Source organism: Pristiophorus japonicus, chromosome 15 (genome assembly GCF_044704955.1).
Source record: "Pristiophorus japonicus isolate sPriJap1 chromosome 15, sPriJap1.hap1, whole genome shotgun sequence".
Lineage (NCBI taxonomy): Eukaryota > Metazoa > Chordata > Chondrichthyes > Pristiophoridae > Pristiophorus > Pristiophorus japonicus.
The window spans coordinates 18,081,844-18,142,791 of NC_091991.1; the positions used below are offsets into that span (position 1 = coordinate 18,081,844).

General features: G+C 43.9%; 1 protein-coding gene across 1 annotated transcript; it reads right to left on the reverse strand.

Moving 5' to 3' along the window:
• Positions 1–12,132: 12,132 nt before the first annotated feature.
• Positions 12,133–54,251, reverse strand: LOC139281363 (CD82 antigen-like). Its single transcript, XM_070901515.1, has 9 exons — positions 54,199–54,251; positions 50,490–50,595; positions 39,730–39,802; positions 34,056–34,189; positions 31,208–31,282; positions 26,472–26,570; positions 24,690–24,842; positions 21,958–22,041; positions 12,133–12,269 (listed from the first exon to the last, which is right to left on the reverse strand). Exons 1-9 carry the CDS (start codon positions 54,249–54,251, stop codon positions 12,207–12,209), a joined length of 840 nt encoding a protein of 279 aa, XP_070757616.1. The 3' UTR covers positions 12,133–12,206.
• Between the last annotated feature and the right edge of the window lie 6,697 nt (positions 54,252–60,948).

The window sequence follows — 60,948 nt, forward strand, 5'->3', positions numbered from 1 at the left end:
GTGCAGGGAGACTTTTGATCGGGGGGGGGGGAAGAGTTTTGATCGGAGGGGGTAGGAGAGAGGAGAGTTTTGATGGGGGAGGGGGGGAAAAGAGGAGAGTTTTGATGGGGAGGTGGTGGTGGGGGGAGTGGGGTGAGGGTGTGATAACTGTGTAGTCAGTAATTTTAATGAACTTACTTAAGACTTTCCTTAGCCATGTTAATGAAAATACTTTCCTACGAGCAGAAGGTACTTGTATTTTTTTTATTTGGATATTTTGAAAAAATTATGTAAATATATTTTGTCTCTTTACTTCTTTTATTTTTTTAGTTTAAGCTTCCATGAATGCTTCTGTTGTATAGTAAATTAACTTTGCGAAGTTTGTCAGTCCTGTATAGCTGTTTGATCTTATTCACATTCTTTAGTCAAATCATTAAGTACCTACTTGCGCTGATTTCTTAACTCTCCACAAGGGTTTTCTGTGCAGCCACAAGTGGCCACATACGCTGGCCTAAGTTAGTTTGGAGCAACTATTAGCTATCCAAATTGGCTTAAATGGCCAAAATGGGGGTAGGTGGCTGGTAACACCCCCTTTTAACAAAATTAAACTAAACTAAAAAAATCCTAACTAACTCACTTACACTGGCGCAAATTGAATGTGCAAAATGGGGATTTTTAAGATACCCCAGAAAAATCAAGTTGCTCCAAAAAAAAACAAAGCAACTCCTGGGCAATTTTGGGCCCTAAGGGTGCGCACAAATAAACTTGGGGTAGTTTTTTGCCTTCACTGCAAAATCAATGGAATGAAAATCTGTGAAGGATGGATGATCCTATCTGCCAGATTAATGCCCAGGGAGTAAAAACAGAAATCTACTCCCTCGTGGCTAATAGGCAATTGCACTTTGATTACTGAAAGTTTACTGTAGTACAACATGCTGAAAAATCTTCAGATCTGAAAACACGTCAATAGAATATTACAAAACTTCATAATATGAAAATTTTGGTTCTACATGGATTTTAAATTGTGTGGTGCACCTGCTTTGCAAAAAATTGGAAATTTATTGCGCATGCAAGGTAAGGTGCTGGAAGATAAAGTAAACCTCAACTTTTACAATGTGAAAGTCGGTGTTCTCAATTATAGTTGTGATTCAGGGTTGTCCAATAAAAGTTAGTTTGCAACACAATGGCGTTGTTATGTTCCAAGCACAATAACACAAACAACACACCATAATACATTTATTTCAATAAGAACTTCTCTGGTCTGTATATCTATCTGTTTAGACCTGATTTAGATAATAACCACATTTAGTCAATAATAACCAAATTTAGTCAATCATCTAAAGTTATTGATATCATCCAGATTTTTAAAAGTTCATCTCAGACACCAAAATGAATGTCCTGAAGCAACGCCCAAAGGAAGGGTGGTTTATTATACCAGCCCTCCCAGAATTTGACCATCTGCTCAGGAAGATCTCAGGAACATGAGTTCTGACAGTGCTGGGCTCAACACCCCTTCCTTTCCCCACGGCTCATGTTTTGGGTATCCAGCTGGTTCGAGGATATGAATCTGGGAAGTTACTAAGGAAGGAAATTACATTTGCAAGGAAGAAAATCAGTCATAATGCAATGAGATATTTATGTTGTTTGTGGTCAACAACATTAGGTTGATACTCTTGTCATTCAATTATCTTTAACATCTGCCAACTGGTTTGTGGATGCACACCTCTATCTAAATACTCATGTCACTATGGTCTAACTTTGACATCGAGGTGTCGGGAAGCCTTTTATTCCTGGCCAAAATGTCACCAAATTGCACATCTGTGGTCAGAGTTGAATTGGAGATGCTCAGGTAACAAATTCCTCCTGCTGCTATCTTTGGCACACTGATGGATCAGTCACTTATTGATCCAGTTTCTTTTGAAAGCCTTAACTGATTCCTTTATAGCCCATCAGAATGTTGTTCCACAGTTCTCCAATTCAACTCTGATTGGTTACAGGCCCTGGAATGCACAATGGCAATTGTAGTCTGCCAGAAATGTGCAGTCCAAACATGCGCAAAGCACAATCCTACATCACTCTTTCTTAGTTTTCTAATCAATTTGAAGCTATTATCAACTAGGCTAACCGAGTAGCAGGAATATGTGGTGGGCAATTGACTATAAACTGAAACAAGAATGGCGATTCTAACGCCCTCTGCTTGGCAGAAATGGGGCAAAGTTAAAATTGAAGTGGTTGATTTACCGGCAGCCTTCATCAATAATGGAGGTAGAAAAATAAGAGTGAGTGGCTCTTCTCTGAAATAGGGGATTTGGATCTGATCAAAGCACTTGGCAATCATTTTCTGCTTTAATCATCGTTGTCCTTTATTCCTTTATTGACCTTACTGAATTGTGCATTCCAGCCTTATTATGTTTTTGCAGGATATCATTATACTGAAAATAAAGACATCCTCCAACCCCAAAGAAGGAACTGGGAATGAAATGCTGTGGAAAACTAAGCTTCATTTAGTGTCTTTCTTTGTTAATACAGGATTATGAGTATTTATACTAAATCGGTATAATTCATCTTGGTCAAGGGCAACAGACTGTATCTTTCAATGAGCAATAATTGGTTGTAATGACTTTAATGAGTATCACATGTATTTCTTAACTTTTAACAGTTTTCTGCTCCTCGCCTTTTGAAGGATTAGCAATCTGTTTAATCAGTAAAGAAATACAAATGGTGAAGAAATTAACTAAAAACAGCCCAGTTAATTGGTAAAGCAAATCCCAACCATCATAGTTCATTCACATGTAAATGTATTTAATTCTTGACCTTTGAGATTTTTTGTTGTTGTTTAATCTATTATGCAACATGAAGTCAATCCGATTGTTAATTTTTGGCCAACTAACAAACTTACAATAACTATTATTTGATAGTTGTTTTATCTTTTTGATATTAAATCATGGGTTTATAACTGGGCAGAGCTGAATTGTATCTCTTCATAAATGGAGTAAACCAAGTTATGATTTCCATTAAATTAATAAATTAAGCTAATTTATTACACCTATCCTTGGCAAGAAGAGAAACACCTCTACAGTTTTCTGGTACTGTAATAAAGATTTAAGTTTCAGACACCACTAAATATTTAAATAGTTTAAAATATAACATATGAAGTAATATAATTATAATAGAAATCAGAGTTCAAGAGGTTACATGATATTATAACAGCTCCCTCAGCAATATTCACAATAATGCTATCATGCTCATTTCAGAATCTGCAACAGGATAGGAAATCCAGCTTCCTCTAGAATACTATCTTTTACATTATTAAGATTATACCAAGAAATATAATAACAATGTATACTTTGGCCTTCAGGATGTTTTACAATAATAAGTGGCTCCTATGGTAATATAATCTCAGCCTTTGACTGCAGGGTTTATTCAGCACATAAATCTTAAATAACTGCCGGACACCACCATAGATTGCTTATTATACTCTACAATGTAGTCATAGGCCAATTATATTTGGGCTTGTACAATGAATGGATTTCTTTCTCTGTAATAGCTGGTCTGGTAACCATTCATTGCACAAATCTTAATTTTCAGCAATAAATATTCATTTAAACCTTGTTCAATTATTTACGTGGTTTTCTCCTGTATTCTGCTGAAAGCACTGATTCATGGTTCCACGGGCTCTGGTAACTTGCCCATTTGTGAGCCTGAATGATGAGTGTTGGCAAGCTGTTTGACAATGGGGCCCACCACAGCTGATCCCCATCCTCCCGATATCCATACACATGCTTTCCAGCAAAGGTGACTAGAGGGGGTACTCCACTCTATTTCTCCCCCACCCTAGCCTGGGGGCACTGAGGTTAAGTGTAATGCCCCACTATTGCTGTGGCTGCTGTCAACTAACTCAGCGCAGGTTGAATCCAGGATCGTCCTTGTCTGTATAACTCAGCACTATGGTCAATGTGCATTCACCCCCTGAACCACTAGAGTGACAGGTTGCTCAGTTATTACTTTTCCTCCGATCTATGTAATGGATGTCAGTGAAAACATGGAACGAGGACTTTAGGAATTCCAAATTCTTTGTTTTGAACAGTATTTTCCAACATATTCACCTGCACATGTAAAAAAAATAGAACCAGAGGAAATTGTAAAACAGCAGTAACCACTGGATTCAAAACACCACCAGCAATTCTTCAACTTGTGCTCTTTGCATTGGATTAGGTAGGGATCGCACTTCAAACCAAAATAAAATTGAGGTACCATCATTCCATGACTCCTTATTGATGGGTAGTGGCATTCGGTGACTCCCAATTAGTGGGCATGAGAAGTGTGTAAAATTGAAGCAAATAGCATGGCCACTGATCTGTAGGCCCGGGCTACAGAGGAAGTATGATAAATACAGAGGTGAAGAAAAACAGAGAAAGGGGCAGTGAGAAAGAGAGAAGGAAGGGAAACAGGAACAGGAACAACTTAAAAATAGGAAGAGGAAAGATAATTAAAACAAAGCAAACAACAGAAAATTAACCATAATTAATATAAAACATCTTAACCAGCGATCAGTATCGAAAGGCAGCTTGCAGGGAACAACAAGACGGACTGCAAAAGCTTCTATAGATATGTAAAGAGAAAAAGGTTAGTAAAGACAAACGTAGGTCCCCTGCAGTCAGAATCAGGGGAAGTCATAACGGGGAACAAAGAAATGGCAGACCAATTGAACAAGTACTTTGGTTCAGTATTTGCTAAGGAGGACACAAACAACCTTCCGGATATAAAAGGGGTCAGAGGATCTAGTAAGAAGGAGGAACTGAGGGAAATCCTTATTAGTCGGGAAATTGTGTTGGGGAAATTGATGGGATTGAAGGCCGATAAATCCCCAGGGCCTGATGGACTGCATCCCAGAGTGCTTAAGGAGGTGGCCTTGGAAATAGCGGATGCATTGACAGTCATTTTCCAACGTTCCATAGACTCCGGATCAGTTCCTATGGAGTGGAGGGTAGCCAATGTAACCCCACTTTTTAAAAAAGGAGGGAGAGAGAAAACAGGGAATTATAGACCGGTCAGCCTGATATCGGTAGTGGGTAAAATGATGGAATCAATTATTAAGGATGTCATAGCAGCGCATTTGGAAAGAGGTGACATGATAGGTCCAAGTCAGCATGGATTTGTGAAAGGGAAATCATGCTTGACAAATCTTCTGGAATTTTTTGAGGATGTTTCCAGTAGAGTGGACAAGGGAGAACCAGTTGATGTGGTGTATTTGGACTTTCAGAAGGCTTTCGACAAGGTCCCACACAAAAGATTAATGTGCAAAGTTAAAGCACATGGGATTGGGTTACTGTGCTGACATGGATTGAGGACAGGAAGCAAAGAGTAGGAGTAAATGGGGACTTTTCAGAATGGCAGGCAGTGACTAGTGGGGTTCTGTGCTGGGGCCCCAGCTGTTTACATTGTACATTAATGATTTAGCCGAGGGGATTAAATGTAGTATCTCCAAATTTGCGGATGACACTAAGTTGGGTGGCAGTGTGAGCTGCGAGGAGGATGCTATGAGGCTGCAGAGTGACTTGGATAGGTTAGGTGAGTGGGCAAATGCATGGCAGATGAAGTATAATGTGGATAAATGTGAGGTTATCCACTTTGGTGGTAAAAACAGAGAGACAGACTATTATCTGAATGGTGACAGATTGGGAAAAGGGGAGATGCAACGAGACCTGGGTGTCATGGTACATCAGTCATTGAAGGTTGGCATGCAGATACAGCAGGCGGTTAAGAAAGCAAATGGCATGTTGGCCTTCATAGCGAGGGGATTTGAGTACAGGGGCAGGGAGGTGTTGCTACAGTTGTACAGGGCCTTGGTGAGGCCACACCTGGAGTATTGTGTACAGTTTTGGTCTCCTAACTTGAGGAAGGACATTCTTGCTATTGACGGAGTGCAGCGAAGATTCACCAGACTGATTCCCGGGATGGCGGGACTGACATATCAAGAAAGACTGGATCAACTGGGCTTGTATTCACTGGAGTTCTGAAAAATGAGAGGGCATCTCATAGAAACGTTTAAAATTCTGACGGGTTTAGACAGGTTAGATGCAGGAAGAATGTTCCCAATGTTGGGGAAGTCCAGAACCAGGGGTCACAGTCTAAGGATAAGGGGTAAGCCATTTAGGACCGAGGTGAGGAGAAACTTCTTCACCCAGAGAGTGGTGAACCTGTGGAATTCTCTACCACAGAAAGTTGTTGAGGCCAATTCACTAAATATATTCAAAAAGGAGTTAAATGTCGTCCTTACTACTAGGGGGATCAAGGGGTATGGCGAGAAAGCAGGAATGGGGTACTTAAGTTGCATGTTCAGCCATGAACTCATTGAATGGCGGTGCAGGCTCGAAGGGCCAAATGGCCTACTCCTGCACCTATTTTTTATGTTTCTATGTCTCTATGTATCGTTCTTGTTTATAGACAAGAGCATTATATTATATTGTTTTCACATTATTTATTGTGATATGACTATACTCGTAACTATTTTATTCATTCTTGAGATGTGGGTGTTGCTGGCTAGGCCAGCACTTATTGCCTATCTCTGGTTGCCCTTGGAAAGGTGGTGGTGTTGGTGTTGGGCCATCTTATTGAACTACTGCACTCCGTGTGGTAGGGAGTTCCAGGATTTTGATTCAATGACAATGAAGGAACGGCGGTATATCAGAATCATGTGTGACTTGGAGCGGAACTTGGAAATAATGCTATTCCCATTCACCCGCTGCCCTTGACATTCTCGGTGGTGGAGATTGCAGGTTTATGCAGTGAGGCCAAAGAAGCCTTGGTGAGCTGCTTCAGGGTATCCAGTAGAGGGTACACAATGCAGACACAGTTCACCGATGGTGGAGAGAGTGGATGTTTAAGGGAGTGCCAACGCAGTGGGTGCTTTGTTCTGGATAGTGTTGAGCTTCTTGAGTGTTGTTGGATCTGCACGCATCCAGGCAAGTGGAGAGTATTTCATCACGCTCCTAACTTGTGCCTTGTAGGTGGTAGAGAGGCTTAGATGGATCCGTCCGATTTTTATCTTTTGTTCCTTTCTAGCAATTTGATGTAGCTGAATGGCTTGCTCGGGCACTTCAGAGGGCAGTTAAGAGTCAACCACGTTGCTGTGGGACTGGAGTCAGAGTGGGTAAGGATGGCTGGTATAAGTGAACCAGTTGGGCTTTTAAGAACATAAGAAATAGGAGCAGGAGTAGGCCACTTGACCCTTTCGAGCCTGCTCCGCCATTTAATATGATCATGGCTGATCTGATCATGGACTCAGCTTCACTTCCCTGCCCGCTCCCCATAACTCTTTATTCCCTTATCGCTCAAAAATCTGTCGATCTCCGCCTTAAGTATATTCAGTGACCCAGCCTGCACAGCTCTCTGGGGCAGAGAATTCCACAGATTTACAACAATGTCAATCCAACAGCTTCATGGTCACTTTTACTGTTACCAGCTTTTTAAATATATATTTCTAGACTAAAAAGGAACATAACAGGAAAAATCTGGGGTGTGGAGGGCAGGTGTGCGATATGAGAAGAATCTGATCATAATATTGAAACAGGTTTTATTTCCCAATAGCCATTCGTCATTATTGTTGATAAATCAATGTAATTTGTATTTTGATTAAATATCTCTGCTTAGGTCCGGACACGTGGAACTATTATTTAATCAATTGAATACAGAAAGATCATTTTCAGATATTAAAGAATGTTTTCAGTGTTCATCAAAGTGAAAGATGCAACATCAACAACTTGTATTTATATAGCGTCTTTATCGTAGTAAAACGTCCCAAGGCACTTCATAGGAGTGTCATAAAACAGAATTAGACATCGAGCCACATAAGGAGAAATTAGGGCAGATGACCAAAAGCTTGGTCAAAGAGGTAGGTTTTAAAGAGAGTTTTAAAGAAGGAAAGAGAGGTGGAGAGGTTTAGGGAGGGAATTCCAGAGCTTAGGGCCTAGGCAACAGAAGGCACGGCCACCAGTGGTTGAGCGATTATAATCAGAATTAGAGGAATGCAGATATCTCGCGGGGTTGTGAGGCTGGAGGAGATTACAGAGATAGGGAGGGGCAAGGCCATGAAGAGACTGAGGTGTTGCTTAACCAGGAGCCAATATAGGTCAGTGAGCACAGGGGTGATGAGTGAACTGGACTCGGTGCAAGTTAGGACATGGGCAGCTGAGCTTTGGATGAGCTATGGATGTTTACATAGGGTAGAACGTGGGAGGCCAGCCAGGAGTGCGTTGGAATAGTCAAGTCTAGAGGTAACAAAGGCAAGAATGAGGGTTTCAGCAACAGATGAGCTGAAGCAGGGGCGGAGACGGGTGATGTTACCGAGGTGGAAATAGGTAGTCTTAGTTATGGTGCGGATATATGGTTAGAAGCTCATTTCAGGGTCAAATATGACACCAAGGTTGCAAACAGTCTGGTTCAGCCTCAGACAGATGCTGGGAATGCAACACTTTCCCAGTATCCATGTCAAACATTCCCAAGTCAGGTATAGCACAGCCAAATGCAGAATAAAGCTATTTCTACTCTGCCCAGCAATGTACCTCAGTCCCAACTGAACCAGTGAGATATCTTGTCCATTTCCTACACTAGCCATCCGATGGCCTCACTGGGCGAGATTGCCAATGAATGCCACACAAGGAACAGTTTTTAGGCTGTAGGCATTAGGAAATAAGTTGGTACTGCCCAAACTCATTCATAGAGGATAGTTTTGAGTTGGGCCAATAGAGTGGCACTGGGGTTTGCCCAATGTTGCCAGGATAAATATGATGAGGGCATTCTTAATACAAATGGCCCAGTCAAACTACAATGTTTGCAATTAAATCATGATCTGGTTTCCTTTATGTATGCTACAGGTGGTATCCAGCTGTTCCCACTGGTCGCAGAAGGCTTCGAACGTTATGGTGGGTACTATATGATCTCTTTCTAAGGTCACCTGGACATGCACAAGGTCTGAAAAGAGCAACAAGCAATCAGAGCAAACCACGGATCCTACTCATCCTGAACGCAGCAAATTTGGATGCAGTACACTTGCTCCCTTCATCTAAGTTATTGATATAGATTATGAATAGCTGAGGCCCCAGCTCTGATCCTTGCAGCACCCCACTAGTTGCAGTGAACCGAAAAATGACCCGATTATCATTAATCTCTGTTTTCTGTCCATTAAGCAATCTTCTATCCACGCTGATATATTACCCCCAACCCCGTGAGGTCCGACAGGTGAATGCAGCAGGTGAGCGACGATGAAGAGGATAAAATGTTACCAAATACTGAAGATCAGCCCCTTCAAGTCGTGAAAAAGCGTCTGCGATCTCTTGCTGTGTGTATGTGATGGAATGTTTCACCCAGAGCATAAAATGGGCTTGTGGCTTGAGGCCACTTCCCATCACAGGACCACAGTGGTGCCAAATATAGGGCTTTGCACTGGGGAAACTTGCCTCCATCAGTCATCAAGGTGCTATGCCAGGGCGTGTCTGGATGGAAGCCAAGGGCAAAGAAGTGGAGAGAATGTAATGGAGCGGAACTGCACATGAGGAGTGGGGTGGGGGGGGGAGGGGGCTGAATCTCTGAGAGAAGGCTCAAGTTGTGAGGCAGAGAACACTGACTCGCAACTCTGTCAAAACGGGGTGAGATCAGATGGAATTGTTCCACGTGCCTGAGTCTCCTCGATCATCTTCATAGGTGATCCCTCGAACGAGGATGACTTGCTTCCACATGAGTTCACAGATGTTTCAATGAAGGACCCGATGTTCCAGTCCTGAACTCCAATTGAGGGGATGGAATGTTGTGTACCTGTAAAGCATGCACTCCTATGTTCCGCCACCAGGGAGCGCATCCTTTGAAATCCCAAGGGATCCCAGCATCCCTTGGGAGCACTGTATATAAGCCGGCCTCACTCTGGAGCGTCTTAATAAAGACTGAGGTCACTGTTACTTTAGCCTCCCTGTGTGCAGTCTCATCTGTGTTAGGAACGCAATATGGAAGATGCCCGTGCGTGGATTTTTTTAACGTGTGGTGACCATTGCACACCAGCCACCACACGGGCTAGACTGAGCTAGGCCTTTGTCCAGTGGCAAGGGTTAACCAGGACGATATACCTCGATATACCCAAGTCAGGTCTAAGTACGGATTTCAGTTCTTGGATGACTTTGGCCACAGGTCAGATGTATTGGCATGATATTTGGTCAGCAAACACGTCTGGTGACCTTCACCCTGCTCCACTGCCATCCAGTTCAATCACACAGGACCAGCAGACTGATGAGACCTTTATCCTATTAGTCTGCCCTGGATTTGAACCTAGGTCCCAGAGGTATTGTCCAAATTCCTGTGTCATCCAGTTTGGATGATATTTTTTAAATTGCTTTTGTTTCTCAAAATACATACACTGCAATTATTTAATTTAGCACAAATCGTTGTCAAACAATTAGCTGATATTTTGGGGAATCATTCAGCTTCTAAGTATAGCTGCTAGCACCCTCTTGTGTTGAGCACATGTATGTGCATTACCAACTCTTGCAAACAATTGGCTCAAGACTGCCACACACAGGTACATTTTTCATATTAGGACAACAGCTGATAATAGTCATTTTTAATCCTATACCAATCACGACAATCTACAAATTGAAAAGGTGTCAAACAGCATAAGCCCTCATACAATGAAGGCAGGAGAAGAAGCAAAGCAACTTTCTGTTCAAAATGTTTCTTTTTCTTTTCTGATTTCTTACATACTTGCCTCATTCTTCCTCTTAATATTGCTGTCGGGAGAGCCTCAAGCTTTGGTAGGCCTCACTAGCCCTGCACAAGGTCCTGTGCAGGGAATACTACATTCTTGATCTAAAACCAACTCAATCCCATTACCATATTTTGAGACTAATCAGTTAAATCAAAGAATAGACGCGGGATTTTGTTTTCCACGGAAAGAGAAGAAAATGAAAGAGTTGAGAGGAAGCTGGAGATGAGAAATCTAGAAATAGACACATTTATTGGTTATAGTACTCCTTAAAATCAATTTATTGTATACTTTTCACGCCAGAGTACCTGAAATATTTCTCAGATGCTGATGTATATTTGCATGAAGGCTACAAAATTTGTCCACTATCTTTATTGCTAGATCAATGACAATTTTCTTAGTGATATTTACAGAACACAAACTTGTTATGTTACATAGAAGGAGGAAACATTTCCAGGATTTAAAAAATCATTTTACATTTCCATCAGCAGATAGTGTATACAGTGTGTTAATTATTAATTGGTGTGCATGTGTTATTCACTAGAATATAGGGATAGTCAACTTTTTACGAGAAAGGTGGTATATAAAGTAATAGATGGACAGAGATACATAGCCATGGTGTATGTTATACCTTGTGATACTAATTTTTCACAATTTCAATATTGCAGTCTGTCATAGTTTTCATAAATGCAGAGACCAGTTTACATTTTCTGTAGCACAGGTCTGCAGTGAGATTTCCACATTTAACATCATGCTCACTAATTTGTTACTGTTTAGCTTAATGTTTCCATTTTCTGATGTTTGAGCTGCTTCAGCTGTTCTGAAGGATTGGTTCTCTGGAGATATCCATCTAATTGGAGCAAATTCTTTTAAGTAGCATAGCAATACCAATATAATTTAATCATTTATCAAAGATTAAACAAGTAGTTTAATTTGCAACAAGAAGGATTTCAGGATCTGGCTATTTATTTCGGAAAATGACGCACATCATCTCACACCTTTGTCAATAGAGTGCAACAATCATTGGAGTGTTTATAGAACTGAAATGTGGTGAATTAACCAACATTGGAACAGTGCAAGATTTCTTTTGAATTTATATGATTTGGTAAAATACATTTGCAAACTCCATGTGCAACCTTTTCATTGTGTTTTACTACAAGAATTCTGCAAGAATACTGTAATTTATTGCCAGTGCTGTTAGGTATTTAGCTTGTTACTCAATTATATTATGAATGTTGTTGTTTACAGGATTAATTGGAAATTACAGTCCTTATACACAATTAAAATGCAGTGCACTGAGTTCAATTCAGAGCACACAATAAGCCATGGTACAGTACAATTAAAAAAAAATACGTTTCATGATGTTGCAAGCTCAACAAGGCAACATTACAATTGGTTCTGGCCAAAAAGAAGTGTATTGTTCATAGTAAAAGGTGAAAGAAATGATTTCTGGTTCTTATAATAAGCTGTTTCTCTTTTAAATCTCGTTCCTTTTCTTGATGCTCTTCAACAGACTCACACCCATGATGAACTGTAATATCTAGGGGGAGATAAACAATTTAGACAATAGCTAACCAAACACCAGATTTAACTTAAGTAGAAGTTTTGAACTGCTTTCTTTTGGATTTTTGTAAAATTTCTGAGCTTCTTTTATTCCCTTTGCCGAGTTTTCAATGACATTTGGAGCCTACAAATGATTATTGGTAATGTTAGCGGATGAATGGTTAACATGCATATGGTGTTTCTTTGTAATAAACAATGTAACACACGGGTTTGTAGGATGCTCAAAATTCTGGGACCCCCTACTCAAAGGACATGTGTCTGGAATTTAAAAGGGAACTGTGTTAGACTTTTGGAGGAGAAATGTGGACAGAAATATCTCACTATTAGGTGTCTTTGGACTAAACTAGGGCCTTTTAGATTGAGTTTGGACATTTTAAATTGTATGCTGGGTCTGCATAGGGCTGCTAACCCACCTGGGAGGCAGGCCCCAGGGAGACATTAACAGTCTAACAAAAGCCCACTTACCAGATACATACATATTTTAATAGTTCTTAAAACGGCTATACAGAAAAACCCTGGCATCATCAAAACACACAATGGACAGTATCAAGGGAGCGTCGGGAGAGGCGGGAGTCAGCGAGAGACAGCGGCCTATAAAGGCTCAGCAGTCGGGCAGTCCGGGGAGCGTCGAGAGAGGCGGGAGGGTAACTGAAGTAGAAAGAAATCAAAAGGTGACGTCACAGCCAAGGGGGTAAGTGATTGGCTGGTGATTGGTGAGTAGTTTTTCTTTTTCTTTTTCTTTTTTATATCAGTCAGTAACTTTTAACATTGTTGTTGTCAATTTAGGGGTATCTAAGGGTTAAGTCATGGCAGGAGAGCTCGGTCACGTGATATGCTCCTCCTGTGCCACGTGGGAACTCAGGGACGACACCAGTGTCCCTGACGACTACATCTGCGGGAAGTGTATCCGCCTCCAGCTCCTGACGGACCGTGTTGCGGAGTTGAAGCTGAGGGTGGATTCACTCTGGAGCATCCACGATGCTGAGAATGACGTGAGTAGCAAGTGTAGCGAGTTGGTCTTATCGCAGGTGAAGGGTCCACAGCCAGATAGGGAATGGAAGAGCAGTGCAAGGAAGGTAGTGCAGGGGTCCCCTGCGGTCATCCCCCTGCAAAACAGATACACCGTTTTGAGTACTGTTGAGGGGGATGACTCATCAGGGGAGGGCAGCAGCGGCCAAGTTCATGGCACCGTGGCTGGCTCTGTTGCACAGGAGGGCAGGAAAAAGAGTGGGAGAGCGATAGTGATAGGGGATTCAATTGTGAAGGGAATAGATAGGTGTTTCTGCGGCCGCAACCGAGACTCCAGGATGGTATGTTGCCTCCCTGGTGCAAGGGTCAAGGATGTCTCGGAGCGGGTGCAGGACATTCTAAAAAGGGAGGGAGAACAGCCAGTTGTCGTGGTGCACATTGGTATCAACGACATAGGTAAAGAAAAGGGATGAGGTCCTACAAAACGAATTTAAGGAGCTAGGAGCTAAATTAAAAAGTAGGACCTCAAAAGTAGTAATCTCGGGATTGCTACCAGTGCCACGTGATAGTCAGAGTAGGAATCGCAGGATAGCGCAGATGAATACGTGGCTTGAGCAGTGGTGCAGCAGGGAGGGATTCAAATTCCTGGGGCATTGGAACCGGTTCTGGGGGAGGTGGGCGCAGTACAAACCAGACGGTCTACACCTGGGCAGGACCGGAACCAATGTCCTAGGGGGAGTGTTTGCTAGTGCTGTTGGGGAGGAGTTAAACTAATATGGCAGGGGGATGGGAACCAATGCAGGGAGACAGAGGGAAACAAAAAGGAGACAAAAGCAAAAGACAGAAAGGAGATGAGGAAAAGTGGAGGGCAGAGAAATCCAAGGCAAAGAACAAAAAGGGCCACTGTACAGCAAAATTCTAAAAGGACAAAGGGTGTTAAAAAAACAAGCCTGAAGGCTTTGTGTCTTAATGCAAGGAGTATCCGTAATAAGGTGGATGAATTAACTGTGCAAATAGATGTTAACAAATATGATGTGATCGGGATTACGGAGGCATGGCTCCAGGATGATCAGGGCTGGGAACTCAACATCCAGGGGTATTCAACATTCAGGAAGGATAGAATAAAAGGAAAAGGAGGTGGGGTAGCATTGCTGGTTAAAGAGGAGATTAATGCAATAGTTAGGAAGGACATTAGCTTGGATGATGTGGAATCTATATGGGTAGAGCTACAGAACACCAAAGGGCAAAAAACGTTAGTGGGAGTTGTGTACAGACCTACTCCAAACAGTAGTAGTGATGTTGGGGAGGGCATCAAACAGGAAATTAGGGGTGCATGCAATAAAGGTGCAGCAGTTATAATGGGTGACTTTAATATGCAGATAGATTGGGCTAGCCAAACTGGAAGCAATACGGTAGAGGAGGATTTCCTGGAGTGCATAAGGGATGGTTTTCTAGACCAATATGTCGAGGAACCAACTAGGGGGGAGGCCATCCTAGACTGGGTGTTGTGTAATGAGAGGATTAATTAGCAATCTCATTGTGCGAAGCCTCTTGGGGAAGAGTGACCATAATATGGTAGAATTCTGCATTAGGATGGAGAATGAAACAGTTAATTCAGAGACCATGGTCCAGAACTTAAAGAAGGGTAACTTTGAAGGTATGAGGCGTGAATTGGCTAGGATAGATTGGCGAATGATACTTAAGGGGTTGACTGTGGATGGGCAATGGCAGACATTTAGAGACTGCATGGATGAACTACAACAATTGTACATCCCTGTCTGGCGTAAAAATAAAAAAGGGAAGGTGGCTCAACCGTGGCTATCAAGGGAAATCAGGGATAGTATTAAAGCCAAGGAAGTGGCATACAAATTGGCCAGAAATAGCAGTGAACCCGGGGACTGGGAGAAATTTAGAACTCAGCAGAGGAGGACAAAGGGTTTGATTGGGGCAGGGAAAATGGAGTATGAGAAGAAGCTTGCAGGGAACATTAAGACGGATTGCAAAAGTTTCTATAGATATGTAAAGAGAAAAAGGTTAGTAAAGGCAAACATAGGTCCCCTGCAGTCAGAATCAGGGGAAGTCATAACGGGGAACAAAGAAATGGCAGACCAATTGAACAAGTACTTTGGTTCGGTATGGACTGCATCCCAGAGTACTTAAGGAGGTGGCCTTGGAAATAGTGGATGCGTTGACAGTCATTTTCCAACATTCCATTGACTCTGGATCAGTTCCTATGGAGTGGAGGGTAGCCAATGTAACCCCACTTTTTAAAAAAGGAGGGAGAGAGAAAACAGGGAATTATAGACCGGTCAGCCTGACATCGGTAGTGGGTAAAATGATGGAATCAATTATTAAGGATGTCATAGCAGCGCATTTGGAAAGAGGTGACATGATAGGTCCAAGTCAGCATGGATTTGTGAAAGGGAAATCATGCTTGACAAATCTTCTGGAATTTTTTGAGGATGTTTCCAGTAGAGTGGACAAGGGAGAACCAGTTGATGTGGTGTATTTGGACTTTCAGAAGGCTTTCGACAAGGTCCCACACAAAAGATTAATGTGCAAAGTTAAAGCACATGGGATTGGGTTACTGTGCTGACATGGATTGAGGACAGGAAGCAAAGAGTAGGAGTAAATGGGTACTTTTCAGAATGGCAGGCAGTGACTCGTGGGGTACCACAAGGTTCTGTGCTGGGGCCCCAGCTGTTTACACTGTACATTAATGATTTAGATGAGGGGATTAAATGTAGTATCTCCAAATTTGCGGATGACACTAAGTTGGGTGGCAGTGTGAGCTGCGAGGAGGATGCTGTGAGGCTGCAGAGCGACTTGGATAGGTTAGGTGAGTGGGCAAATGCATGGCAGATGAAGTATAATGTGGATAAATGTGAGGTTATCCACTTTGGTGGTAAAAACAGAGAGACAGACTATTATCTGAATGGTGACAGATTAGGAAAAGGGGAGGTGCAAAGAGACCTGGGTGTCATGGTACATCAGTCATTGAAGGTTGGCATGCAGGTGCAGCAGGCGGTTAAGAAAGCAAATGGCATGTTGGCCTTCATAGCGAGGGTATTTGAGTACAGGGGCAGGGTGGTGTTGCTACAGTTGTACAGGGCATTGGTGAGGCCACACCTGGAGTATTGTGTACAGTTTTGGTCTCCTAACCTGAGGAAGGACATTCTTGCTATTGAGGGAGTGCAGCGAAGGTTCACCAGACTGATTCCCGGGATGGCGGGACTGACCTATCAAGAAAGACTGGATCAACTGGGCTTGTATTCACTGGAGTTCAGAAGAATGAGAGGGGACCTCATAGAAACATTTAAAATTCTGACGGGGTTAGACAGGTTAGATGCAGGAAGAATGTTCCCAATGTTGGGGAAGTCCAGAACCAGAGGTCACAGTCTAAGGATAAGGGGTAAGCCATTTAGGACCGAGATGCGGAAGAACTTCTTCACCCAGAGAGTGGTGAACCTGTGGAATTCTCTACCACAGAAAGTTGTTGAGGCCAATTCACTAAATATATTCAAAAAGGAGTTAGATGAGGTCCTTACTACTAGGGGGATCAAGGGGTATGGCGAGAAAGCAGGAATGGGGTACTGAAGTTGAATGTTCAGCCATGAACTCATTGAATGGTGGTGCAGGCTAGAAGGGCCGAATGGCCTACTCCTGCACCTATTTTCTATGTTTCTATGTTTCTATGTATTCACTAAGGAGGACACAAACAACCTTCCGGATATAAAAGTGGTCAGAGGGTCTAGTAAGGAGGAGGAACTGAGGGAAATCTTTATTAGTCAGGAAATTGTGTTGGGGAAATTGATGGGATTGAAGGCCGATAAATCTCCAGGGCCTGATGGACTGCATCCCAGAGTACTTAAGGAGGTGGCCTTGGAAATAGCAGATGCATTGACAGTCATTTTCCAACATTCCATTGACTCCGGATCAGTTCCTATCGAGTGGAGGGTAGCCAATGTAACCCCACTTTTTAAAAAAGGAGGGAGAGAGAAAACAGGGAATTATAGACCGGTCAGCCTGATATCGGTAGTGGGTAAAATGATGGAATCAATTATTAAGGATGTCATAGCAGCGCATTTGGAAAGAGGTGACATGATAGGTCCAAGTCAGCATGGATTTGTGAAAGGGAAATCATGCTTGACAAATCTTCTGGAATTTTTTGAGGATATTTCCAGTAGAGTGGACAAGGGAGAACCAGTTGATGTGGTGTATTTGGACTTTCAGAAGGCTTTCGACAAGGTCCCACACAAAAGATTAATGTGCAAAGTTAAAGCACATGGGATTGGGGTACTGTGCTGACATGGATTGAGGACAGGAAGCAAAGAGTAGGAGTAAATGGGGACTTTTCAGAATGGCAGGCAGTGACTAGTGGGGTTCTGTGCTGGGGCCCCAGCTGTTTACATTGTACATTAATGATTTAGCCGAGGGGATTAAATGTAGTATCTCCAAATTTGCGGATGACACTAAGTTGGGTGGCAGTGTGAGCTGCGAGGAGGATGCTATGAGGCTGCAGAGTGACTTGGATAGGTTAGGTGAGTGGGCAAATGCATGGCAGATGAAGTATAATGTGGATAAATGTGAGGTTATCCACTTTGGTGGTAAAAACAGAGAGACAGACTATTATCTGAATGGTGACAGATTGGGAAAAGGGGAGATGCAACGAGACCTGGGTGTCATGGTACATCAGTCATTGAAGGTTGGCATGCATATACAGCAGGCGGTTAAGAAAGCAAATGGCATGTTGGCCTTCATAGCGAGGGGATTTGAGTACAGGGGCAGGGAGGTGTTGCTACAGTTGTACAGGGCCTTGGTGAAGCCACACCTGGAGTATTGTGTACAGTTTTGGTCTCCTAACTTGAGGAAGGACATTCTTGCTATTGACGGAGTGCAGCGAAGATTCACCAGACTGATTCCCGGGATGGCGGGACTGACATATCAAGAAAGACTGGATCAACTGGGCTTGTATTCACTGGAGTTCAGAAGAATGAGAGGGGACCTCATAGAAAAGTTTAAAATTCTGACGGGTTTAGACAGGTTAGATGCAGGAAGAATGTTCCCAATGTTGGGGAAGTCCAGAACCAGGGGTCACAGTCTAAGGATAAGGGGTAAGCCATTTAGGACCGAGATGAGGAGAAACTTCTTCACCCAGAGAGTGGTGAACCTGTGGAATTCTCTACCACAGAAAGTAGTTGAGGCCAATTCACTAAATATATTCAAAAGGGAGTTAGATGAAGTCCTTACTACTAGGGGGATCAAGGGGTATGGCGAGAAAGTAGGAATGGGGTACTGAAGTTACATGTTCAGCCATGAACTCATTGAATGGCGGTGCAGGCTAGAAGGGCCAAATTGCCTGCTCCTGCACCTATTTTCTATGTTTCTATGTTTCTAAGACCTGATTACATTCTAACAGCACCAATCGAAAACCCTATCAACACCTTTGGGAATCTTGTATCATGCTAATGCTCAATCAGCTCACCAAAATTCTCACAAAGGGATCACATTAGAGTTGATCAGCCGACCAAAATCGCACAAAAGCAGTCATCAAAAATCAATTGTGCACCCGAGTTTTGGCGCGAAAGTTTGAGCAGCCTCTCAGTTATAATTGGGAGCCTTTGCTGGTAGCTTGCTGGTGACTTTTGGGCTGAGGAAACACTTTTGAAGAAACGTATCCGAGAACACTATGGAAAAGCACTTGGACTCTGGGCTCGTTGACTCTGACTTTGAAACATCTAGCTTGCAACACGAGGTTACCGCAACGCAACAAGAAGAACCTAACAAGAAGCCTCAGAGTCACTGAAAAACCAACAATCATAAAGCGCTGAGTCAAGGAAAAAACTTATTTACCATGAAAACATCGACCAGCGCTAATACCGAAGACACCGCAACCAGCCAAGGAATCCACAAGATTGAGGAGAGAGAAAGCAGTGTGCATCTGGTCTAAACTCTGGAGAAATCCTATGGTGAGCATAGTCCCTGCAATTTCAGAACCTAGCTTAGTTAGTGTAGTGGTGGGAGGTTGTTTTTTTTTTTTCACTGCATAACCTCTGTACCTGTTGTGTATACGTCCCCCCACCCCTTTTTCTGTACATTTTGTTATATGCTAATAAGTTAATTAGTATGGTGTGCTATTTTCTAAATAAAATATTTGTTCTTGCACCAAACAGTTGTCTGTCTACTTCCATCGCATCCCCTAAATAATTCCAAGCCCTTGAACCAGGAAGTGGGACGATTCGAACCGTCAAGGTCAGAAAAAGGCTGACAAACCCACCACCCCCTGCAGGTTAAAGTAGCTAACGCAGAAATATCATACCAATGCATTACGTTTGTCAGCTAAGATCAGCAACTGTCATTTCAAGACTCCTCACTGTTTGAGGTTCTCAGTATCACACACAAGTAATCCACTGAGTGAGTTGGTGTTTACATCAAGAACTATGTGGTATACAGCAACACTCCACTGTGTTGGATGGTAACCTGCCTCAGAATTGACAGGGTTATCTTCAGCAATTCCTGTGAAGAGTGGACAGAATGGGGGGAAAAGCACTGAAGAGTACAATTTACCCCAGTCCACGCCAACTTACTTTTACTCCCTCCACGGGCATAAGTGGCTGAGAGAGGAATTCATTACATGAAATAAATACAGTGACAATAGTTATCTCTGTGGTGCATCTCTGTGTCTGAACGTAATTCAACCTAAGCCTCTCTTTTTATAGTGCATTCAAAATATTTTAACAAGTAATCAGGCACAGACTGGTCATAGATTTGTGCTTCTATTGTACATTCTGGCCCTTTTAAATCAAATAAATAAGATCAGCTCTCACTTAAGGTAATTTTCCAAAATCAAACTGCATTCCTATTCACCAAACATACAGGGAAGAATTGTTATGGTCATTGTGTATTGGGGTGACTTTAATGCACTCAAGAAGATTTTCTGTAGTTGGTATTTCTAGCAAAATTGTTCCCTTTGAATAGGTGGAAATTATTATATCTTTGTGAGGAACGAACCCCCTTTGCGCTGCTGCGCATTATTAAAAACATGGACAACTGTGATAGGCTGACATCAGCAGTGTTAACTGCAACAGCCAACTCACCTATCCCTCTTTTATATACCCTTCTGGTCCTTGTTCCATGAATAAGTGAACAAATAGACCCCTCTCAATAAATAACTGAGGAAACAGACATTTTGCATCCACTACACTACATTCACAGAATTGATAAAGTAAGCTAATTCTCTCACTCTCTCATCCTTTCTCCTCAAACTACTAAGTGAACAGACCCCTTTTGTCCTTCACAATGAACCCACTGAAACCAAATCAAATAGAACACAATGCTCCAACTAACTGGCTCACGCACAATCACTCCTTCATTGCATCTTTTTCCACAGCTAGCTGGCAATGATGTCAGAGGACTATTAACCAATGGGGTCCATTGCAGCTGAGCCAGAACCTGTCTTCATATCACATCCATAGACCTCTTCCTCCTCTCCTGGAGACTCAGATTGCAGGCAAACAGTAGTTGCAGCACCTCCTTCCACCAGGCTCACAGCTCTCAAGCGGCTAAGCCGCTCCCACAACAGCTCTACAACTATTTTGTAAGAAACAATTAAATCAATTGCCCCCTGGCTAAAGGAGGGGGCACTAAACCGACACATTAAACATATTAAACTTTTGACCATAAACTTAAATCAAATTAAAATTTGGTTGCCGGGGGTGATGGTGCACTCCATTCCCTCCACCTCTCGCGGAAGGCCGCGAGCGTACCGGTGGACACCACGTGCTCATCACATCCATCGATGTGCCTTCTGAGTAGGGCTGCTGATGGCAATCAGGAATGGGAAAGACATCTCATTTTTCCCTTCCCGGGCCTTGGGATGCTACGGCCAACTGAGGGCCTCTATTGTTGCCTCAGCTGACATCAGCTGACTCAGCACTGACATGGGATCGGAATGTGAAGCATTCTAGGTCTGTCTGGGTTAGTGCTGTCATGTGTCTCACACCACTGTATATAACTGTATCTTATCATGCTATACATGACTGTAACTAGATATGACCGTAACCACAAGCATACTTTACCACCAGGGGTGCACTTGCAGGAGACACTGCACACCTGTCCCACACAGGTATATAAAGGCAGGTTTCAGGCATGTGTGGCATTCCAGAGCTGTGAAATAAAGGTGCAGGCCCTGAGTGACCTTGACTTCAAGATGTGCCTCGTGTAAGTCTGTACTGCAGGGTCAGGACTTTACAAGTGCCACACTGCATTCTGTATTCATCTACTGAACCATTGGGGGGCAGCGGGAGGGGGGGTGTTATTCAAAAAGTAATTTTGTTATTGAATATACCTACTCAAAACTAGCTCGAAATGCCCTGCATGACCACAAAGACAGGCAATGCTTCAGAACTTGTACTGAGTTTGTCAAGCACAACTAACTGCAGAACCAAATACATTTATAAACACTTAATTTTACTTGTTATTCAATTGAAGTGAGTTTCAGTTACTTGACATTTGTAATGATGCCATTAAAAACAAGGGAACTAATGTTGGAAACAGTGGCTGACAGAAAAGGTTTAAGTAAGGACTGTTTCCTTCAGTAAATTGAGCAACATGTTCACGTTTGATTGAGATGAACTTATAACTTTATTAACTTAAGCACAGATCCAGACATTTGAATTCAAATTGATTTAATTTACCTGTATTAGGAGGAGGGCAATAGCCGTTCCGAGAATACCAAAAATGCTGTTATCGAGCCATTTTTTTATTGCTGTGCTACAGCCCTGTAAGATAAGTTGTGTAATTGGTTATGCTAAATACTGGATGGATCATTTATAGATTTAAAACCATCAATCCAACCGTTAAATGAAAGATAGAAAAAAAATCTTGCCAATCACCACCTCACAGACAAAATTGAAATACTTCATTTTTGTCATCCTGATCAGCCTTCTTCCAGTTCCTCACATGGCTGCTCCCCATGTCTTGGCTGTGCTTGCAGGGATGGTGGAGAACAGAGGTCAGCTACTTCCCTATAATGAGGGAGCACTGACTGGCACCCTAGTTAGCTTCCGTGCACTCCCTCCGCCCCCCATCTGAGGCTCGGATGCATGTCCCTTAGTGTCAGCTGTGGCTCATTGGATAGCACACTCGCCTCTGAGTCAGAAGGTTGTGCGTTCAAGTCCCATTCCAGGAGCTTGAGCACATAAATCTAGGCTGGCACTCCGGTGCAGTGCTGATGGAGTGTTGCACTGTCGGAGATGCTGTCTTTCGGATGAGACGTTAAACCAAGGCCCCGCCTGCTCTCTCAGGTGGATGTAAGAGAACCCATGGTACTATTTCGAAGAAGATCAGGGGAGTTATCCCTCGTGTCTTGGCCAATATTTATCCCTCAATCAACAGCCCTAAAACAGATTATCTGGTCATTATCCCATTACTGTTGGTGGGAGCTTGCTGTGTGCAATTTGGCTGCCGTATTTCCCACATTACAACAGTGACCACACCCCAAAAGTACTTCATTGGCTGTAAAATGCTTTGAGACGTCCGGCGCTATATAAATGCAAGTCGCTGGAGAAATACCACCAACAATGTCTCCGCAAGATCCTACAAATCCCCTGGGAGGATAGATGCACTAACGTTAGCATCCTCAACCAGGCCAACATCCCCAGCATTGAAGCACTGACCACACTTGATCAGCTCCGCTGGGCAGACCACATTGTTCGCATGCCAGACACGCTACTCGGACTCCTTCACGGCAAACGAGCCAAAGGTGGGCAGAGGAAATGTTACAAGGACACCCTCAAAGCCTCCCTGATAAAGTGCAACATCCCCACCGACACCTGGGAGTCCCTGGCCAAAGACCGCCCTAAGTGGAGGAAGTGCATCTGGGAGGGCGCTGAGCACCTCGACTCTCATCGCCGAGAGCATGCAGAAAACAAGCGCAGGCAGCGGAAAGAGCGTGCGGCAAACCTGTCCCACCCACCCTTACCCTCAACGACTATCTGTCCCACCTATGACAGGGACTGTGGTTCTCGTATTGAATTGTTCAGCCACCGAAGGACTCATTTTTAGAGTGGAAGCAAGTCTTCCTCGATTCCGAGGAACTGCCTATGATAATGATGATATATAAATGCAAGTGTGTGTTTCTTTAACCAAGAAATGGCGAATGAGTTGGCTACACCTACAGAGAGGCTGATTTTAACCTGCGTGGCTGACTCAACACATCGACATTGGACTTCTAGCTTTACCAGAAAACGATGACAATGTGAGTATTAGGAAGTGCTTGTACTAAGTCACCACCGCAGCCAAGAAAATGTTGCTGCCAAAGGTTTATTAATACTTCAAAGGCTAATGTTGCCATATTTTTGAACAAACTTTGCCATATTTGCATAGAGGTAAGGAAGAAACGGTGACGTCACAACATAAATTAAATCTGCATTGTAAATTAATTTTAAAGTGGTTTGAAATAGAACTAAGATGCAAATCTAAAGACCAGATCTGAAAGATTTGTTTTGCAACAATAAGAGCGCTGCCACTGTATACCTTTCTCAGTATAGTCAACATTATTTCCAGCAGCAGAACTTTCAGAGCCGCGTCCTCTGGACTGATCCACTGCAAGGGATAGCTAATTTTAAAAGGTAGGTGTGAACATGCAACAGTTGCGGAGGTGGGGGACACAGGACACCCAGCCGCCGCTCTGACCACATTTTCCTGGGTTGGGGGTCTTTACCTCTGCAGAGCAGACAGAATTGTCTTTCTTCAGTTGGCATGTCCCCACTATTCAATTCTTTACCTGTTTGCTCCACATGGGTATTCGAATCACCCCGGGCACCGTCTCCCCATAGTGTAGAGTCATCCCCAAAATGCCAATTGTATAATAAAGATTTTAGAGTTGAGAATTATAAATATGCAGATTTTCTTTTAGTAAATATCCTTATTTGCCACGATGGTAAATCAGCGGTGGACAAGTTTTTTTGTCTTCTTAGGTGCATTACCATGAGCCATGGGGGAGGGGTGTGGGGGGGGGGGAATGGTAGGGGAGGGGGCAACAAATAGGCCAGGATTTTCCTCCTCTTTGCGGAGGTGGGGGGGGGGGGGGCGGGGGAGGGACAGGACACCAGCCGCCGCTCTGACCACATTTTCCTGGGTTGGACGTCTTTACCTCTGCAGAGCAGGCTCCCGCCAACATACCCACACCCAAGAGGGAGCCCACCACTGCCAAGGAGAAAGAGGAGGCAGTCCTCCCAGTGAGACCTGAAAAGGGGACAAGCTTAACGAGGGAAGAAGAGCCCAAGGAATTTACATTTTTTTTAGGCCTTGAACCCATCTGTTTCTAATGTATTATATTCTGGCATTATATTTAAAATATGTAAACATGCTATTTTTCAGTACAGTTGATATATATGGAAGAATTGAAACTGTTTTAGTACCTTACCTGTGGGTATATGTAGCTACTCTCCGTGACAGTACAGAGGGAAGTAGTATATGGTACAGTAAAATTGCTACATGAACAAGGCAGAGTCTTGGTAGATACAATCAGTTCATTCGCTTCCCAATCTGTGGAATTGTAATATCCACAACATTGAAACTAGGATACAAAACAAATAACATTTGAAAAAAGTCAGTAACCACTTTGTATTTATTTTTCTAGTCGGCCTCCTGTAGTTTGCGTTTGAAAGTTTCTAAGATTAGGGGTATTATGCAAAGTGGTATTACCAGGGGCATTTATGAGTGGAGCATAAATGTCGGCATGGACCAGTTGGGCCGAATGGCCTTTTTCTGTGCTGAATATCCCACGTATTCATATATAATCAGCACTGGGGGTGGCCCGAGGATCTGGCAACACTGGGATGGAATCTCAGGGTCCAGTCATACTTTGAGGTGGGTGTCATGTATCTTACATTATTATATATAACTGTATCCTAACATGCTATACATGACTGTAATAAGATATGACCTGTAACCACCAGCATACCTTACCACCAGGGGCGCACTTGCAAGAGACAGGTATATAAGGACAGGTCTCAGGCAAGTGCAGCATTCCAGAGCTGTGAAATAAAGGTGCAGGTCCAGAGTGACCTTGACTTCACTACATGCCTCGTGTGAATCTGTACTGAGGGGACAGGACTTTACAGTGGGTTTCCCGGGTCTGGGAGCACTGGGAGGGTTCACAAGGTTCCAGAAACACTGGAGATGAAGGTTCTGGGAACGATGGGGTTGGCTTGAGTTCTGGGTGCACAAGGAAAGGATGCTGGGACTGAGGAGAATTGGGATAAAGGTGTTCTCAAGGTCTGGGAGCAGTGAGGGCGGTTATGGTGTTCAGGGTCGCTGGACATGTGGTCTGGGGCTTTGTGAGTACTGTGTGGAAGTCTTGGGGTCTCGGAGTGGGGAATGGAGGAAGTCTGAAGAGAGAGATACTGTGGTCCAGCAGGACCTGAAGTACATTTTGAAGTATTGGGGGTAGCTGGGATATGGCAGTATTGGGGGTAAATGGAGTCTAAATCCTTGTGGGGGAAAGGAGTCCAAACATCAGGTCCATGCCCCTGTAATTTTCAGGTGGGCCTGTAAATGTGCAACAGGCCCACCCCCTGAAATATGTAAATGAGAAAAATATCTCTCCTAGTGAAGCCATGGAAATTGAGTTTAAGGGTCACCAGAATAAAAGCTCAATACAAGTAGACCTTCGGGCAGGAAGAAGAGAACCATGAGGAAGATCCCTCAGTGTCTGAAAGAAGAGAGAGCATGCAGAGAATCTTGAGTTCGGCCACAGAAATTGAGACTTGAGGGATCTGGAGCCAAGGGAAAAGAAGTCAGTCTGAATAGCCCTCCCTGAACTTGGCCAAGCTTGACAAGTGCTGACAAGTAAGGAGGGTCATCACAACAGAATAGAAGGGACAATCTGTGTGGTTGAAGCCTACAGGTGGAAATGGGGGGTATAGAAGTAAAGTGCTCTACTGTGAATAACATTGTAAGGATGTGTGATATGCAGTGGATATATGCTGTATTGTAATATTCTGCATGACCTGCTACTCAAAGGCACATCAAAGTGGTCAGCCTTGCTTGCACACTGCCTGAAAATAAAGTCTTTGTTCTGTAATGTTACTATTATATGATTTTTCAAGATAATCAGGAATAGTAATAGTTATGACAAAGGGGGTGCCCTGCAGGTTATAACTTCTTAATTATTGTTTTGTGGATTTGGTTTTTGTAAACTTACTTCTCTCTGTATGATATCCAAAAGGTTCCAATTTGAAAAGTTGCTATTGCCATATTGCTCGATGGCCTCAATGGTTTTCTCATCCATCACAGTTACAATCTGTTAAAATTAAATATATTTGGATTGAACTTTCTTTCAAAGGTCAGCAACACAACAGAGCTGCTGTTGAGTGAAAGAAATAGAAGATAATCTTTTTATAGTCGCACAAAAAGACTCTGAAACGGAGACATTCACTGCGAGTAATTAAATCAATAATGTTAATATATATACAGTGAGTCAACCACTGGTATTATGGTTCTGCCTGTTAGTTCTGTATTAATTTGCTGAACATCAGTTGCTTCTTAACACAAAACACTGACTCACAAGAAGGTTTCTGAAAGGCATTACAAACTGGCAATTAATTTCTTATGTATGCGATATATTGACATTAGTAAAATAAAGAACCATTTTTACTCGAATTAAAGAACTGATGATTAGATCACTGACGTTAATGTAACAGCCCACTATACATCACTAAGTGTTGTTGCCATATGGAGCGAAAGCAGTACACCCACATGGAAGAGTAAAGGTGACTCACGAACACCTCTGATGTGGCACATACGCATTAGGAGTCATTCTAATCATACAATTGAATATGGAAAAAATGAGTGAGAAAGTGCTATGAAACTGCATCGACTGGTTCAGATAATGTTACAAACAGGACGCAGTTTGGTTGTTTTTTTAATTTCACTGTGGCGCTGAGACACATTGGAACTTCAGGTTTTATTTTTTGTTATATTAATCTTGTGACATTGTTCTTATTTTTGATTTCCCACCATAGTGGCTCCTGGCTGTCATTCAGGCCTTAAGACTGCCACCAGCTTCTTTACTAAACAGTGTTTGTAAATGCTACATGACAGAACTGGAGCATTGGCAACATTAAAATAACAAACATTTTTAAATAATCATATGACGGAAGAGGGAATTTGAATGAGAAATGCCTTGGTCGGAATTTTGCCGGCGCTCAACGAATGGGATGGGTGGCGGGTCAGTTGTTAAATTTTAAATGATTGACAGCGGGTCGGGAACCCGCTGTCGAAATGCACACACTGAACATTCCCGATGTCGGGTCTGTTAGCGCTGAGCAGACCCAACGCGCAGTGGCGGGGGAGGCATTTAAAATCATTCGTGGCTTGTTTGCAGCCACTTATCAATGATTGTTTCCCAGCTTTTTGGATTTGGCAGCTCGCCCCCCTGTTTCCCGCTGTGCCTACACCTCATCTGTGAAGCTGAGGCAGGAGGTCAGTGGCCATTGAATCAGCTGATGAGTTGACAGCTTCAAGCATCAGGTCAAAGCTCCCACCGGATTGAGATATGTTCCCGTAACCACTAGATTCTCTAAACTGCATTTCAACTACGGATTCAGGATGCTGCAAGTCTTTACACAAGCCTCCAGTCTGACCTCATTACCTGTCCCATCATTGACAGATCGCTTCATCACTACTTCAATTGCCATCTATTCCATCAGCATGGGTGCCGTTGAAACTCTCTCACCTTGGTCCTCAGAATCCCACCACGATCAGCCCCAACACCAGCATCACCAGGCACACCAGCAGCACATACAACAACACCAACCTTCTCTGCCACCACCTGATGTTACACAGGACAGATGGCATCAGCAGCCGACCACATTGTTGCCCAGGAGGCCCCATTTACTTCACTTGACCTTGTACACCCTGGCTGCCACATGATGTGCCAGGTTGGCACCACCCCACACCAACAACATAAAGCATCCCAACAATATCTAAGCCATTCCTTTCACACTGATCAGCATTGCGGGAGGTACCATTATGTCTTACCATTCACTGCAGCTCACTAAGCCACTTCCAAAGATGCACACAAGTCTGTCCAAGATTGCAAAGTGTTGAAAATATTGATTCCAATGTTTGACAGCACATTAACAGAAACTTTACATAAACATTGGCTAAAACACCAAAGAACCTACCCTTGTGTGTTATTAGTTGGTATGATTGCACAAGGATGAGGGTGAGTGTGTGAGGTGGCGTGTGAGATGGGAATATGATAATGTAGATAGAGAGGGATGGGTGGAGGTGCAAGGTGATTTGGTATGAGGAATAATGTGCAAGAGTAGGGTAGGGAAGGCAGAGTGATGGGGATGTGATGAGAGGCACAGCAGGATGAGGTTGAATGTGGCTTTGTACTAATGTTTCATGATCTAATGAGATAATTGAAAGGTTTGCCCCACTGCAGCCTGGTCCTCCTGACTACACCCCTGCTTGTGACCTCCTGTGCAATGTGCAACCATGCTGCGTTCGTGTCCTGGGGCAGTCCCTTCTGCTCATGGGAAGGGACGAGAACCTTCCTGCATGCTATGACTTGCTGTGACTCCCTCCATAAGCATATGGAGGGAATCATTGGAGAGACTGGGTGCAGCCATGCACTTCTGCGCAGTGCTTGTCAGTGTTTGCAGCACCTCAGTACTATAGAACACTGATTGCACAAATGTCAAACTAAATTCGGGCAAAGTCCCTTTAAGGAAACCGGCTGATGACGCCACCAGATCCGCTTCGTTCAATTGGCCGGGAAACTCACTGGGCGGGCTTAACAAGTCCAATCATCAGAAAGTCATATTGGAGGCTGGAATGGGGCCAGTAGCGGGGCCGAGACCTGCCACCGACATTGCCCGTCACAGACCCGCCGAGGGATGGTAAATCGCAGCCCTTATATCAGACACTCGTAGATGAAGTAAGTTTTTTTAATATGAAACAGAACGGTATTTAAAATCTTGTCACTGTAAAATTAATCAATATTTCAATGTGTAGGACTTACAGAATCATAGAATAGTACAGCCATTTGGCCCATCGAGTTTGGGTCGGCTCAATTTTTTCTCCTTCAAGTGTTTATCCTTTTGAAAGTGACTGTTGAATCAGTTTCCACCACCCTATCATTGGCCCCTCAGCCACTGGAAACAGCCTCTCCCCATTTACTCCATCCAAATCTCTCAGGATCTTAAGCACCTCTATTAAATCTGCTCCCAACCCTCTCCGCTACAAGGAGAACAACCCTACCCTCTCCAGTCCATCCACGCAACTATATTCCCTCATGCCTGGAACCACTCTCGCAAATCTTCTCTGCGTTCTCCCCAAAGCCTCCAAGTCACTCCCAAAGTGCCCAAGTTTCAGCTTGAGTTGCTCCTATTTTTTTGGAGCAACTAGTTTAGTATGGAATATCTTAGAAATCGCAATTCTCGGCATTTAGATTGCTCCAGTTCTAGTTGGTGAGAATAGTTTTGTTTTAGTACAGTTTTTTTCCCAAAAGGGGCGTTACCAGCCACTTACGCCTGTTTTGCAAGTTTAGGCAGTGAAAAGTTACTCCAAACTAACTTAGTGTTGATTTTTGTATGCTCAGAAAAACCTTGCCTACGTTTTAGAAATTAGGCGCAGGTAGCGAGAGATGGGGGGCGAGGCGGGGGGAGGGGTGATGTTAGAGGGAAGTTAGGGGATTTTACAAAGCATTAAACACTTCACTTTTACCAATAAAGAGCCATAATCAATAACAAATGATAAATAAATCAATAAACCAACCAATAAATCAATAAATCAATCAATCAAAAAATTTTTTTTTAATTAAAAATAAAAAAAAATTAAAAATTAAAAATCAATCAATAAATAAAAAATTAAAAATTTGTACTCACCTATTGCAGCACCGGGAGCCATCCAACAGCCTGCCGAAAAGCTGGTCGGACGGGCCCCACCACCGAGGAGGTGTTCGGGCGGGGCCCGCCACTGGGGAGTAGTTTGGACGGGGCCCACCGCCGAAGAGCTGCTGGTTGGGTGGGCCCTGCCGCTGAAGATGTGCTGGTCGGGCGGGCCCCACCGCCGAGGAGGTAAGGGCAGTGGCGACAAGGTGAGACGAGGGACGGTGAGGCAGGCAGGCCACTCGGCCCGGGATAGGGGTGGCGAACAGCGCGACATCCTTTTGGCCAGTGATCGGGTTGCCCGGAGACAGGACGCGCTGGGAGGGCCAGGAGCTACTGCGCACGTGCGCAGCTGCAGGCACTCTTTTTGGCCAAGGGTTGTAGCTCCGCCCCCAGCTGCTTGTGTTGCATTGCGTTGACTGTGAAACAGGCCTGGGCTCGGAGAATCGCGAGGTAAGTTTTAGGTGCTTTTATTATTCTAAAAAATAGGCGGGCCTCTTGGAATGCGCCGTTCTGGGAGGACATCCAAAACTTGGGCCCAAAGTGGGGTGCCCAGAATTGAACACAATACCCAGGACTTACATATCTGGTGTGTGATAACATCAATATTATATGCAAATGATTGGCATCATAATGCTGGAGGTATGTAGCAATGACTGAAGATAATTTCCCCACATTTAATATTGCTGCTTTCACTCACTTTACTGTATAAAGTTCCGCTTTTTTCACTGTTGTATTAAATGTTTCACAATGTGGGTAGATGAGTTCTAGAATTTTGCTGGGGATGCATTGCGAGTTATGAGGCAGTTTAAGTGATCTGGACAGGCAAAGATAGCACAGGGTATCATCAGAATGTTTATTACTGATTATATTCATAAAACGTGAATATAACTTATTTAAAAAGCTCAAATTTATTGCACAACAACAAACTGGAGCTCAAGATCAACCATCTTCATTTGATCCATTTATTAACTTAGAATAATCCTATAAATTAATTGTCCTATTGGGTTTGGATGGCCACAGCAAAATTCATACTTACCGTATCATATTGAATGAGTACAGCCAATTCAATAGCAAGTTGAAGAACGAAAATAAGGATCATAAGTAAGAAGTACTGAAAATAAAAATAAATAAATCAGTGTACAGTTCCGACAGCGTTTCCCAACCTGTTGAATTATTTGATTCCATATTAGAGAGGGGGTAAATTTGATTTTGTGCAATTGTGTGGAATGGGTGATAGCCCGTTTTTCAACTCTTCCGATTTTTATTTTCTTTGACGTCAAAGGGACCAACTTTGGTCATGACTTGCATTAATTTTTTTGGAGTAAGTTGTTTTTTCTGGTGTAAGTTAAAAAATGCCATTTTCCCCCAAAAGTTTGCTTCAGAGTAAGTCAGTTCGGTACGATTTTTTTTGGGTCAGTTTTATTTCAAAAGGGGGCGTTCCCAGATACTTACGCCAGTTTTGGCCATTTATGCCACTTTGGCCAGCACAAACTTACTCCAAATCGACTTAGGTCAGCATATGTGGCCAGCTCTGAAAAACCTTGCGGGCAGTGAAGAGAAAGCAGCCCACATTCGGCAGACATAAGGGCAGGGATCGGTGAGGGAAGGGAACTGGAGAGGACCTCAACAACCAAGCACCAAACATTGCAAGGAAAAGCTCAAACAATTAAAATACTAATAAAAATGAAGTAAATCCTACCTTAATCTTTGACGTCGGCCTGGGAAGGCAACGGGACGGCCTGTGCGTAAGGCCATTTGGCCTGGGATAGGGGAGGGAAGATGCGCATTGGGAATCCAGAGCGACCAGAGAAATGCGAGCTGCTGGCCGCAATATCACTGAGGGGGGGGGGAGTGGGGAGGGGTGGGTAGCCAGAGAGAGGGCGACAGAGAGAGAGAGGGCGACAGAGAGAGAGAAGGCGAGAGAGAGATACTGGTATACAAAACACTCTTTCTCCCCCTCCCCCAAAACACTCTTTCTCCCCCCCCCCGCAAAAAACATTCTTTCTCCCCCTCCTCCCCCAAAACTCTCCTCCTCCTCCCCGCCCCCCCCCCCCCCCCCCCCCCCCCCCCCACAATCAGAACTTTCAAACAGAACCATCAATGAATAAAAAAAAAAATTGAAGTCCTACCTCGGCCTGGGAACTCAGCGGGCCAGCCGGCCGGTGCAGGAAGCCACTCGGCCGGGGATAGGGTGCGACGAGATCGGGGTGTCCCTTCGGCCGGGGATAGGGGCTGTGAGCATCGGGTCCTGCGCAGGCTTCACTGCGCATGCGTGCAGCTGCTGGCACTGTTTTCGGCGCTGGCCTGTTGCTCTACCCCCCACTTCAGAATGCACACTACGTTGGGACTCCGGGGACTCGGAAGAGCGGCTAGGATGGGGCGACTTTTTATCGGCGCCGTTTCCAGCACGCAAAGTCGGTGCACTTAAGGTAAGTGCGCCGAAAAAAGGGGTTGGGCAAAATTGAGCCCAATAAGAGTGTAAATAAAAATTGGTCTCTTTTCTCTTGAAAAGAGAAGGCTGAGGGGTGACCTAATAAAGGTCTTTAAAATTATGAAAGGTTTTGATAGAGTGGATACAGAGAGAATGTTTCCACTTGTAGGGAACAGCAAAACTAGAGGCCGTGATAATTAGATAGTCACCAAGAAATGAAATAGGAAATTCAGAGGAAATTTCTTTACCCAGAGAGTGGCGATGATGTGGGACTCGCTACAGCAGAGAATGGTTGAAGCGAATAGCATAGATGTATTTGATGGATTTAACGGGAGGCTAGATAAGCATATGAGGGAGAAGGGAATCGAGAGTTCTGCTGATAGTTAGATGAGGAATGACGGGAGGAGGCTCGAGTGGAGCATAAACGCCGGCACGGACTGGTTGGGCCGAATGGCCTGTTTCCGTGCTGTATATCCTATGTAAAACAGGCTGTCGATTTGCTATTTCTCATTTTACACTTTTGCACAAAGTCAAAATTACCCCAAGAGAAAACACCCCCTCACAAAACCCTCCCAAACCTCCGCTCCCCGCGACCTTCCTGACGCCTGGCCTGGTGGTCTCCGAGCCATCCAACCTTCGTAGGCCCAAAGCTAGTGATCTGGTCTGAATTTCGGACAAGCTGCTGGCTGTTAAAATGGATTGGGCCTCACTCTGCAGCTCACAGGTGAGTGGCCCACCAGCTTTCCGCCCAGGAGTTAAAATATCCCCTAAAATCTGGTCATTTGTAAGTTAGCACCAATAAGAATGACTGTGAAAGCTACCAATTGCTTTTCTAATGTCCTTCAGTGAAAGGAACCAGCCAACCCTGCCCAGTATGCCCTTTACGTGACCCCACTCCCACACTACTGATTGGCTCTTAATGCCCTCTGAAGCAGCTATGGCATTCCTGTGAACAACAAAAATGAAGACAATACTGAGGCAATCATAAATGGCACGGTATGAAATTAGTGGAGGTTTTACCACATTAGTAATTGTTTTGGTCAAAGAGACCAAGCATGTGGACCTATCAAATTATTAATTATTGCTACAGAGGTTATTATTTATTCTTAATATATACTTTAGTTAAATAAAATAATGCATCATACAGAGTTTAAACCAACAATAACCAGGATGGGAAGAATTTTAATTTATGGGACACAATGAAAATTTAAAAAAATGGAATAGTCATTTTGGGGGGAATAAACCAAAGATCATATAATTGTTACTTATCCAAGGGTGATCTAATATATCTTCAATAATAATTTATGACCAATAATGGAAAACAGGCTTTGCATCTGCAACTGCCAGACATAATAATGCAATATTTACAGAAGCATGCTGTAATAAAATAGAGGCTGCACAGAACATCATTATTTCTTTGATGCCAGGAAGTTTTAAAGTGTACTAAACTTACAAGAATAAACAAACATTTCACTTCTTTTATACTTCCTATACATCCCACCAAGGACACTACGGTAACAGTGATACCAATCACAAGGAAGCAGTAGGCAGCAATGCTTAAGACATTATCTTGATCATCTGCAGGGACTGAATAGTTGAGAAAGCAATTAGTACAGAAACTCGGAAAATGTTCTTTCATGTTTGTCCAACATGTGTCAAATGTTGCAATGAAAACAAAGCTTATTATTCTGCATTAAATTGTTACAATAATGCTTCAAGTATGACAGTAATCATACATTATTATTCATAAATTTTAAATGGGCTGCTATTTCCAAACTGCATCTTCACATTCATATCAGAATATCTGAATAGCAAAACTGGTGTGTAGAACAATTTTACACATACAATGGCACCATTGGCTATTGGCATAATTTCCAATCTGATCATACAATTAATTGATGACGTCAACAGAAGGGACTATTTTGATTAAAAAATGATTACCCAGTTACATAATACAGAGACACAAATATACTTGCACATTTGAGCAATATTCTTATTATTTACTTACCTCAGTTACATTTAATATTTGCTGTTTATTAGTAAAATGCAGAGCCCATTTTGTTGTGATATAAATGTTATATATTATGATATGTTGTTCGACTGGTACACTATTGCCCAATGTAGAACTGTATCTCTACTATTCTAGACATCAGGGGGGCCGAAATTGGCCGAGGTTCCGCCCACATCCACCGAGGTCCCGCCGCCAATGTTGGTTTTCTGGGCGATCCCTCTGGAAACAGCCATCTGCCGTCGAGGTTCCGCCCGACGGGAGATAGGTGGGGAAGGGTTCCGTCTACATCAGATTGTGCCGCCCGTCCATGCCGGATGTTGGAAAAGTGCCATTTTCGTCAGTTATGCTGGCCTCTTGCCGGTCAACCTGCCGCCCGCCAAAAGGACCGCTCGGGAAAAGCAGGTCTGACCTGGATGGCAGTTGGCCAGCAGTGAGATCAGGTGGGAGGGAGGGGGAGGGGGAATGCAATCAGCCAGCAGTGAGATCAGGTGGGAGGGAGGGAGAGGGGGAATGCAATCAGCCAGCAGTGAGATTGGGTGGGAGGGAGGGGGAGGTGGAATGCAATCAGCCAGCAGTGAGATTGGGTGGGAGGGAGGGAGAGGGGGAATGCAATCAGCCAGCAGTGAGATTGGGTGGGAGGGAGGGAGAGGGGGAATGCAATCAGCCAGCAGTGAGATTGGGTGGGAGGGAGGGAGAGGAGGAATGCAATCAGCCAGCAGTGAGATCAGGTGGGAGGGAGGGAGAGGGGGAATGCAATCAGCCAGCAGTGAGATCAGGTGGGAGGGAGGGAGAGGGGGAATGCAATCAGCCAGCAGTGAGATCAGGTGGGAGGGAGGGGGAGGTGGACGGCAGTCGGGCAGCAGTGGAAGGGAGGGAGAGGGGGAATGCAATCAACCAGCAGTGAGATCAGGTGGGAGGGAGGGGGAGGTGGACGGCAGTCGGGCAGCAGTGGAAGGGAGGGAGAGGGGGAATGCAATCAGCCAGCAGTGAGATCGGGTGGGAGGGAGGGGGAGGTGGACGGCAGTCGGGCAGCAGTGGAAGGGAGGGAGAGGGGGAATGCAATCAGCCAGCAGTGAGATTGGGTGGGAGGGAGGGGGAGGTGGATGACAATCAGCCAGCAGTGAGATTGGGTGGGAGGAAGTGAGAGGTGGACGGCAGTCAGGAAGCACGGAGAACAGGTGGGAGGGAGTGCTGAAGGCCATCACATCACGGCAGCCAGGCAAATGCTGCACCATATGAGTGAGACTACTGGAAAAAAGTTAGGTGCATGTTGCATTACTTTATTGCTGATGGTGATGTTTAAATTAAATGTCATAAAAGCGACTGAAATGTATCTAACCTGATGGAGGCTTTTTTGTTGGATCTTGATGAAAGTCCTTCATTGAGAAGCCCAATGGCGAAGGGAAAATTATTATGAGTAACTGAAAAGTGTTCAGCATATCACATTTTGTACATCCAAGCTGATTCATTAACTGTGTCACACAATATACTGCTTGTAACTGATGACCATGTCATCTCACGGATGGCACTCCTCCAAATTTGGCCTCGAAAAAATAGGGTTGAAGTGCAAGCCTTAAGGTCTGCCCTGCAAGTAGGTAAAGTGAGAGTCATTGAATGGCAGGCTTCCTGCATTGGTGACCCTTTTGTCATCTTGCGATGGCCTGATGACAGGACCCATTATACACTGCAGTCAGATGTGGATGGGAAGTGATTCCTGATGAAGCAGATGGCCTGAGGGACAGATGTGTGTTTCTCACAACGCACCTCACATGCGTTAAAATGACACATGCACCAACAGAGGGTCAGCAATGTGAGTGTATTTACAAGTGCAGAATAACAAAGGTTACATAAGATTTATTACATTTACATAAATTTACAGGAGCAACACTCACCCCTCTATCCGGCACCACCACCTCTTTTCCCCCTCCTTGCACTAATGCCTGATGTCCTCCTCTTCTCTGTTATGTCTTTAATACTCTTATGAATGACTCCACGAGGTCTAGTATTGTACTTGAGCTGTTGTAACCTTAGTCCCATTCATTGTAACTCCAGAGTGAGGCACAAGCATGATGGGCAGCCTTTTATACTGGGCCCTACACACCTATGCAGGTGACGCTCAGGTCTCCCACTGCAGTGCCCTCTGGTGGCACACCTTGTGTGACTATACAGTTAGTATACATGGCCTACATACATGACATCACTTCTCCCCAAGTTTTTAATGCAAATTGACTCGTACATTGACGGTGACCTGGGCTTTGCTCTTCCTGGTTGACCATTGGAGGATCGCTTCTAGCTTGGGTGGGTTGGTAGTGAGATTTGTTGCCAGTGGAGGTCCCCGTGGTTTCTGGTTGTGAGTCCATGACTACTCCATTCTCCCCCACACACAAAAATCATGCTAATGGCCCATTACAGGCAAGTTGCATTCAAGTTCATCACATGGGTTTTACTTTTACATCTTGGTACATTTGTTGGGTGGATTACAGTTACGTTTCTTTTTGTGTGGTACATTTACATGATCAGTACAGGTATATCAGTGCAGATACACAAGGGACAGTCTAGTTCCAGCACGGCCGGATGAGATCCGGGTCGTCTGGTGGCGGCGCAGTGCCCCATGCTAGTGGGCCTGTGAGCGAGGTGAGCTCATTTTGCTCGAGTTGCCAGAGCTCAGGACTCTTGCCGTTACTCCTACTGTCGGGCAGGCCCAAAGACAACTGATGTGTCTGTGACCTCCCTGTCCTTTTCGTTTGCACAGTGTCGCTGCTGCTCCCTGGGAAGCAGTCTGAGCGAGTGAGCATTTCGTCTAAGACGGTGGGGCTGCCTCGTCTTGTCCAACAATTCGCAGGGGACTGCTGACTCGCTTTCCTTGAGGGCACTGTTGTGAACACTCTCTAGTTTGGGATCCTGGCTAGTCCAGATCCCATTCGGAGGAGCCGTTGCGGGTCACCCTTTGCCCTTGAGCATTGCCGTGGTGGCGAGTGAGTTTGTGGGCTGCGCCTTTTCCACCCGGATGGTGGGCGACGGTAGCCGACTGCGAGCATAGGCGCAGTTTACTGTTTCTGGCCACCGAGTCCCACTCCCGCCCGCTCCTGGTCACCGACTGTTGCCGACTGCCGTTGCCGCTGCCACCCACACAACGGAGCTGAAAATGGCTCGCGACGGGATCCGGTGGCAACAGGCGGCAAAATCAGATCTCCCGCCCGGGGCCGCCAAGAAATGGGTGGGCCGTAGCCAGGACCAAATTCGAACCCCAAGGGCCTGTATCAGGAATAGATATGGTGACCTGAATTTGGGTCGGGTCCGCCAGTTAACGCCAAAGCGGTGGCCATGGGATTCTGATGCATGGCCACTGCTAACAGATAGTAATGGGTCTTTCTGAGACCCTGAATTTCGGCCCCATAAAGCCTGTGATATGATACCTCATATGTGGTTTTACATTTGCAATAAAATTATTGTTTGGAGCTGCTCCAACAGAAGTATATGTGCGTGAGTTCGTTGTGAGTTAATAAATGAACAATTAACAGATTTCAAAGGTCAGAGTGGAACTACAATAGAATAAACTTCCACTGAAGTAAATGAGGAAAAGTGTGGGCTTTTTAAAATGTTAAATCAAACGCGTATAAAACTAAGCAGAATAACCTATTTTCTAACTTAAATATGCATGTTTCTTCTCATTGCATAAATTTAAATTGTCAGTATTTTTTTAAGCCACATGTGTAGAATGAAAAATGGGCTGGTATTCATAAAATCATAGAAATTTACAGCATGGAAGGAGGCCATTTCAGCGCACCGTATCCGCTCCAGCTGACAAAGAGCTATCCAGCCTAATCCCACTTTCCAGCTCTTAGTCCGTAGCTTCGTAAGTTACTGTACTTCAAGTACTCATCCAAGTACTTTTTAAAAGTGGTGAGGGTGTATGCCTCTACCACCCTTTCAGACAGTGAGTTTCATACCCCCACCACCCTCTGGGTGAAAATATTTCGCCTCAATTCCCCTCTAAACATCCTATCAATTACTCTAATTCTATGCCCCTTGGCTTTTGACCCCTCTGCTAAGGGAAATAGGTCTTCCCTATCCACTCTATCTAGGCCCCTCATAACATGTATCTCAATAAGGTCAGCTTTCTCTGTTCCAAAGAAAACAAACCCAGCCTGTCCAATCTTTCCTCATAGCTAAAATTCTCCAATAAATCTCCTCTGTACCTGTTATATATGCAGACTATAGATATACTCTCTGTATAGTCACTGTACAGTTGCATAAGATGGAGACTAGTTACCTGATGTACTATCAATAAGGTTTACACTGTGTATATACTATACTGGCACCACTAGAGGGTGCAACTGGTGGAGACCGGGGTTTCCTGCCCCTGTGGTGGAGGCTGTCCACCAGAGGGCACTGCAGTGGGAGACCTGAGGGTCACCTGCATAGGTGTGCAGAGCCCAGTATAAAAGGCTGCCCACCATGCTTGTGCCTCACTCTGGAGTTATGAATAAAGGACCAAGGCAATGAGTACAACACATTGCCTCATGGAGTCATTCATAAGTACATTACAGATATACAGTACCCTCTCCCAGGGCAGTGTTCTGACAGGGCAGGAGGTCTGCTTCTCCCTCCAACACATCCAGAAGAGCGACCCAGTTTTCTGGATCGATTGGCCACCCTGCCTAAATGTTCTCTCATTCTCCACCTTGATCTCACCCAATTTCAGATGGGATCACAGAGGAGAATCCAACCCTTCGCATCTAATTTTCAGTGGCTTATTTTTAAACTCAAAATGATGTGACAGACATCATTATACACCCATGACAAGTGTTACTTTGTGAAGATGAATTTGTTTGTTTTATTGTTGACAATGTGCACTTTGGAATGGTACGATCCAGGAAATAATCTCTTTCGGTGCATGCTGTTTCATCACACCCCATTGTTAATTATATACACACATGACAATAAACCGAGCTGTATTTATAGAATGGGTAAATGTACTCCACTTAATCTCTGAATTATATGTAAGAAAATTGTTAGTGTCACACATGAAGCTATTTAAAGATGTCAGTCTCTTATTCTGTATTCTAATTTCCCCCAATATCTCCATAGTATACAGTAATTAAAAAGTACTCACATAGCGTGCTAATAAAACTGTTCTCATCCCATAGGATCCAAATGCCACATCCTAAAATGATTGCTCCAATAATCTGAAAGAATGTACATGTTGGAACATGTTAAATCAAATAGACGAAGAGAAATTTTGTGACTTATAATTTGGGGCTCTACATAGTGACATGGCTGCACTTGTGAGTAAAATGGCCTTTTGTCTGGAAAAATTACTTCCACTTGAAAGAACATAAATACTTGGAGCCGCTTTAAAAAATATATTTTCTCCCTTCCTTTTTTATTTTCCATTAGTTTTCTTCCCTCTTCTACTACAGAAAAATGGCTGCGGTCAGAGATGAGTTAGATTATCCACTCACTAAATGGGTAAAAGAGCCATTTTCATCTGGAGGAGGAAACATTTACTGAGATAGTCTAGCATTGCCTTTTGATGCAGCTTGGCAACCAGTGCTCAAAGAAAAATGATTTATTAGATTCAGAATTTATTAATGAATTGGAAATGGTTGGTAATTATGAGGTGAAGGATCATTTAAGCACAAGCAATCATCATTTTTATTTGACATGTTGTTGAGGATTACCAACAAGAATATTAGAATTCAAGTGCTGAACTTCAGGAGAGCACTTTTTTATCATGAGGGAGGAACTATAAAAGATTCACTTGCAGATTAGAAGCTGAAACTACAGAGAAATGGTTTATTTTCAGAGGCATTTAAGAGTCCAGATGAAATCCACGCCACTTCGAAACCATTAGATTATATCTCTAAATGTCAAAATGACTTAGTAGATAAATAAAAGCATGAAGCAAAAGCATAAGGAACTTTACACAATATAGAGAATCAGAAAATGAAGGCAATTAAGTTAATTAAGGCAGCTAACAGAGAGCGACCAAGAAGAGTGGAAATTAGCAAAACAAACTGTGATGGTCGTAAAAGAGGCAAGAAAGAAATGTTTTTTGCTATGCTTATGCCAGCTCAAACGGGCGAAACTGGTTACAGATGTGCGAATGTTAACAGATTACTCAGTTCCATTCTCCAAATGAATGATGCTTGATGCTACAACCAAGTTGACTGAGACATTGAGAAATGTATAAAAATAGATTGATAATATTGGAGGAAATGTAACATAAGTCAGATAAGTGCCAAGATGCAATCGAGTCATACATCAAGAGATCATTGAGGAACCAATGAAAGAAGTGCAGGGAACTTGGCAAATATATTTAGGAGCCCACTGAGACTTGGGGAGATACCCAAGGACTGGAAGGTGGCCAATGTTCATGTAGTATCGGTACTTAGTAAAGGTCAACGCCATGACCCTGAAAGTTATAGGCTAGTGCGCTTGACAAATCTCACTAAGTGAATGGCTACAGAAATGGAGGAGAAGTAATTAAATGGAATGCGATTGTCGAGATGTTTATATGTGTTCTGGGACAGGGCTGGGGGATCTGCTCAAGCAAACATGTGATTGTTTTAATTTGGAAATTAGGTTGGTACTTCTCCCCAGACAAAACAAAACAACGTGAAATGATAAAACTGAGACTATATGAGCTGGAATAAAATGGCTGGTTGATTACACATGGACCTCAATGTCTTGTATTTCCAGATGGAACTCTGCTTTTTATAAGTTGCTTAAAGGCAAGGAAAGGATTAAACACAAATATTCTAAAATTGTCTTTGACAGAAAAGTGCGTGAAATGGCAAAATATGTTAGAATGGCTAAAATTATGCAAAACAGTTATGGAGATGCTCAGCAGTTAGATGGGTTTAATGTGGGCAAATATAAAGAATGTCATACAGGTGGGAATAAACCTGAAAGGAGTGAAGAAATAAGTAGCTGAGCCATCTAGATCATATTGGTCGAGAGTCTCTGCTGGGTTAGAAGATCTTACTCAAATCAGTAATAGGGCCACTACAGTTGGTCTCAGTACCCGTGCACTGGGGAGGTGAAATTCAATGAGGAAGACTTGCTTCCACTCTTAGAATGAGTGCTTAGGTAAATCAACAGTCCAATACAAGCGCCACAGTCCCTGCCACAGGTGGGACAGATAGTCGTTGAGGGTAGGGGTGGGTGGGACAGGTTTGCCGCACGTTCTTTCGGCTGACTGCACTTGATTTCTGCATATTAAGACACTCCAGAGTGAGAACCATGCCTTAGGGGCTGGCTGGGATCCCTTGGGACTTCAGGGGATGCGCTCCCTGGTGGCAGATCATGGGAGTGCATGCTTTACAGATACACAACATCACATCAGTTAGGGGTGCGTGCAATAAAGGTGCAGCAGTTATAATGGGTGACTTTAATATGCACATAGATTGGGATAGCCAAACTGGAAGCAATACGGTGGAGGAGGATTTCCTGGAGTGCATAAGGGATGGTTTTTTAGACCAATATGTCGAGGAACCAACTAGGGGGGAGGCCATCTTAGACTGGGTGTTGTGTAATGAGAGAGGATTAATTAGCAATCTCATTGTGCGAGGCCCCTTGGGGAAGAGTGACCATAATATGGTGGAATTCTGCATTAGGATGGAGAATGAAACAGTTAATTCAGAGACCATGGTCCAGAACTTAAAGAAGGGTAACTTTGAAGGTATGAGGCATGAATTGGCTAGGATAGATTGCCGAATGATACTGAAGGGGTTGACTGTGGATGGGCAATGGCAGACATTTAGAGACCGCATGGATGAACTACAACAATTGTACATTCCTGTCTGGCGTAAAAATAAAAAAGGGAAGGTGGCTCAACCATGGCTATCAAGGGAAATCAGGGATAGTATTAAAGCCAAGGAAGTGGCATACAAATTGGCTAGAAATAGCAGCGAACCCGGGGACTGGGAGAAATTTAGAACTCAGCAGAGGAGGACAAAGGGTTTGATTAGGGCAGGGAAAATGGAGTACGAGAAGAAGCTTGCAGGGAACATTAAGACGCATTGCAAAAGTTTCCATAGATATGTAAAGAGAAAAAGGTTAGTAAAGACAAATGTAGGTCCCCTGCAGTCAGAATCAGGGGAAGTCATAACGGGGAACAAAGAAATGGCGGATCAATTGAACAAGTACTTTGGTTCGGTATTCACTAAGGAGGACACAAACAACCTTCCGGATATAAAAGAGGTCGGAGGGTCTAGTAAGGAGGAGGAACTGAGGGAAATCCTTATTAGTCGGGAAATTGTGTTGGGGAAATTGATGGGATTGAAGGCCGATAAATCCCCAGGGCCTGATGGACTGCACCCCAGAGTACTTAAGGAGGTGGCCTTGGAAATAGTGGATGCATTGACAGTCATTTTCCAACATTCCATTGACTCTGGATCAGTTCCTATGGAGTGGAGGGCAGCCAATGTAACCCCACTTTTTAAAAAAGGAGGGAGAGAGATAACAGGGAATTATCGACCGGTCAGCCTGACATCGGTAGTGGGTAAAATGATGGAATCAATTATTAAGGATGTCATAGCAATGCATTTGGAAAGAGGTGATATGATAGGTCCAAGTCAGCATGAAATCATGCTTGACAAATCTTCTGGAATTTTTTGAGGATGTTTCCAGTAGAGTGGACAAGGGAGAACCAGTTGATGTGGTATATTTGGACTTTCAGAAGGCTTTTGACAAGGTCCCACACAAGAGATTAATGTGCAAAGTTAATGCACATGGGATTGGGGGTAGTGTGCTGACATGGATTGAGAACTGGTTGTCAGACAGGAAGCAAAGAGTAGGAGTAAATGGGGACTTTTCAGAATGGCAGGCAGTGACTAGTGGGGTACCACAAGGTTACACTGTACATTAATGATTTAGACGAGGGGATTAAATGTAGTATCTCCAAATTTGCGGATGACACTAAGTTGGGTGGTAGTGTGAGCTGCGAGGAGGATGCTATGAGGCTGCAGAGCGACTTGGATAGGTTAGATGAGTGGGCAAATGCATGGCAGATGAAGTATAATGTGGATAAATGTGAGGTTATCCACTTTGGTGGTAAAAACAGAGAGACAGACTATTATCTGAATGGTGACAGATTAGGAAAAGGGGAGGTGCAAAGAGATCTGGGTGTCATGGTACATCAGTCATTGAAGGTTGGCATGCAGGTACAGCAGGCGGTTAAGAAAGCAAATGGCATGTTGGCCTTCATAGCGAGGGGATTTGAGTACAGGGGCAGGGAGGTGTTGCTACAGTTGTACAGGGCCTTGGTGAGGCCACACCTGGAGTATTGTGTACAGTTTTGGTCTCCTAACCTGAGGAAGGACATTCTTGCTATTGAAGGACTGCAGCGAAGGTTCACCAGACTGATTCCCGGGATGGCGGGACTGACCTATCAAGAAAGACTGGATCAACTGGGCTTGTATTCACTGGAGTTCAGAAGAATGAGAGGGGACCTCATAGAAACGTTTAAAATTCTGACGGGGTTTGACAGGTTAGATGCAGGAAGAATGTTCCCAATGTTGGGGAAGTCCAGAACCAGGGGACACAGTCTAAGGATAAGGGGTAAGCCATTTAGGACCGAGATGAGGAGGAATTTCTTCACCCAGAGAGTGGTGAACCTGTGGAATTCTCTACCACAGAAAGTTGTTGAGGCCAATTCACTAAATATATTCAAAAAGGAGTTAGATGAAGTCCTTACTACTAGGGGGATCAAGGGGTATGGTGAGAAAGCAATAATGGGGTACTGAAGTTGCATGTTCAGCCATGAACTCATTGAATGGCGGTGCAGGCTAGAAGGGCCGAATGGCCTACTCCTGCACCTATTTTCTATGTTTCTATGTTTCTATGTTTCTATGTTTCCCCCCAAAGTCAAAGTGAAAACTATTTACAAGGTGAGGCGGTCGGGAGCCTTTCTTTCCCTGGTGGACCGCCTCGGTACAAATGTCTGTTCTGGGGTGTTGGCTGTCCCCTTGCTGGGCTGGCGTGTTGTTGGCCCTGCAGGGCTGCTGGGTGAGCCTGGCCTTGCTGGGCTGTTGTGCGTGATGGGTTCAATTTCCTGGTCCGGGGTGGTGTCGTTGATCCTTTGGGTGTGTGTTGTGGGCTCGAAAATGGTGGTGTCTGCAGTGGGTTATTCAGGGCTGTCTGTGAACCGCAGCCCCGTTTGGTCCAGGTGCTTTCTGCAAATTTGTCCATTGTCTAGTTTGACTACAAACACCGTACTCCCTTCTTTAGCTATCACCGTGCCGGTGATCCACTTGGGACCATGTCCATAGTTTAGCACATACACAGGGTCATTCAGATCAATTTCCCATGACACAGTGACGCGATCATCGTTTACATTTTGTTGCTGCCGCCTGCTCTCTACCTGATCATGCAGATTGGGGTGAACCAGCAAGAGTCTGGTTTTAAGTGTCCTTTTCATGAGTAGCTCAGCCGGGGGCACCCCTGTGAGCGAGTGGGGTCTCGTGCGGTAGCTGAGCAGTACTCGGGACAGGCGGGTTTGGAGTGAGCCTTCCATGACTCATTTAAGGCTCTGTTTGATTGTTTGTACTGCCCGCTCTGCCTGCCAATTGGTGGCTGGTTTAAACGGGGCCGAGGTGACATCTTTGATCCCATTGCGGGTCATTAATTTTTTTAATTCGTCACTGGCTAAACATGGCCCGTTGTCACTGACCAGTATGTCAGGCAGGCCGTGGGTGGCAAATATGACCCTCAGGCTTTCAATGGTGGCGGTGACGGTGCTTCCCGACATTATTTCACATTCAATCCATTTTGAAAAAGTATCCACCACCACCAGGAACATTTTACCGAGAAACAGTCCTGCCTAATCGACATGGATCCTTGACCATGGTCTGGAGGACCAGGACCACAAACTTAGTGGTGCCTCTCTGGGCGCGTTGCTCAACTGAGCACACACGCTGCATTGCCGTACACAGGACTCTAAGTCAGAGTCGATACTGGGCCACCACACGTGGGATCTGGCTATCGCTTTCATCATTACTATACCCGGGTGTGTGCTGTGGAGATCCAAGATGAACGTATCCCTGCCCTTTTTGGGTAGCACTACGCTTTTACACCACAAGAGGCAGTCTGCCTGAATGGACAGCTCGTCCTTTTGCCGCTGGAACAGCTTGATTAGCTCTTGCATTTCAACGGGGATGCTGGCCCAGCTCCCATGCAGTACACAGTTTTTTACTAGGGACAGCAGAGGATCTTCGCTGGTCCACGTCCTAATCTGGTGGGCCATGACAGGTGATTTATCATTTTCAAACACTTCCATGACCATCAACAAGTCTGCGGGCTGCGCCACCATCAACAAGTTTGCAGGCTGCGCCATTTCCACCCCCGTGGTGGGCAATGGTAGCCGACTGAGAGCATCAGCATAGTTCTCGGTGCCTGGCCTGTGGTGGATGGTATAGTTATACGCTGATAGCGCGAGTGCCCACCTTTGTATGCGAGCTGAGGCATTAATATTTATCCCCTTGTTTTCAACGAACAGGGATGTGAGGGGCTTGTGATCGGTTTCCAATTCAAATTTGAGGCCAAACAGGTACTGATGCATTTTCTTTACCCCGAACACACACGCTAATGCCACTTTCTCAATCATGCTGTCGGCCCTCTCGGCCTTAGACATGCTCCCGGAGGCATAGGCGACAGGTTGCAACTTCCCCGCAATGTTAGCTTGTTGTAATACACACCCGACTCCTTACGACGACACATCACATGCTAGCACAAGTCTTTTACACGGGTTATACGATGCAAGCAGCTTGTTGGAGCATAAAATGTTTCTGGCTTTCTCAAAAGCAATTACTTGATTTTTTTCCCCATACCCAGTTCTCACCTTTACGCAATAACACATGTAGGGGCTCTAAGAGGGTGTTTAACCCCGGTAGGAAGTTACCAAAATAGTTGAGGAGTCCCAGGAACGACCGCAGCTCCGTGACGTTCTGTGGCCTGGGCGCGTTCCTGATAGCCTCTGTCTTAGCATCTGTGGGCCGAATGCCGTCCACCGCGATCTTTCTCCCCAAAATCCCCACTTCTGTTACCATGAAGACGCATTTCGGCCTCTTCAGCTGCAGCCCAACGCGATCCAGTCGCTGGAGGACCTCCTCCAGGTTTTGCAGGTGCTCGACGGTGTCCCGACCCGTGACCAATATGTCGTCCTGAAAAACAACCATGCATGGTACCGACTTGAGTAGGCTCTCCATGTTTCTCTGGAAGATCGCTGCAGCCGACCGAATTACAAACGGGCAACTGTTGTAGATGAACAGTCCCTTGTGCGTGTTGATGCAGGTGAGGCCCTTTGGAGACTCCTCCAGCTCCTGCGTCATGTAGTCTGAAATCATGTCGGACTTGGTGAACGTCTTTCTCCCTGCCAGCGTCGCAAATAGGTCATCTGTCTTAGGTAGCGGGTATTGGTCCTGTAGCGAGAAACGATTAATAGTTACTTTATAATCGCCGCAAATCTTGACCGTGCCATCACTTTTGAGTACTGGAACAATCGGGCTGGCCCACTCGCTGAATTCCACTGGGGAGATGATGCCCTCGCGTTGCAGCCAGTCCAGCTCGATTTCCACTCTCTCCCTCATCATGTGAGGTATCGCTCGCGCCTTTTGGTGAATGGGTCGTGCCTCTGGGACTAAGTCGATTCGCACCTTCGCCCCGGAAAAGTTTCCAATGCCTGGCTTAAAAAGGGAAGGAAATTTGTTAAGAAGCTGGGTACACGAGGCCTCATCGACATGTGATAGCACTCGGATGTCATCCCAGTTCCAGCGGATTTTGCCCAGCCAGCTCCTTCCAAGCAGTGTGGGGCCATCGCCTGGGACAATCCAAAGTGGCAGTTCGTGCACCGTGCCCTCGTAGGTGACCTTGACCATGGCGCTGCCCAGGACAGTGATAAGCTCTTTGGTGTACGTTCTCAGTTTCGTGTGGATGGGGATCAGGACTGGTCTGAGTGCCTTGTTGCATCACAGTCTCTCAAACATCTTTTTACTCATGATGGACTGGCTTGCGCCAGTGTCCAGTTCCATGGCTACGATTAAGCCATTCAATTTTACATTCAGCATTATAGGTGGACATTTCGTCGAAAATATGTGCACCCCGTGTACTTCAGCATCTGCCTCCTCTCTCTGAGGCTCAAAATTGCATTGATCCACCATGGACTGATCTTCCTCTGCCACGTGGTGTTTGGCAGGTTTTGCAGAGCTTGCAGCGTGTCTGCAAGCTCGTTGGAGGTGCCCCATTGTTCCACAGCTCTTGCAAACATACCCTTTGAAGCGGCATAAATAGGCTGAATGGAAGCCTTCACAATGCCAACAAGGTGTGAATTGCCTTGCATTCATCCTTTGTTGGGGACTCTGAGTCATCTGAGTCACTTGAGGCCTGCTGGTAGTTGCAGACTTGTGGTTTCTGCCCTGTACATTTCTGCTCGCAAACACAGTTCCAGTTAATTTATGAATATTGTTAGTACTTGTGTGCTGAAAGATTTGTTTGGTGTTATCACTGGTGGACATAAACGCCTGTGCTATCGCAATGGCCTTACTGAGGGTCGGTGTCTCTACAGTCAAAAGTTTTCGTAGGATGGTCTCGTGGCCAATGCCCAGTACAAAAAAGTCTCTGAGCATTTGCTCCAGGTAGCCATCAAACTCACATTGTCCTGCAAGTCGCCTTAGCTCGGCGACGTAGCTCACCACTTCCTGACCTTCAGATTGCTGGCACGTATAGAACCGATACCTCGCCATCAGCACGCTCTCCCTCGGGTTAAGATGCTCCCGAACCAGTGTACACAGCTCCTCATATGACTTATCTGTGGGTTTCACCAGAGCCAGAAGATTCTTCATGAAGCTGTAGGTCGGTGCCCTGCAGACCGTGAGGAGGACCGCTCTCCTTTTTGCAGCGTTTCCTTCTCCGTCCAGCTCGTTGGCTACAAAGTACTGGTCTAGCCATTCGACATAGGCTTCCCATTCCTCACCCTCCGAGAATTTCTCCAGGATGCCCACAGTTTGCTGCATCTTTGCGTTGGATTCGTATACTCGTCGCCAGTTATTGTGTTCTGAACACAGATGAGACTGCTCACAGGAAGGTTAAAGTAACAGTGACCTCAGTCTTTATTAAGACACTCCTGAGTGAGGAACAGGCGTTAGGGGCTGGCTTATATACAGTGCTCCCAAGGGATGCTGGAATCCCTTGGGACTTCAGGGGATGCGCTCCTTGGTGGCGGAACATGGGAGTACATGCTTTACAGATACACAACATAGGGTCCAGCTCAGTAGTAATGTCCAGCCATGGTCAAAAGACCTGCCAATGCTTACTGTCTCGACTCTAATATGAACAAGGTATATGGAACTATACCATAGCAAGCAATTAACACCTCCAGGGAGAAAAATTAGCAAGAACATTAAAAACCAAAGAAGTTGGGAGCAGTAAGTTACTGACGTTTTATAATATGTGAAGTGTGAGGTGTTGACTAATACTGCTGTATTAAAATTCAGTAAACCCGGCACAGTCTCAACCGGCCAAATGGCCTCTTTCTGTACTGCAACCATTCTATGATTGTATGAAATAGATTGTTAAGGTGCCAGCCTTCCATCCTGCCCTTCATAAATTCCACCTTAAGCAGCCTTGGACCTATTTTCAACCATTCTCTCCTTATACTCCTCTGTCTCTCTCTTTCTCGCTCCACTTTCTCAAAACCCATGGTTGCGATCAAGCTTTCAGTCACCTCTCTAAACTTTCCTGCAATGGTTCAGCATCCCTTTTATTTATTTCCCCCCTCCCCCACTCAATCTGTAAAGCACCATGGCACATTTTACAGCTTTTTATTTTACAAATGGAACAAGTGAAGTTGAACAATGTAAATCCCATCGAAAGGAAGCATTGTATGTGACATCATAAGAGTGGATTTCGCTTGCCTGCCAGTTCTTCTCCCCAATATAAAATCTTTCCTCAATATTTTTCCATATAATATAATAACTCTCTCCAGGGAGAGGGTTAAAATGTCAAAAATCTGAAACCTGACCCCAACTGGCCTCAAACACATCCACGTCTAGGTTTAACGGGTGCCTAACCTGCTCTCCAGAAGCGTGTCTGTTATTTAAATATGTTAATGAGACTCCGTGCCTCAAATTTGACGACAGTTTCAAATTTAAGTGCTGCGTGCTCGAGAAACCCAGCAGCTGAAGGGGGATGAGAATGGTCGGATCCATCAGGGTATCTTTCGAGTACTGAGGTGGGCTAGGAGGAGAAGAAGTGCTTCCCCACCTGGCCCCTAAGCTGACCTGCTTCCCTCCCCGCGATTGTATCACCCCCGCAATTGAACACTCCTTCCCCGAGATCAGAACCCCCGATGATCAGACATCTCTTCCTCCCCGTGATCGGATCCCAGTCTTTGCGATCTTCCCTCAACCTCTGATCTTCGTGCCCCCCTGCCCCCTGCCCAGCCTTTCTGATCTCCTCCTGACCTCTGATCTCCCCAAGGCCTTTCCAGTCTGCCCCCACCCCCGACCTCCATGATGCCTTGCTCCCTCCTCAACGATCCTCGGCAGCGACCTACCAGTGACGGCCTTCCCGCACAGCAACCATCTCGCCTCTCAATCTGGCTGGCTGCCAGTGGGAGATGGAGACAAATAATTTAAATGAGGTTCTGCTCTTAAATGCTGCAGGACCTTAGAGTAACCATCTATTCCGGGTCACCCTTTTTTTCCGGGTTTCCCAGTCACTTCCTCCACATCCCTCCCTCCCCGTCTCCCCATAAGTATCGGGGCCAAGGCATCTATAAACAACTTTCACAATCACTACTCATCTATAATGTCGCAAAGAGCTTGCCTGCAGATACCCTCTGAAGCTGTGAATATATATAAACAATATACTTACAAGAAAGATTCCATTAAAAAGGTTCAGGAAGTATTTGAGGACTTGTATCTTCACGTCATTTTTCATTTTCCTTTCTATTTGTACTTTGTAGGTTTTCAAAATGTCCCTGTAAGTAAGTAATCATAGAAACATTGCAATATAGGAATAGGAATAGGCCACTTAGCCCCTAAAGTATGATGATGTAATGTAGCCAAGTTTGCTGATGATACAAAGATGGGTGGGAAAGCAAATTGTGAGGAGGACACAAACAATCTGCAAAGGGATATACTCAGGCTAAGTGAGTGGGCAAAAATTTGGCAGATGGAGTATAATGTTGGAAAATGTGAGTTTATCCACTTTGGCAGAAAAAATAGAAAAGCAAATTATAATTTAAATGGAGAAAAATTGCAAAGTGCTGCAGTACAGAGAGATCTGGGGGTCCTTGTGCATGAAACACAAAAAGTTAGCATGCAGCTACAGAAAGTAATCAGGAAGGCAAATGGAATATTGGCCTTTATTACAAGGGTGATAGAGTATAAAAGCAGAGAAATCCTGCTACAACTGTACAGGGTATTGGTGAGGCCACACCTGGAGTATTGCGAGCAGTTTTGGTCTCCGTATTTAATGAAAGATATAGTTGCATTGGAGGCTGTCCAGAGAAGGTTCACTAGGTTGATTCCGGAGATGAGCAGGTTAACTTATCAAGCTAAGTTAAATAGGTTGGGCCTATACTCATTGGAGTTCAGAAGAATGAGGTGATCTTATCGAAATATGTAAGATAATGAGAGGGCTAGACAAATTGGATGCAGAGAGGATATTTCCACTCATAGGAGAAACTAAAACTAGGGACATAGTCTCAGAATAAGGGGCTACCCATTTAAAACTAAGATGAGGAGGAATTTCTTTCGTCAGAGGGTTGTAAATCTGTGGAATTCTCTGCCCCAGATAGCTGTGGAGGCTGGGTCATTGAATATATTTAAGACGGAGATAGACAGATTTTTGAGCGATAAGGGAATAAAGGGTTATGGGGAGCGGGTGGGGAAGTGGAACTGAGTACATGATCAAATCAGCCATGATCTTATTAAATGGCGGAGCAGGCTCGAGGAGCCAAATGGCCTACTCCTGCTCCTATTTCTTATGTTTCTTGTGTTCTTGTCTGTTCTGTCATTCAATTAGATCATGGCTTATCTGTGCCACAACTCTGCTTTTGTTCTATATCACTTGATACCCTTACCTGACACAAATTTATTGACTGTTGCTGAGGTGGGGTTAGAGGAAAGCAGATAATTAGACCAGGGCACACTCAAGTAATTCAATCCCCATTTTAATGTCATGGGCACTAGAGGAATCAGAGATGAAAATGTGATCTGACAATCGAGAGGCTCTGCAAAGGTCAGTCCTTAACTCCAGAGCTTGGAGACTTTGTTCTGCTGTTCTGCTTGAAAAGGGATACTGGATGAGCATCACACTCACATGGGGGCACTGAGGACTATCTTGAAGGATCTGAGGCAGATGGTAGGGGTCACAGCAGAGTCCAATACTAATATCTAAGAAGGATTCAACACAATTCTGCAATATCTGGAGAAAGTAGCAGCATCTATTCTCCCCTGACAAAGAAATCTCCAGACCAATTAGTGAATGCCTTGACCACTGGCCTTCAGGGGTTTGGGGTGCAACCTCTCAGGATCAACAGGATGTAACTCATGCCATCATGTCTGCCCTCCTGTTAATTAGTGTACAATCATATCTGGGACCCAGCACAAGAGGTGCGGCTAGAATCTGCCTTCATAATGTTGTCCTCTCTTCTGATGATAGCTCATGTGATCTTTTCCAGCCAGCCCCCTCAGATACCTGTTCATGTAGATGTCAGGATACAGGACCAGACTGCCCATGCATCTAAAGTGCAGTCTTTTGAAGAGTATTCCTGGAAGTGAGAGACTCTGAGATGAGATCATCCTTGGCTCCTGATACCCCAGCACAGCCAAACACCGCTTGCATCTCTGGCCCACAGGTAGCACCTTGGTGTATTAGGATAGGTTTCAGAACAACATGGAGAGATACTAGGGATAGGCCCAGCACCTGTTGTTAATATAGGTTTTCACAATAAAACCACTTTATGAAATGAAAGTCCAGTATTCCGAGATATGTTTTTTCTTTTTGAGTTTGAGAGGATGTTGAAGGTCAATTTGCAAATGGACATTTGTGTTCCTTCAATCTCTCCTTATTGGACCATTGCCTCTTTAAACAGATTTCTTCTGATACTTTCTCAAGGGAGCAGCATGGTCCGTGGACTCTAGTTCAAAGGTGCTTCCTAGTTGGTCTTTTCTTCTGTGTACCTTTATCCTGCTTCCGGTTCCCATTTCCCCCTCCTCCGGCTTCTATTCTGCCTCCACCAAAAGGGCATCTGTGGGAATGCCCATAGTCAACCCTATGTTAAGGGCTTCATGACAGAAGGCTGTTGAAAGAAAACGATTCCCTGCCTGAAACTGCTACATAGCAGTTTGCAAAATCCTTCTTTAGCAGCACAGGTGAGAAAAGTTGTTTTCAAATCACTTCAGTCAAAGCTAATACTTAAGACGAAGACTCTGGATGATTAAAACCTATAAACTCAACCACTTCTTGGTTTGATGTCATGCACGTAACATATCTCTCTTTTTTACAGATTTAAGTCGAGTGCAATTCTGGTGTAAATGGTGAAATTTCTCAAAAAGCAGGTTTTGACCTCTTTATTATGTGAAAAAATGCGCCACTTTGGAGTGGTCACATTTTATGCCAACACCCAGTTCCACTGGAATTTATTGTGCATTTTCGAACAGCTGTAACTGTGGTATACTTGGCTTACACCCTGAATTCCATCCCCAATATTAGAACCACAGCGCTTTTGAAAAATTACAAAATTTCGAGCCCATATGTTCTGTCCTTATTTTTAATGTAAGACTTTGATTTTATATTATTATTTCTAGTTAAAAACTGTTGTGGGAGCAGAGAAGTGGGGTTGATTGGAGCATTAAAAATTCTCTGCAGTACAGGCTGATGTGTAAAACGGAGGCACTGCAGTGCCACCACTGTTAGGAAGGTGTAATTACAGTTGATACGTTTACTTAGGCAGTTTCCATTATAAATGTGGACATTTATATCATGAGTTCATAATGGGTAAAGTTTGCACAAAACATGACAACAGCAAGCAAGGTTTTATAGACAAAGAGTATGTCAATGTCAAACTTTTAATAAATGTTGTATAAACTCATGGACTGGGAATTTCCTCAGAGCTTGTTCTACGCCGCTGTCGTAACTTCCCTGAAACTTAATCAGGGTGTAGTGGGAGCAGCTCGAAGAAAATTCCCGGCCATGATTTGCAGTAAAGAGGTTAAGAAAATCAATAAAATATTTAGGTAGGTGCGTCACAGTTAAAGAAAGAGGAAGTACACAAATATTTGTGCTGAGTTTTTTTTTTAGCTTGATACAATATCACGTTACAGTTCTGGCAGTCTTTTCAGCTTTTTTTTTCTTATTGCATTTCACTCTTACATTTTTTCACATATATAATTTTCTGCCGAAAATATTCTTTAAACCAACATCACAGTTTGGATAAATCTCAATATTAGCATGATAGGAGAATTTGGATTGAAGTGCCAAATGACCCCAATGACACAGTCAATGACTGCTTCTGGTAATATCCGTGTATAAATTATTTGTAGAATCCTCAAATCTACACTATTGTGATACTTACATGGAAATCAACTCTATTTTTGCATGGGTAAATTTTGTTTTGGATTTTAGCATGTTTATGGGTTAAATGCTTACTCATGTTCCTATGATTAGATACACATAAAAACTGCTGTGGCACATTAGACTTCTGCCACGACTGTTTTATAGCTGGGGAAAAAGTTGCTTCAATGGTTTTCAAATATACATTTGAAGCATGTTGTTTCTGAAACCTTGAACAAATTATGAATAAAATTCCTTTAAAATATGGCATCATTATCTTCGAAGTCAGTATTATCAGAAAGGTTTGAAACTGAAGCTCAAAAAATGCACCTAATTGCAGCAAAATAACTGTCTGTTGATATTCACTCAACATAGTTAAAGCTTTTTTCAAGCTCAATCAGTTTCCCTTCTAAGATAAAAGCGATAAAATAAAATGAAACTCACTTACCCAGTGCTCTTCAATTAATCTTAATCTACTGTTGTTAACAGAAACCAATACACTTCTATTGAGATCGTACTAATAATCTATTACTTTTCTTCTACTTTATATCATTTGTAATTTGGCGACCTGAAATAGCAGTTTCTTTTAGACGATCTACAGAGGCACAATAAATATCCCTTACTTTAAAATCCAAAGTACAGGCTTGTTTTTTGATTGCAGATCCAAATTAGTTAGATAGTTATTCATTAACTTTTATTACATTCATATACCTTTAAACATGTTCATGAAAAAATAAAGTTAATGTAAAGCTGTTCAAAATAATTTGTTTGCAACAAGGCAGTGACAAAACCGAATAATGCAGACAAGTCCATAAAATGGGGATGGGAGGGGATTTTTGACTAAAATTACCTTCCTCAAATTGGCAAGTTACTGGCATTAGCTCAACTATTACGTGTTATATTGAGGCTGAGTTCCAACTGTTAACTTGCATTTTAAGGAAATACAGATTGGACACAGAATGTTTGAGTTTGTTTTTTACCATGCAGATACAGTAGGTAAAAGATTACAACTGTGAGGCTAACCAATGATTAGAAATAAATACCCTTATAAAGTCACAACTTTGCATATTTCAATCTTAAGATGCATATTTATTTGGTTTAGGTCATGGAACAATGTGTTGTATAAATTAATATATTAAATTTTATCATGAAATTAGCAATATACCAAGCACAAAAGCAGTACATTATGGTATCACCAATAGGATTGTCTTATAAATAAAAAAATACATCTACTCTCTGCATAGTCTGAAACATCCACTAGTATTTTCTGAAGTGGAGCAAAATGTTAAAAACATATTTCTTTTGCAGTTTTTCATTTTTATAAATAATTCTTTCTCCACATTCCTATCCGCTTCACAGATTTCATCTGCTGTAGCATGAACATTCCTCAGGAGACATCATGGTGCTGTCAGAGCAGAGTGGCTGCTTCTTGCTGTCCAGGAACTTAGAGACTGCTGAAAATCTTACTACTCAGGGGATCAAGGGGTATGGCGAGAAAGCAGGAAGGGGGTACTGAAGTTTCATATTCAGCCATGAACTCATTGAATGGCGGTGCAGGCTAGAAGGGCTGAATGGCCTGCTCCTGCACCTATTTTCTATGTTTCTATGTTTCTATGTTTCAGATCCAGGTAACAAGGGTCATTTAACATACACAATAACAGCCAGGTTAGAATATAACACATTGAAAGCAATTAGATGACAACTGATTCAATTGATTTGAACCAAAATGCTATTTGAACTGCACAAAGAACTCTGTTTTACATCATCAGAGTAATAGCACATCTTCTGTATACATTAATACATATTTATCAAGTATTCATCATTATATGCATCATATATAATTGGCTACTAACTGGAGTATGCGATCATTTTGACATTTTTTCTCATGATGTGAGCATTGCTGGCAAGCCGGCATTTATTGTCGATCGCTAGTTGCACAAGAAAGTGGTAGTGGGCCTTCTTGAACCGCTGCAGCACAGATTTTTACGTGACTAAGTGGCTTGTTAGGCTATGTCAGATGGCTGTTAAGAGTCAACTCTTAAGAGTTAGGGTGTGGAACTGGAGTCACATATTTTTTTAACTATTTGTTCGTGGGATGTGGGCATCGCTGGTAAGGCCAGCATTTATTGCCCATTCCTAATTGCCCTTGAGAAGGTGGTGGTGAGCTGCTTTCTTGAACCGCTACAGTCCATGTGGTGAAGGTACTCCCACAGTTTAGTTCTGGAGGGAGTTCCAGGATTTTGACTCAGCAACGATGAAGGAACTGTGATATACTTCTAAGTCAGGATGGCGTGTAATTTGAAAGATAACTTGGAGGTGATGGTGTTCCCATGCGCCTGCTGCCCTTGTCCTTCTAGGTGGTACAGGTCTTGAGTTTGGTAGGTGCTGCCGAAGAAGCCTTGGCGAGTTGCTGCAGTGTATCTTGTAGATGGTACACACTGCACTGGCTGTGGAGGGAGCAAATGTTTAAGGTGTGGATGGGGTGCCAATCAAGCAGGCTGCTTTGTCCTGGATTGTGCCGAGCTTCTTGCGTGTTGCTGGAGCTGAACTCATCAAGTCAAGTGGAGAGTATTCCATCACATTCCTGACTTGTGGAAAGGCTTTGGGGAGTCAGGAGGTGAGACATTCACCAAAGAATACCCAGCCTCTGACCGGCTCTTGTTGCCGCAGTATTTTTGTGGCTGGTCCAATTAAGCTTCTGATCAATGGTGACCTCCGGGTTCCTGATGGTGGGGGATTCAGTGATGGTAATGCTGTTGTATGTCAAGGGGCAGTAGTTTGACTATGGCTTGGTGGAGATAGTCGTTGCCTGGCACTTGTGTGGCGCGAATGTTCCTTGCTATTTATCAGCCCAAGTCTGAATGTCATCCAGGTCTTGCTGCATGCTGCCATGGACTGCTTCATTATCTGAGGAGTTGCGAATAGCATTGAACACTGTGCCATCATCAGCGAACAGCTCCACCTCTGACTAGCTGAACATAAGAAATAGGAGCAGGTGTAAGCCATTTGGCCCTTTGCGCCTGCTCCGTCATTCAATAAGATCATGGCTGATCTGATCTTGGCCTCAACTCCACTTCCTTGCCCGCTACCCATAAATCTTGACTCCCTTATCATTCGAAAATCTGGTTATCTCCACCTTAAATATATTCAATGACCCCGCCTCAACAGCTCTCTGGGGTAGAGAATTCCAAAGATTCACAACCCTCTGAGAGAAGAAATTCCTCCTCATTGCCGTTTTAAATGGGCGACCCCTTATTCTAAAACTATGCCCCCTAGTCCCCAGGAGGGGAAATTTTGTCTCTGCATCTACCCTGTCAAGCCCCCTCAGAATCTTATATGTTTCAGTAAGATCACCGCTCATTCTTCTAAACTCCAATGTTGGGCCTAGGACTGAGAAGTTCCTGCAGCGATGTCCTGGGGCTGTGATGATTGACCTCCAACCATCACATCCATTTTCCTTTGTGCTAGGTATGACTCTAGCCAGTGGAGAGTTTCCCCCCTGAGTCCCATTGACTCCTTGATGCCACACTCGGTCAAGGGCAGTCACTCTCACCTCACCTCTGGAATTCAGCTCTTTTGTCCATGATTGGACCAAGGCTATAAGAACATAAGAACATAAGAACATAAGAATTAGGAGCAGGAGCCCCTCGAACCTGCTCCGCCATTCAAAAAGATCATGGCTGATCTGGCCGTGGACTCAGCTCCACTTATCCGCCCGCTCCCCATAACCCTTAATTCCCTTATTGGTTAAAAATCTATCTATCTGTGATTTGAATACATTCAATGAGCTAGCCTCAACTGCTTCCTTGGGCAGAGAATTCCACAGATTCACAACCCCCTGGGAGAAGAAATTCCTTCTCAACTCGGTTTTAAATTGGCTCCCCCGTATTTTGAGGCTGTGCCCCCTAGTTCTAGTTTCCCCGACCAGTGGAAACAACCTCTCTGCCTCTATCTTGTCTATCCCTTTCATTATTTTAAATGTTTCGATAAGATCACCCCTCATCCTTCTGAACTCCAACGAGTAAAGACCCAGTCTACTCAATCTATCATCATAAGTAACCCCCTCATCTCCGCAATCAGCCTAGTGAATCGTCTCTGTACCCCCTCCAAGGCTAGTATATCCTTCCTTAAGTAAGGTGACCAAAACTGCACGCAGTACTCCAGGTGTGGCCTCACCAATACCCTGTACAGTTGCAGCAGGACCTCCCTGCTTTAGTACTCCATCCCTCTCGCAATGAAGGCCAACATTCCATTCGCCTTCCTGATTACCTGCTGCACCTGCAAACTAACTTTTTGGGATTCATGCACAAGGACCCCCAGGTCCCTCTGCACCGCAGCATGTTGTAATTTCTCCCCATTCAAATAATATTCCCTTTTACTGTTTTTTTCCCAAGGTGGATGACCTCACATTTTCCGACATTGTATTCCATCTGCCAAACCTTAGCCCATTCGCTTAACCTATCTAAATCTCTTTGCAGCCTCTCTGTGTCCTCTATACAACCCGCTTTCCCACTAATCTTTGTGTCATCTGCAAATTTTGTTACACTACACTCTGTCCCCTCTTCCAGGTCATTTATGTATATTGTAAACAGTTGTGGTCCCAGCACTGATCCCTATGGCACACCACTAATCACCGATTTCCAACCTGAAAAGGACCCATTTATCCCGACTCTCCGCTTTCTGTTAGCCAGCCAATTCTCGATCCATGCTAATACATTTCCTCTGACTCCGCGTACCTTTATCTTCTGCAGTAACCTTTTGTGTGGCACCTTATCGAATGCCTTTTGGAAATCTAAATACACCACATCCATCGGTACAACTCTATCCACCATGCTCGTTATATCCTCAAAGAATTCCAGTAAATTAGTTAAACATGATTTCCTCTTCATGAATCCATGTTGCGTCGACTTGATTGCCCTATTCCTATCTAGATGTCCTGCTATTTCTTCCTTAATGATAGCTTCAAGCATTTTCCCCACTACAGATGTTAAACTAACCGCCTATAGTTACCTGCCTTTTGTCTGCCCCCTTTTTTAAGACAGAGGTGTTACATTAGCTGCTTTCCAATCCACTGGTACCTCTCCAGAGTCCAGAGAATTTTGGTAGATTATAACGAATGCACCTGCTATAACTTCCGCCATCTCTTTTAATACCCTGGGATGCATTTCATCAGGACCAGGGGACTTGTCTACCTTGAGTCCCATTAGCCTGTCCAGCACTACCCCACTAGTGATAGTGATTATCTCAAGGTCCTCCCTTCCCACATTCCCGTGACCAGCAATTTTTGGCATGGTTTTTGTGTCTTCCACTGTGAAGGCCGAAGCAAAATAATTGTTTAAGGTCTCAGCCATTTCCACATTTCCCATTATTAAATCCCCCTTCTCATCTTCTAAAGGACCAACATTTACTTTAGTCGCTTATTTCCGTTTTATATATCGGTCAAAGCTTTTACTATTTGTTTTTATGTTTTGCGCAAGTTTACTTTCGTAATCTATCTTTCCTTCCTTTATTGCTTTCTTCGCCATTCTTTGCTGTTGTTTAAAATTTTCCCAATCTTCTAGTTTCCCACGAACCTTGGCCACCTTATACGCATTGGTTTTTAATTTGATACTCTCCTTTATTTCCTTGGTTATCCACGACTGGTTATCCCTTCTCTTACCGCCCTTCTTTTTCACTGGAATATATTTTTGTTGAGCACTATGAAAGAGCTCCTTAAAAGTCCTCCACTGTTCCTCAATTGTGCCACCGTTTAGTCTGTGTTCCCAGTCTACTTTAGCCAACTCTGCCCTCATCCCACTGTAGTCCCCTTTGTTTAAGCATAGTATGCTCGTTTGAGACACTACTTCCTCACCCTCAATCTGTAATACAAATTAAACCATACTGTGATCACTCATTCCGAGAGGATCTTTTACTCGGAGACCGTTTATTATTCCTGTTTCATTACACAGATCTAAGATAGCTTGCTCCCTTGTAGGTTCTGTAACATACTGTTCTAAGAAACAATCTCTTATGCATTCTATGAATTCCTCCTCAAGGCTACCCCGTGCGATTTGATTTGACCAATCGATATGTAGGTTAAAATCCCCCATGATTACTGCCGTTCCTTTTTCACATGCCTCTATTATTCCCTTGATTATTGTCCGCCCCACCGTGAAGTTATTATTTGGGGGCCTATAAACTACGCCCACCAGTGACTTTTTCCCCTTACTATCTCTAATCTCCACCCACAATGATTCAACATTTTGTTCATTAGAGCCAATATCGTCTCTCACAACTGCCCTGATATCATCCTTTATTAACAGAGGTACCCCACCTCCTTTCCCTTCTTGTCTATCCTTCCGAATTGTCAGATACCCCTGTATGTTTAATTCCCAGTCTTGGCCACCCTGCAACCACGTTTCTGTAATGGCCACCAAATCATACCCATTTGTAATGATTTGTGCCGTCAACTCATTTACTTTATTTCGAATGCTGCGTGTGTTTAGGTAAAGTGTTTTAATACTAGCTTTTAAACCATGATTTTTAGTTTTGACCCCTCCTGCAGCCCCTTTATATTCATACATATTGTCCCTTCCTATCACCTTGTGGTTTACACTTACCCCAGTGCTACTCTGCTCTGTTGCCTCCTACCTTTTGCATTCTTGCTTGGGGTCCTGTTCATCTGCGCTCTCACCCACTCAAATTAGCTCAGAGCCCTCTCCTGGGTTCCGAATACTCCTCGCATTGAGGCACAGAGCTTTCAGGCTTGCCTTTTTATTACACTTTGACCCTT

What these genes read in the sequence shown, in the direction of transcription:
- LOC139281363 (XM_070901515.1), bottom strand. Translation starts at nt 54,251, where the DNA reads ATGCTAAAATCCAAAACAAAATTTACCCATGCAAAAATAGAGTTGATT. An exon ending in AAAATAGAGTTGATTTCCAT is followed by an intron (nt 50,596 to 54,198) that starts GTAAGTATCACA and finishes ACTTACTTACAG; the next exon opens with GGACATTTTGAAAACCTACA. An exon ending in TGAAATGTTTGTTTATTCTT is followed by an intron (nt 31,283 to 34,055) that starts GTAAGTTTAGTA and finishes TTTTATTTTCAG; the next exon opens with TACTTCTTACTTATGATCCT.